This window comes from Physcomitrium patens, chromosome 7 (assembly GCF_059467195.1).
Source record: "Physcomitrium patens ecotype Gransden chromosome 7, ASM5946719v1, whole genome shotgun sequence".
Lineage (NCBI taxonomy): Eukaryota > Viridiplantae > Streptophyta > Bryopsida > Funariales > Funariaceae > Physcomitrium > Physcomitrium patens.
This window is the reverse complement of record NC_143416.1, coordinates 1,218,025-1,288,523: the sequence shown is the minus strand read 5'-3', so window position 1 is coordinate 1,288,523 and position 70,499 is coordinate 1,218,025. Positions and strand designations below refer to the sequence as shown.

Genomic DNA, 70,499 nt, shown 5'->3' with positions numbered 1-70,499 from the left:
TTTTGTACCTCAGGGTTTGATTTCGACCTAGGTTGATAACCGGCCCTCCTCAAGTATCAAATTTTGTCTTTATGACTTAATTTTTGTTAAAATCAACTCCTAACTTCCTCCTATAAATGCTCATATTCTTTGTTTTCCTAATCTACTTTATTTTGCTTTATTTATGGTCCAACAAAGTAAGTAGAAGGCCATTTTGTAAAAGGCAATATTGGTACTTTTTAATTTATTATCCTTTTGACTATTAACTATATCTCTAAGATAATTTTCTCTAATACTTTGAACTAAGATCTCCTATATTATAATAATTTTCACATTCTTTCACCTATTAGTTGTATTATATTATGACACCAATTTCTAGAAATGGAAATAATGGTATATATATTAACATTGGCATTAGTAATTAGGAGTATAAAAGATATAAGATGAAATAAAAGTAAGTAAATTAAATAATCTTGAAGATTATATCTCATAGAAAAGCTTCTAAAAAGCTTTGTAGATGCAGATTTTATTTTACAATTATTTATAGGTAATTGATATGTGATTGGTATATTAGAAACTTAGCCAATAAGTTAGTTATGTGATGAATATGTGAAAAACTTGCTTTGAAAGTTAAACATGTATCTTGCATATTGGATTGAACACATATTAGACAACCTATACAATATTTTTACATAATTCTTTAATTAAATAGTATATATAGAAGTAATAGTAAAGCTTTTTTTATTCTTGTCAGTGCATTTCTTATGTTCTTTTTTTTTTAATTTATTCAACCAATAAGTTTTAATGTTTTATTTAATTGCACTTATTTTTATACTATAAAAATATTTAAAGATTTTATAGATAAAATAGAATTTTTTTATTCTTTTCAAAAATATTAATAGTTTTAAATGTAATTCAAATTGAATAAAAATTTTATTATTAATCTAATAAGAATTAAAATATTTTTTATATATAAAATTCATTGAGATTTTTTGATTGGATTTATCATAAAATTTTAATATAATATATTAGATTTTGAAAAATAAATTTAAATAAAAAAAATGATTCATATTTATTAGATTTCACATTACAATGTTTGATAATATTTTTAATGGTAAAATATGTTCTAATAATGTTATGAAAAAAAAAATAGCTTATAAAAAGCCTTTGGGTATTTAAGACATAAAAAATATGTATAAAGAAAGAAATTCCACAATGATTTTAATAATTTGAATCATTTTCTTTTCCAAATAAATTTTGAATAAATTCTAGTTATTCCTAAAAAAATATCATTTATTTTTAATTATTCTATAAGCATCATTTTTCTCTCTTGCAAGAATAAATCTTCTTAATTTTATAAACTTTTGCTACTAATGACTCTCTTTAAAATCAATTTGAATAACATAGACCTTGAATATAACTATGATTTGAATTTCTTGTACAATAGTCTTGGCATCATAACATCAAACACTAAAGAAACCATTCACACCTTATGCAACCAAGTAGATCATCCAAAACTAATCAACCCAACTCATTTACTTAATTTTCACCTCTAAAAACCACCAACCTTTGCAAAGAAAAGCATTTGGTGCAAGTGGGATAAGAACAAAAAAAATAAGATCTAGTAACAACAAAATCTAGTATCAACAAAATTTTAAAAAAAGAGGGAGCAAAAAGAGGGAGCAAAGACAAGGTCAAGATGGGAACATGGGCACTAGGCAAATGGGGGTTATGGGGGGGATAAAGAAAAGTGGCAAAAGGGGGAGTCGCCAAAGAATTGCTTACAGAGCACTGAGGAGGACTTCCAGAAGTGCAACTGAACTCGCGACGCCGGCGACGACAAACCTTGTCAGCGCGAACTGGATCAGCATCCCCGATCGACGATCGTCGCGCCGCGCGGAGCCCCCACCAGCATCTGGATCCATCCCCAAATCCACGAGGAGATCAACACTCGCTGCTTGCTCCCCTCTTGCGGCGAATCCCACCACTCCGCTCCTACTTGTAGCTTGTAGTGGCCATGGGGATGCAGCCCCGCTAGCTAGTTGAGCACATCAGTGCTCGCTCGCCACGCCCCTCTCCCCCGTCGCAATGGGGTGGTCGCTATGTGCCTGCAGGTACCCGTCGTCACCGCATTGACACCGGCGGCGAGTGAAAGCGCGGGTGGTTAATCGTCTAGGATGGCCGTTGCCACGATTCGCAGATCCACCTGAGTCTTGTTGGTCGCGTTTTCTCACTCCCTGTTACCTGCTGCTGTGGATAGTTCCTTGTCGAAGCTCCGGAGTTTTGTTGGTCGATTGAAATTGTGGGATTGGGGGCGGCGGTTGATAGTATCGCGCAGGCAAACTTACATGCAGCAGGAGCTGTGGTGATAATTTCGGTGGACACGGTGGTGAGTGTTTCTTTTTTGGTGCTGGTCGGTGTTTGTGCGAGGGTGTTCACATTGTTTGTCGAGATAGGTTCGGTTGGCGTACGTGAACGAGGTTTTCGAGGTGCGCCGGCAGTCATGTGGGATTTTGTAGCGTGGGTGTAGAAGAGTTTTGATGGGTGGTGTTTTGGTTTGTTTTGTTAGGATGGCGGTGAGGAGGTGACGATCTGCTCAAACGAAGCTCGTTTATCATGGGCAGGGAAGGTTGCGAGAGTGAGGAGACTTAATACAAGTTGCAATTCGCTTCGGTAGCATCAATTCGAGGTTTCAGCGTCCGATTGCTACTTGGAAGTGAAATTGGGAAGTTGTGAGCCAGGCGTCGTACTTGGGCTCTGTTTCTCATTCATCGTCTTGCTGCTGCGCCGCTGTTGGTCCATCATCGACAATTAATAAGATTCTCTAGCAGGGAGAGGACTTCGGCCGAAGACAAGAGAGCTGAAGTCCTCTATAAGGAATCTTGAAATATTGCCTCAGAAGTTGGATAGGTGATTTCGTAACTGCGCAAGCATTGGATTATGCGGTGGAGCCCTAAGCGGAGTTTTACATGCGTCTTCGCATGTTGGCCAATGGCTGTGTGGATGTCGAACCCCGGCAACCCTTGAGGACATCACCGTCCACAATCTCTCTCGATTCCCTTATTTTTGGTGAGTGCCTGCTTGCTCTCGCGCTCCCTTTGTCCTTTGTAGATTTTCGACAAAGACGCTGTTGACTTATCAAAGCCATTCGATTTTTATATATATAGTTCGGCGGAGCCCTGTTCCTATTTTATTCGGTGCATGTTGTATTGGCACCCCTATATTACATCCGCAGCACTTTGCATTGGCACCTCGAATTAATTCCTCTGGAGCGCGTCTCATTTTGACCAGAGATGTCTTATTCTTGCAGGAATGGTGCCTCTTGGTTAAGCATCACCGTAACCAGCCGAATTTTCTTTCTGAGGGTTTGCGTGTCAATGGTGTCTTGTTTGCATGGCGAATGTCGCATGCCTGATCGGATCTCGAGAGCATCTACCCCTCCCTGTGCTGTTACAAAACACCAGAGATAATTTCGAGCAGATCTACTCTGTTGGGCAGAAACTCGGCGCGGGCCAGTTCGGCACCCCGTATCTCTACACCAAGCGCGCTACAGGGTTAGAATATGCTAGCAAGTGCATTCCCAAGCGGAAGCTCATTTCCTTGGAAGAAATCGAGGATGTCGGCCGCGAGGTTGAGGTCATGTACCACCTCTCCGGCCACCCCAACATCGTCAGTGTTATGGAAGCATGTCACAATTCCGGCGTCGTGGACCAGGATTTGAAGCCTGAGAACTTTCTCTTCAAGACCATGAATGACTACTTTGTTTTGAAGGCTGCGGACTTTGGGTCGGCTCGATTGTTCGAGCCAGGAGATGTGTTTAGTGAGAGAGCGCAGGGCATATTGGAGAGAAAGATGGAAGGGGTGCCCCCGGTCTTCACCGCCAATCCGTGGCCGAACATTTTCGAGGGAGCTAAGGACCTGACCCGAATGATGCTGAACCCTGATCTGAAGCAACGGCTGAACGCTCACGAGATTTTAGAACATTCTTGTATTCGCGAGGATGGTGGGACGCTCAAGAAGCAGGTTACGTCCCTTGTCCAGTTCCGGATGAATCAATTCGCTCTGCTGAACAAGCTGAAGAAATTGGCGATCTGGATCATTACCGAGACGCTGTCGTTGGAGGAGATCACCACTTTGAAGGAGGTTTTCACCGATATGGACAGTTACAATGACGGCGCGATTAGTTTCGAGGAGCTCAAAGCGGGCCTGCTCAGGATGGGGACCTCTCTCAAGGACACGGAGATTTTCGACCTCATGGACACTTGGCATGTAGACCACGATGGTATTGTCGATTTCAAAAAATTTGTAGCTGCCACTCTGAGCTTGAATCAAATTGAGTTGGAGGAGAGATGTAGACCACGATGGTATTATATCATGGCAGCTCTTCAGCATCTCGACAAGAGCGGCAGTAGATACATCACCACCGACGAGCTCCTCGCCGTCTACTTCGAGTTTCACATGGGGGACCTTCGCTTTGAGTATCTCCTCCACGACGTGAGCATTGACGCTGATGGCTGCATCGACTACAAAACATTTTTGTCCAAGCTGGGCGGGGGCAATGGCGGTATGGGCCATCAGAATGTGAGGTGCATCCCGGGCATCACAAATGTGCTATCACTCGAGGTGCAGTACTGGTCTCCTCTCTTCTTTTTCGTTCATCTCGGATAGCCTGTACTTTGAAGAGGAAATCGCCAGAAAGATCCGAGTGGGGGAACACAATGATAATGATTTTTTTTGAAAACAGTCCTTGAATTCCTCGAGTTTTGATGAGCACTAGAACTACACAGCATTTAAGCCGGTCGGTGGTCGAACGAGGGTAAGGATGAATTTGGCGTCGAACATGAAGCTAAATGCCCAAGTGTGTTGCCGAATAGAAACGGGTGTCGAAACCCTAATTACTTTGTTGCAGCTGTAATGCGACTGGAATGATTCAAAGTTGGAAGCCGTTCAGGAGGGCATACTACAGCAGAACCTTTCGTCATCTCCATTAACTGTGTGCAGTGTTGAACCGTGGAGGAGAGCCTTTTCCTGCTGTAGAAAGGAACACCTAAGAGAGTAAATAGTTTTAAAAATAAAAAAAAAAAAAAAAATGTCGTTCTCTTCTTGATGACAAAGTGATGAGTTTGCACTTGGTAGAGTTGCAATCTAGACTGTGGAGTTGCCTTGTATTTCTATGAATTTCGCCAGTCTGCAAACTTGCCTTCCGCAGCAACCCGCCTAGCTTGGCAGTGCAGTAGCAGACAAATCTAGGAGGTATTTGGCTTGTTTAAATTTTTAGAGTGTAATGTACCGGATGATGTGTTGCTCTTTACATCAGTCCCATCGTAAGAAAAGCTGTGTAATGGTGGCGTGCTTGCACCTTTTCGAATGTCGTGTGTTGAACTTCGCCATCTGCCTTTCCTTTGATACGTGAAATGGGTTTCAGTTGCCACTTGCAAAGGACCTCTGCACGCCATTTCACAGGGGTCCCCAACATGCAGAAAGCCACCTGCTCACTCATCCCAGAGAGTGCGAACCCCAAACGCTTAGTTTGCTCGTGCTAGTGTCAAGGTTTGATCGTTGGAAGGACCTCCAAAGTCCTTTCAAATCTGCTTGAATGTGAGATGATTTGCTCTGGTCACTTTGGCTATGGCGGATTCGTAACGAAATCCTAGATTGCGGGATGCTCATACTGGTGAGCCTCTCTTGTCAGAATATTGTCTACAGGGTGTAGGGGCGGGCACTGATCAGTACGTTAGATGCAATTGCCTCCTATGGGTGGTGGCGTTTCCTTTCCTGGTGATATGGCTGGTGATGAGCTCGTTCGGAGTTTCTGGGAACAAAGAGGAATTCAATGGATCGTGGGGTGCGGGCCGCCCGATGACGAAATTGGACAAGGCGATGGTGATCTTGATATCCTCGGATGGGTTCAGATGGGGCTACCACCAGAAGGCACCGATGCCCAATATTGACAGGTTGCGTTTGAACGGCACAGAAGTGGATGCGGGGATGATCCCCGTGTACCCATCGGTGACTTTTCCAAACCATTACTCGAGTGTTACGGGACTGTACCCAGCATGGTATGGAATCATCGGCAACCATTTCAGTGATCCAGACCTCAACAGCACGGAGAAGTTTGACATGCAGAATAATGATCCGAAGTAGTGGCTTGGCGAGCCCATTTGGGAGACGGTGGTGAAGAGCGGCTTGCACGCGGCGACGTATTTCTGGCCCGAATCTGAGGTTGTGAAAGGGCCGTGGAACTACCCTCAATCCTTTTGCCACCGCTACAACGGCTCGGTGCCCTTCGAGGACCGAGTGGATGGCGTGTTAGGGTACTTGGATCTGCCTTCGGAGCTGAGACCCAGCCTGATCACACTTTACTTTGAGGAGCCGGACGAAGAGGACCACGTTTATGGACCCGACGCACCGCAGATCACTGAGCAAATTGTGCGCATCGATCGCATGGTTGGAAAGCTCATGGACGGGCTCCAGGAGAGAGGCATCTTGGACGATGTCACAATTATCATAATTGGAGATCGCGGCATGCTGGGAACTTGCCCTGACCGGGTGATATGTCTCGAAGATCTCAAACCGTGGATTGAAATCCCCGACGACTGGGTCGATTCCTATTTCCCCATTCTGTCAATTCGGCCACCGTCTGCAGTGGATGTGCGATCAGTCCTCAAGAATATTACAAATGGGTTTGCCTCCGGGCAAGTGAAAAATGCTGAATTTGTGAACATATACCTGAAGGAAGATTTGCCAGCTCGGTTGCATTTCCCCGCGGGCAACAGAATCCAGCCGATCATTGGAATGGTGGCGGAGGGTTACAGATTGGAAGCTCAGAGGACTAACAAGTCCATGTGCGAGCTCACGGCTACGACAACGCGCACCTTTCCATGAGGACGATTTTCTTCGCGCACGGGCCTCGATTTGCGAGAGGCAGGAAAGTGCCATCGTTCGAGAATGTGCAGCTGTATAATCTCATGACGTCTGTTCTCGGAATCTCGGGCGCTGCTAACAATGGCACGTCTCTCTTCGTGGAATCTGTTCTGTTGCCGAAATCCTAATGTTGGAAAAATACGCCGAGGGTTTCCAGCCCAATACCATACTCGGGGCCACATTGATATCCGCCAGCTTCGAACATCAGTTATGTAATAGTGTCACCAAAACTAGAAGATCAGGTCTGTATTCTATAAGTACAGTGAGAGTGAAGTTCTTTTCTTGTGAAAGATCAACTTGACTCCCTTAGGTCATCTGAGATCATGTATAAATTCAACACACATGAAATATATCATCACTTTTGTTTGTGTAAATTCTACATGGTATCAGAGGGCTGCTTATAGTTATTTACAAGAGTTTGTTTTATTTTGCTTAGAGAGTGTAATAGAATTAGTCACAATGTTGAGTTCCAACTATCCTCTACAAGTTGGAGATGCCAATAGGTTGATTATAGAAGACAACTTTCATGTTTAGAGCTTGAAGATAAAAAAGTTTTTGCAAGCAGAAAACATGTGGGAGTATACCTTTGCAAAGTTAACACCTACAACATATCCATATATATATATATATATATATATATAACTAATGCACATTGATAGAGGTTCAGTTTTCTAATATGAAAACAAAAGAAATGAAGATTATAAACTTTTGTTATAAAGGACTACCTTGTAGACTTTGTCGTTGAATATAACGAACTATTGGATGCATGGAGAACATTAAAGGATAAGTATAAGAGTGGAGATCCTCTTGTGGTATTGAACTCTCAACATTAAAGTTTTGGAATTTCATCTTAATGAAAGAGTTCTTGAGGATGGCTTTTGAAATCAAAAATCAATTGGATGCACTTAGTATAACAATTCTTGCCAAAATCCTTATACAAATAGTTCTCAATGGATTATCTCATTTTTTTGATAGTTTAATATATAATCGCAAAGTTATTGATTAGTTTTTCAACTTTGAGAAAATATCATCTAGATTGATTGTTGAGATATACAAACTACAACTAAGAGCAAATTCTAATTGTAATTTCAAGAGTGAAGTCTTACTAGTACATGCATTTAGAAAAAATTACAATCCTAGAAATATGAAGAATAGAAGAAGTTACTCATCTTATAGAAGTAGGCATCCTTTTTTGAGAGGCCAAGGCATCATTGAAGTCCTTTATGCTCATGGAGACACACATCTAATCTATCGCTATATTTATGGTAAGGTAAACTACATGGCAAAGAATTACAAATTTAAGAAGTTTTTACTTAATGTCAATAAGCCAACAACAAGCATCATAGAAGAAGATGATGTTTTTTCCTGCTCCAATTATGATGATTTTAATTCTTGATATGAAAAAATTAATTTTACTAAGATTATCAAAGTAAGAAAGAATAATTGTAATTACTATCTTGATAGTGGAACCTCCATATATATGACAAGCAACTAATAAATATTAAGCTTATTCAAACTTGTAAGTCACTTTGAGAGAATTAAAGCAGTAGGTAGTGAGTCAATTTCACTTTTGAGCAAGGAGATATCAACAACAAAATTGACAATGAAGGCTCCAAAAAGATATGTAATGTTCTATTTGTATCTTCTTTGAAGAAAAGCTTATTGTTAGTGGACTTTTTCATAGATGAAAGAAACTTGATGATCTTTTTTATAAATAAGTATTGAATAAATGATCAAAAAGAAGAATACTATGTGATCACCTTCGGGTCATGCAAATATAGGAGTAGACTTCATTCTATAAATTAGTCATTTGTTGAAGTCAATACTTCCATGGCAAAGTAGATTAGACTAGGGAATAGTTGACTTAGACATCTCAACTATTATAGCCTAAGACAACTCTACATGAAATAAAGAATAAAAGTTTCACTTTTAATTAGAACAACACCAAAAAAAGTTTATAAAGCTTGTAATGTGGGTCATTAATATAAAATGAATTTTTCACAACAAATCTTTAATATGTCAAAGAAGGTGCTACAACTTACATATGCAAAATTGAAAAGATTAATCACAAATCTATTCCAAAGTAGAACTTTGTAGTGTTCATTGCCAATTACTCTTCTCAAAGCTAAGTTTACTTCTTAAAGTCTAAAAACAAAATCTCCAATTTCTGTACATTCAAAGTTCTAGAAGAAAACGCAACATGTAAGAAAATACTCATGCTAAGGATTGATATTTGTGGTGAATTTTTATCTCATTAGTTTAAAGAATATTGCTAAAAATAAGGAATTGTAAGACGATTGATACAAGCTCTAACCTCCAAACAAAATAGAATATTAAAAATTTGAGGTTATAATAGGTTGATCATAGAGAAGGCAAGAAGTATATTTTATATAAAAATAAATAAATAAATAAATAAATAAATAAATAAATAAATAACTACCTATAAGTCTATGATTGGAAGCAATCAATAGTAAAAATCATTTAATAAATCTATATCCAATTAATGCTAATGATAGAAAAATACCAATAGAAATTTTTACCAAGAAGAAGCCAAAAGTAAAGTATCTAAGGTTATTTGGATATAATACTTATTTGCATATGTCAAAAGAATAGAAAAATAAGCATCATACTAAGATAATAAAATGTATCTTTGTTAGATAGAACTCTAATTGCAAAGCATATCAGGTCTACTAGCCTACAAAGAGAAAGATAACTATTAGTAGAGATGTCATCTTTGACAAGTCCAAAATTGGCTATCATCATCTTAAAGACAATCATAATCATGAGAATTTTGAAGATGTGTTCTTTACTTTAATAAGAACTTTAAGAGAACATGCAACATTAACTCACAATGATGTTGGGTATAAACAAATTGAGGGCCAACATACTAAACTTGAAGATATATCATTTCTATCACAATCTCTAATTAAAGCAATGAAGTAGCAGTCTTTTAATGTATACTTATTAAATATATATACCATGCAATCTCCAAAACTATCATTACTTGTAGTTCCTAATTTATCAATTCAACTAGGTCAGCTTTTCATACATAAGAGAATAGATAGATGTAAACAATCATTAACAAAGCTTTGTAATAATTAGCTACTTAGTTTTTATGTAAAAATGGATCCTATTGACTATTTTGAAGCTACAAAGAATAAACAATGGAGAGATACTATTAGCTAAGAAATTCAAAGCATTAAGAAAAATCACACATCAAAGGTTTGTGATTTATTAAGTAAAAAAATGCCCATCTTTTTTAGCTGGGTCTTTAAAAAGAAGATTGGAGCATTATACAATATCAAAAAATATAAGACTTAAGTAGTGACATGTAGATTGAAGCAACAAGAAGGTAAAGTTTTCTTTAAATATTTTATTATTGTCATCTATTAGAATACAATAAAGACATTAAAGGCATTAGCAACTGCTCAAGATTAGGAGATGAAATAATATGATGTGAAATACATATTTTTAAATAATATTTTTTTTTAAAAAAATCATAATTATTCTACATGAGTTTGAAGGATATAAAAGCAACAACAAGGTGTTTAAGCTGAAATAGGTACTATTTGGTCTTCAACAATCTTTGTGAGCTTAGTACAAAAGAATTGATAAATAAATATAAAAAATAGAAATATATAAGTCATTAGCAGATTTCAACCTCAACATTTGATACAAAAATAGACACTATATACTCATCTTGTTCAATATTGATGATTTAATTATAACAAGAAATCAACAACAAAAAAAATTCTAAAGTTGAAAACAAATTTGAATTTGAATTTGAGATGACAAACATAGGACTATTAGAAGTGTATATTAGAGTAGAGTTTATATGCATCAAAAGTGGTATAATTATCTATTAGAAAAGATACATTAATTTTATATTTGATAGATTTGGTATATTAAATTATAATTTGAGTCCAATGCCTATGAATAAAAGTATCAAATTATAGACTAATATGGATTAAGAATCAATGCACAACCAAGAGTATTACAAGCTTGTTGGAAGCTTCTTAGACCTATCAAACATGAGAAGACTGAATATAAATTTTATTATAAATTATATAAGTAGATATTGTATAGCTCTACAAATCTTTGACTAAAAAATAGGCATCAATATCTTATGCTATTTAAAGGATACAAGAAAATTTGAAATTAATTATCTTATAAGTAGATATAGAAGATTAATTACTTATACCAATGTTGATTGGAGTAAACCTACATCTAAGCTTTTGTACATGATTGGAAAAATTTTACTTTACTAGAGCTCAAATATGCAAAGTATAATCATATTATGTACCACTATGGCTGAATATCTTGTAATGTTAGAAGCTAAAGGAGATGTTAAATGGTTGCAAAGATTATTTCATAATCTTCATATATATATATCAATGATGTTAACTCCATAATGAGTGCCAATTAAGAATACATCAAATTGGTGGTAAATTCCATATAATATGCATGTACAAATGATATTAAAATACATTTTTATTTGATTTATAAAAAAACATAACTTATTGAAGTTCCAGTCTTATATATCCCTATAAGTGAATTATTAGAAAATATATTAATTAAGTTTGTCAACAAAATACGACACTATAAGCTGAGAGAAAATATGAGATTGAGGCTATGTCACGGACATATTCATGTAAGCCAGTAATTACATATATAAATAGGTAGAAGTAAGTAAAAGTAGATAAAAGTAAGTTAATTCTATAATATTTGATATAAAAGCTTCCTAGAAGCTTCATAGATACTACTTTGATTTTATATGTGTCTTTAATTGACTTTTTGGATTAGAAACGTGGTCAACAAGTTGGCCATGTGCCATACATATTGTTAGTTTGAAGATCAAGCTGACAATGTGGCCCACACATAGAAAAACTTGTCTTGTTAGTTAAGGCATGTGTCCTACAAAGTCAACACATATTGGAGATCCTATAGAACGTCACCACATAGCCCCTAGTTAGATAGTATATATAGAGACAAGAGTGAAGCCTTCTTCAATCTTGTCAACTCTTTTCTTGCTTCCACTCTAGTTTCAAGGGTCTCTAGTTTTCTTGTCTTTTGGCAATAGCCATTCCAATTTCTTTTTTAATATACATATCAAGTTATTTCTATTTTGTCATCTTTCTTTGAAAGAAGCCTCACTTATTTATTTTTCTTTATTATATTTTTGTCCTTCACAGATTAACAAGAGTATACTTATAATATCAAAGCTTTGTCTTTTCTTAATTAAGAGTGGATTACCTCTTTTTCTTGATAAGGTATAAGCGTATTAAGAGTTGCAAATTATCCTCTTTTAAACTGATATTGTTTTTAGTATTTTCTTTGTTCTCAAGTCCGTTCTCTTACTTGTCTTGAGTAATATTAGATTTTTTTTTTCTAGGTGTTACCATGGCAGTGCTTGTCGAATTGAAGAATGCAATGATATAAATGCAAGAACAACTGAGATATTAATGCTTGTGATGCATCAACTTAATTCACCAACAGAAGGAGGAACAAGAGTAACAGAAAGTGGAGATGTAGAGATAGTTAGAATTGCCTCAACATGTACATCAAATCATGTTCCTTCTCTCATGGTGGAACACCATTCAAATGCTAGAGAACCAAGAATTACCTTATCCGAGAAATTTGATGGTACGAGATCAAAGTTTCGAGGATTCATCAATCAAGTACAATTGACAATCGGACTTCAATCCCAAAGCTATCCAATTCCAGAATCACAAGTCAGGTTTATTGGAACACTACTTTTTGGTTTTACATTATCATAGTTTTCATCTTTTTCTTGAACAATAAGATCCAATATTAGATAATTTAGAAGCTTTTTAGGTAGAATTTCGATCTATGTATGGAGAATATGATACAATTTATATTGCAACAAATAAGATCCATATCTTGCGACAAAAAAATCAATCTATAACAAAATATGCTTCACAATTTTGACAACTTGCGATTGATACTAAGTAAGATGATTGCACTCATTAGCCAATTCTTTTATGGACTACAATATGAGGTAAAAAAATTGATGCTCAATTTATCCGATCCTCAAACATTGAGTCAAGCAATTCATTTTGCTGTAAAATATAACAATCGAATTTTTGAATTTCGAACTGAGAGTCACATAAGTAGGCCTCAATATTATTATAATTCAATGGCAACACCTACGTCTTCTCAATACATATCTTCAGAAGTAAAAGATATGCAAATCGATGCAATACGTTTCAAACCTCTTACTGAACAAGAAAAGATTCATTGTCCTCAAGATGGATTATGTTTATATTATGGAGAACCAAAACACACTGCTCAACATTGTCCAAAGAAATGACGCAACTACAAAATGAGGAGTATGGCTGTCAAAGAAGACAATATGTCAGAAAACGAGTTTGTCCAACTACAACAAGGACTGTGCGGCTCAAACCTTACACAACATCTAGTAAAAGTCCTATTCTTTCCTCAGAACCCTCTCCTTGTTTTACATTAAATGTTATTTTAGAACCTACACATTACAAAGCCTCTGCCTTGTTAGATTCAGGAGCCTCAGCGTGTTTCTTAGATGAAGAATTTGCTAAAAGACATAGCATATCATTAGTAAAGAAAACTAAACCTGTTCATGTAGAAGCCATAGATGGTCGTCCATTGTCTTCTAGAGATATTAGTCACGAAATCCTTCCTATAGAAGTAATAATCAATAGTCATAATAGCTTTGTAGTATTTAATATCATTAGATCTCCCTCTAATCTAGTCATTTTAGGTTTATCCTCAAAATAGATTGGATTTCTCGAACTCTTACTTTTTCTAAAAGTATAACTACCAGTGTAGTTAATCAAGTAGAGAGTCATAAGTCCAGTTCAATTAAACTCGTGTTTATAGGTACAAAAGCTTTCTTACATGCTGCTATGAAAGAATCACCATATATTATTTATGCCACACCCGTTTCTAACGATGCAAAGACTTCACGTGGCATTCCAAGCCAATATCAAGAATTTCAAGATGTATTTAAAAAAAAAATGTGGATACACTCCCGAAACATCGTCCCTATGATTACTCAATTAACCTTCAAAAAAGAGCATAATCGCCATTCGGACAAATCTACAGTTTATCACAAAATGAGTTGACTGAACTCAAGGAGAATATTGAAGAAAATCTAGCAAAGAATTTCATACACCATTCTAAATCTCCAACAAGAGCTCCAATTCTATCTGTGAAGAAAAAAGATGGATCATTGTAGATGTGTGTTGATTATCGAGGACTCAACAAGATTACCATCAAGAACAAGTATCCACTACCTTTAATATCTAGACTTCTTGATCAATTGAATCAAGCTAAGATCTATAGAAAAATAGATCTTTGGAAAACATACAATCTAGTATGCATCAAAGAAGGAGATAAATGGAGGATTGCATTTCGAACTAGGTATGGATATTTTGAATACAACATTATGCCTTTTGGACTTACAAATGTACCAATAGCTTTTCAACATTTAATGAATGATATTTTTTGAGAGTTTTTGGATAATTTTGTGGTTTTTTATCTAGACGACATCTTCATCTATTCTAAGAATCTAGAAGAACATGAACTTCATGTTCGTCATGTGTTACAAAAATTAAGAGATACGGGACTCTATGCCAAGATAAAAAAGTGTATATTCCACACTACTCAACTCGATTTCTTATGTTACATCATTTCAAATGATGGATTTATGATGGATCCTAAGAAAGTTCAAACTATTATAGATTGGAAGATCCCAAAAACAGTAAGAGATGTCCAATGCTTTTTGGGATTTGCCAACTACTATCGGATCTTCATCAAAGACTTCTCTTGAGTTGCAGCTCCACTTACATGTTTGACTTGTAAAGACAAACTCCAATGGAATCAAGAAGCAGAAGTTCCTTTTGAATCTTTAAAGACAGCCTTTATTTTTTAATCAATCTTGTATCGTGTTGATTTTTCCAAAGCATTTTTTATGGAAATAGATGCATCAGACTTTGCTCTGGGTGCGGTTTTGTCACAAATAGAAACAGATGACAAACTTCATCCAATAGCCTTTCATTCAAGAAAATTCTCAGCAACAGAAATCAATTATGAGATCCATAACAAAGAACTTTTTGTAATTGTGGATTCTTTTCAAGAATGGCGTCATTGTCTAAAAAGTGCTTCCAGTCCAATCACTGTATATACGGATCACAAGAACCTCGAGTATTTCATGTCAGCATGCATATTAAATCATCGTCAAGCTCTTTGGAGCATGTCTTTATCAAAATTCGAGTTCATCATCACTTATCGGCTAGAAAAACAACAAGGTTTGTTCATTGCCTTGTCTAGATGTTCTTATCTTGCACCAAAAGAAGGAGATGTAGCTTTTGAGCAACAAAGAACGATCCTCTTGAAGTTGGAGTAATTTCATCTTTGAGCAATAAAATCAACATTGATTGTTGATTTAACTTTTCTCAAGCAAGTCCAGTTAAGTATGTCTTTAGACCCTCTTATTCATGATATCAAGAATAATTCTTCTAAATCTCATGATCCCTCTTAATTCGAGTTCAAGAACAACCTACTCTATTTTGAAGGACGCCTATATGTTCCAGAAGGAGAAGCACGTTTACGTGTTCTTCAAGCTCTTCACGACTTCTTAGCAGCAGGACATTTTGGATACAATAAGATTTTGGAGTTGATATCTAGGGATTTTTGGTGGCCTCAAATGTGGAAGGCAGTCAAAGATTTTGTACAATCATGTGATGTTTGTTCAAGATCAAAAAGTCCTCGTCATCGACCTTTTGAACTTCTTCAGCCATTACCCATTCCAAAACAACCATGGTCTTCTATTTTTATGGATTTCATGACAGATCTTCCAATCTTAGGTTCTTATGACTCTATATTCATGAAAGTAGATCATTTTACGAAAATAGCACATTTTATACCATGTACAAAATCTATCACAGGTGAAGAAATAGCTAAGCTCTTTTTTTACAATAGCTATCGCTATCATGGATTACCCAAGGATATTATATCGGATAAGAAAACTCAATTTGTATCAAGATTTTGACAGACTCTTTTCAAGATTCTAAAAATGGATATAAAACTATCTTTGGTATTCCATCCTCAAACTGATGGACAAACAGAGCATGTTAATCAAGTTTTGGAGCAATATTTAAGATGTATCATTAACTACCAACAAGATGATTGGACAACTCTTTTGTCATTGGCAGAGTTTGCTTACAATAACATAGTATATTCTTCTACAAAACAAACACCTTTCTTTACTAATTATGATTATCATCCATGACTTGATACTTTTGACTTTTCAAAAGTTGAAAATCCTGCTGCGAAAGATTTGGCGATTCATTTGTCAAAGCTACATGCAACAATGAAGGCACAATTAAAAGAAGCTCAAGAACAACAAAAAGTCAATGTGGATGTCTATCGAAAGGAATAACCACCATTCCACTTGGGTGATAAGGTATGACTACTTTGTCGCAACATCAAGACCACTCGTCCTTGTGACAAGTTGGACTATCGAAGGCTTGAACTATTTTTTATTTCTGCACAAATCAATCTAATTGCATATTGTTTACATCTACCAGAGTCAATGAAAATCCATCCAGTATTCCACATGTCTCTTCTTCAACCATACAAGACAGTGGACATACCAAGAAGACAACAAGCTCCACCTCTTCCTATAGAAGTGGACAATAATGAAGAATTTGAAATAGAAGAAGTCTTAGATTCAAAGCGATGTCGAAATAAATTAGAATATCTTGTCCATTGGCGCAGATATGATATTAGTAAACACACATGGAAGCTAGTAAAGAATCTTGCAAATGAAGCAAAGGTGGTGGAGGCTTTTCATCGATGACATCCATCAAAATCAAGATGAAAACCTTCTTTATAAAAAAAACAACATCTAGGCAAGATAACATTCTACTTTCAATCCTTGTTTGTAGCTTCTTTGTAGTTGTGACGCTCAAGAGATGGAGAACCAACAACCAACGGATTTGACTCAAGAGCCTTCATTTGTTGACCTATCGGACGAGACATTATGATTGTCACAACCTTCAAGATGACGCAATCGAGATGAAGATCTTCAAGAATGACATGTTCTTCCTCGAATAGATGGCAAGATACAACGCGTTTGGTATCACGACTTGGGAAGGGACTCCCGATGTTTGGTGATTTTACTAGAGGTAGGAATAACTCATGATGGTCTTCCAAATGTTCTATTCGAATAATGATCAAATAACTGGGTGGTCTTCCCGCCTTGGTATGGAACACTATCGATGGTAGAGGGGCCTTATCAATCATCTTCGAAGAAAACAAAGATCAGAGTATGTGGCAAATATAATTCACCGCATCATAGATTTCTTCAACATATGATGACCACTCCTCGTGGAATTCATCCCTAGAAGGGAGGATAATGTCACGGACATATTCATGTAAGTCAATAATTACATAAATAAATAGGTAGAAGTAAGTAAAAATAAATAAAAGTAAGTTAATTCTATAATATTTGATATAAAAGCTTCCTAGAAGCTTCATAGATACTACTTTGACTTTATAGGTATCTTTAATTGACTTTTTGGATTAAAAACGTGGTCAACAAGTTTGCCATGTGCCATACATGTTATTAGTTTGAAGACCAAGCTAACAATGTGGCCCACACGTAGAAAAACTTGCCTTGTAAGTCAAGGCATGTGTCCTACAAAGTCAACACATATTGGGGGTCCTATAGAATATCGCCACGTAGCTCCAAGTTAGATAGTATATATAGAGACAAGAATGAAGCCTTCTTCACTTTTGTCAAGTCCTTTCTTGCTTCCAATCTAGTTTCAAGGGTCTCTAGTTTTCTTGTCTTTTGGCAATAGCCATTCCAATTTCTTTTTTAATATACATATCAAGTTATTTCTATTTTGTCATCTTTCTTTGAAAGAAGTCTCATTTGTTTATTTGTCTTTATTATGTTCTTGTCCTTCACAGGCTATTATCTTCTAAAAATAATATTTGTTGCATGTTAGATTTTTTTTTTATCTCCACTAATACAATTCATTCAACATGAATTTTCTTCCTATCTCTTTGTTTGAAATGTATATAACAAGTTTTCTTTTAATCTTTTTAAATTATTACAACAGATACAACTATAAAATAAAAATATTTATTTTTTAAAATCCAAGTAATATATATTTAGATTCAATTTGCTTAGCTATATCTGGTATTTGATAGATAGAAGTGTTATTCTTTACAAATTTTAAGTATTCCATTGATTAGTAGCCTCTATCGTACATTTCTAATTTCTTTCAATCTTTCAAGCCTCATATTCAAGAAAAGATTGTTCAAGGCTAATAATCTATATACAATCTTTTTTTTTCACAAATCTAACATCTAATCACAACAAAAAAAACAAAAATTTAGAAAACAATGGTTGATTAAAGTTTTGATTACTTGCATTGTTGAAAGATAGAATTTCAAAGGTTACTTTTCTTGTTACACTATTTGCATCAAACATTGTAACAAAAAATTCTTCTTACTTATCTTCATGTAAATTTGTTGAAGAAGTCTTGAAGCAACTCATATGAATATTGAAGAATGAAACTGTAGCTTTTCTATAAAGCAACAAACAATAGCTGTAATCCTAGAAATATCTCTTTTTACTACAATAAAGTGAGTACTTACAATAAACATTAAAAAATAGATATTAACTAAAGCAAAGAAGCAAATTAATGACAGAGTTGAAAGATGATCCATTTAATCCTTTAAGGTACCAATGGCAATTATAAGGAGTTTAAGCCTTAACATTTAAAGAAGTAGCAAATACAAGTAAAATTTGAAAGCATGTTTAACACAAATAAGAATGAAAAGCCTTCTTAGATAAGAAGGAGCATTGGAAAAATATGCCTAGAATTTTCAATTTAATATTATATTTGAAGCCAGATTAATATCTTTTAACTTTGAAGATCAATTATGTAATAATATTACCAAAAATAGAAGTTTAATTATATGTTTTATAAGTATAGTCAGAGAGAAGTTCTTTTCTTTGTGAAAGATTGACTTAAGTTTCTTATGTCATGTAAGATTATCTATAAATTCAATGCAATAAAATATATCTTCACTCTTATTTGTATAAATTCTACATCTAAATATAAAAAATATAAATCAAAATTATAAGTCTTGTAAGTATCATCCTATTTCTAAGATCTATGATTTAAATATAAATGTATTAATATTGCAAGCCATGTAAATGCCACCTTAAGATTCTTAGGATTTTTTAGGATTTAGAATCTATGTAAATGTATTAATATTGCAAGCCTTGTAAATAACTTATCAAGGTATTTAGGATTTTGAACTTATCACGAACACATCTTTTAACGCAGTTGTAATCATTTTAGATTAAAGCACTACAACGTGATTATTCAAGTGTAATTATGTGAGTACAAATTCTAATAAATCTCATGCATGTTATAGCAAATAATATTGATAAGATTACATTTTTTTTTTAGATATTCAGCTAATTTCTAATATAAATTTTATTTACAAAAAGATTTCTACTTAAATTCTTTATATTTTATACAATAACTTATGTTATATGAGTTCATTTTATGTGTTATAAAATGGTCATGTAATTTCTACTTTATTATTTAAAAGATATTGGAACTTGCATATTTTTTATAGAATTAGATTAAAAATTTATAACTAATATATTATTATAATAATTTTATTTTATATATATTATTGAGATGATAAGAACTTGATTAACTGCTTAAACATCCAATCCATTTCAAAATCAATATAAATAAAATACATATTAAAATTTTTAAGGTCTATTATAAAAATTAGAAAGTTGTTTTTTTAATAATTTTGATTTATATTAATGATAATAAAATATTATTAATTTTAAAGTTTAGATGTATAAAATTTACTTAATTTTATAATTAATAATGTGCAATATAAGATATGAAGGATTTGAGATTGTAATAATAAAAAAGATATATAAAAAATGGTTTGGAATTAGATTCAATAACCTCTATTATACAAGATATGTATAAAAAGTTAATTATAGTTGTTTACTTTATCAAAATATTAGCCAAAAAACTAAAATAGACTAGTAGAATAAGAAAAATAAAGATATCTTGAAACAAAGAAGGTTTTTATAGCAAAAAAATAAAGAATTTTAATTATTAATAATAATTTTTTTAAAAAATATAAAAATTAATATAAAAAATTAATATAAAAATATATTTTTATATAAAAATATATTTAATATAAAAATATATTTAATATAAAAATATATTTAATATAAAAATATATTTAATATAAATATTATTAATATAAAAAAATTATATAAAAATAATAATTAGAAACTAATTTTTATACTTATTTAGTAAATAAAATTATAGTTGTCTATATATTTTTTTTTAAATAGATTTAAATATAAATATATATATACCTTAAAAATTATTTCTTTTAAGAGTATATTAAGAATCTTAAAAAATTAAATAGATAAATTCAAATAAATTTTAGCTATTAAACTATCTCATATTTTCTAAAATGTTATGTTTTAAAGTAGTTTAATTAAGCAAGTTTAAAATTTTTTATATTAAATTAAGTAGTTTAAAAAATATATAATATAATCAAATACCTCAATTAAAGCTACTAATTTTAACTTTCAATTTTTGGTGCAACAAAAATATTTATTTTCATGACTATCTAAGTTTATTTTATTATTTGTAGATTTTAATATCTAAACATGATTATTAAATAAAGAAATATTATTTTCAAAAAAAATAATAATTAATTTTATAATTAAAATTATATATTTTATTTTACTAATTAATCTTCTAATAACTAATTGTATCTAATAAATAATTAAAATTTTAAGAATTGATTTTAATGTTTTAGTACATAATTAATAATCTCTAATATCTAGTAATTAATTTTTATTATTAACTCAAAAAAGATAATTAATAGAAGTGACATGGCTATCAAGGCTATGTAACTATATTTAATTGGACAAGACCAAGCTACATAGTCGGCAAGGCAATGTAGTTGTATATGATTAGATAAAAAAGAACTACATGGCCATTAGAGTAGAACCAAGCAAAGAATGATCTAAGGCCTTGGCAAGGATAATCTCCATCTTGTCTTCAACACACCATCTTTAATGATCATTAACCTTTGATAATTAATATTTTTTTCTTACTACAAATAATATTTATAATAAAAAAATATTATATTCAAATTTAATTTAATATCAATGACATAATGCATCTAACATATAATACTTAAGAAAAATATTTTATATTATCAACATCATAGGAGCATTAAAGAATGATACAATTTACTATTACTATCAAATTTATAATTTCTTTCTCTATCATGCTTAACATTTCATATTTATCCATGCATGCTAAAAGTACCTTTGATGCACAATCTCCCTTTTAAAAGTTGCTAGTATAGGCAAAAAAATATGTGATTTGGTCTTTGGGATTGAAATTAAAAATAACATAATTAAGATTCTTAAAAAAAATCAAAATTAAAAAGATTATATGAAAAAAAATTAATCTAATTTAAAACCACTATAAATAAAATTAGTATCTTAATAAAATAAACTAAAAAAATATATATACCTTAATATAGTAATATGTCAAAATATATACCTTAATACAGTAATATGTCAAAATTTAAAATAATAAAGAAGAGACATGTCATTTCTATTTTAAATTATATATAATTTATTTTTTTATTTTATAAACATGAAATCAAATTATTTTGATCAATAATTTAAGTATTTTATATATATATATATATATATATATATATATATAGATATAGATATATATATAATATTTATTTTTTGATTATATATATATATATATATAATCAAAAAATAAAAGAAATGTTTATCTTAAATTTAATATAGACTAATATTTTAATAATATAATATTTTAATTATATTATTTTTTTAGATTTTATATTAGATATAATGAAGTTAATAAAAATAATTTTAGAATTTTTTTTTTAATTACATATTGATATTGATATAAATAAATAAACAAAATAGTGACATGACATCTATTTTTTCATACGAATAAATTATAAATCAATAAATTGTCAATTTTTAATTATAATTGATATCTATTCTAAATTAAATTGATTAATTTTAGTTTAAAATTAATATTTTTTTACATAGATTAACCTAGTACATATGCTAATATAAATCATTATATATATATATATATATATATATATATATATAGATACAGAGAGAGAGAGAGAGAGAGAGAGAGAGAGAGTATTCTTAATGCTACCATAATTTTTGCTACTATTACTAAACCTTGTTACCTATTTGACGAATTTTTTAGTTTTTTATTCTAATAAAAAAATTAATTAATTAATTATATCTTTGTATATATATATATATATATATATATATATAAAGAAGCTAATCAAAGACAAATGCACTACATAAATAAGAAGAGATAAAAATCTTCTGCTATTGGCCACATGCGTCATTGTTTTTTATCAAAAAACTAAACCAAAACTGAACCAAAACTCAGATTGACAAAGATATTGCTTGCTGCATTTTGGGATGTTAACTTGTTGTTTCTAGATGTTAAAATGTTGTTTCAAGATGTTGTATATTTTCATTTTCAATTTTTGTAATAAAGGTCTAAATTGCTCATCAAATTGTGCCAATCACATTGTGCTCATTTGCATTGTGCTAATCGCATTATATTCTTAGTATTTTAGAATATGACTTGCCACTTCCTTGACACTAGCAAGCTATTCCTAGAAGAACGATATCGACAAAAAGTAGGAAAAAGCTCACACTCATAGCAAAGCATAAGATTTGTTCGTTGACATGTTTGAGCATATTTCTTTGCAATACATATTTCTTTGAAGAGACTAAAGTTCTAATTCTATCGAACAAACCAACAAATGTTTTATGATATTTTATAATACTAACGCTTGGATTTATAATGGATTGAAAGTGTTGTATTAAGCACAATATTTTATGATATCTGTGGAATATATCCCAAAAATATTTTATGATGTGGTGAAATGCTAAAATGCTGAAGTGTTGTAGTGAGTAGCAAAAAACGTAGACCTGGTTTTTGTAAGCACATTGTATACAATAACAGGTGAAATTGATATGTAGTTTAGTGATTGTAGCCTATTTTTGAGCTTTACTAAAGCAAACAATCAAACCCAATTAAAAAAAAGTGTTGAATTGAGTCAGTTATTTTTATCATATAATACTTTGTTTTTGTGTTTTTTTCTTTTTCTTTTGAGTTTGTCAGTTTATTTGTTTTTTTGTTTGTTCATTTGTTTGTTTTTCTTTTTTCTTTTTCTTTTTTTTTTGGTTTGATGTTTGGATTTGTTGTTAAATTGGTGAAATATTAGTTGGATTGAATTTGTGTGTCTTAAAGGGAATTTTTGAATTTTTTATTTTTAGATATTATTTTTTATTTAAAATTTATTTAATTTTAAGATTATTTTTTATTTTTTATTTTATTATTATAATATTTCATATTTTTATTTTTATTTTATTATTCAATAGAAATATATAGATCTTTATTTTTATATTATTATAACATATTATCAAAGATTTGTGGCATTATTATTTGATTGATTAAGTTATATGCTTTAATTTTTATTTTATATCTACTATGAAATCTTGCTCAAGTACTTAAACAACATGGCTTTATTGAAATTTTATCAGCATATAATTTTGAAGTATGTAAGTTTGTTTTTATAATTTTTAGAACAAGCTCAATTTGATTATTTAGTTGAATCCATAATGTTATTAGTGAGCTAGCTTTGATAATAAAAGAAAGTAATTGGAAAGAAAATGCTCAAAAATAGCATAGAGAATATGAAAGAAGACAAAGAAAAATTAAAATAGTTTATCTAAGAGTAGTTTTTTAAAAATGTCAAAGAAATTAAGAAAGAGATCAGAGAGAAGGTATAAGCATTATAGATGATAATATTAATCATAATTGAAGAGAAATTAATCAACAACATAAAAGAAAACTTAAAAGAAATGAAGAAGAGAGAAATGATATTAATCATCAAAATTGCTATAGGATACAAACTAAGCAAAGGACATGGCAGGAAGAAATCTCATGTGCACAACAAAAAGAAGAAGTAAGAAAATATAATAGAACAAAAGAAATTATTGAATAAGTAGATCAATTTTTTTATGAACATCATAATGAAAGAAAAAGATTGGAAGGTCGTCATGATATTTGAAATATGGACATTCAATGCCTATAATGCAAGGCACTTCATTAGATGGATGACTAAACTATTCTATCAACAACATTAAATCTACAATTTAGTATATATTATCTATATGGAAAGATTCAACTTTTCTTTCTTTAAAATCTTATATTGTTAATTAAATAACAACTTGATGGACAAGATGAACAAGTTAGATTTTTTGAAAGACTATTTAATAATACAATACTACACATATATTTTTATGTCTTAGTGCAAAAGTTGATAATATTATCTTACAAGGATCTACTCTGTATAGCTTTTGCATACATGAAAAGCTTTGATATCAAATAGGTACTCTTTTAGGACAAGAAGATATAGATGTAAGTTATATGCAACTTTATATTTATGGCCTTAATATTACATATGAAGCAAGGATGGCACGTAATGGTAATTTGTTAATTTAAACAATACCGGAGCTTCAAGAATATTTGAAAGAACATCACGTATTTTTTCCACTTTGTTCACAAGCTTATGAAATATTGTCTAAAGCACCAGAAAGAAGAGAGAGCAATGATAATATATGCATACATCTTCATTTTAGTAATAATACTAACAGAAGAGGTTATAATCTTCCGACTTCTAATGAAGTTGCAATTGTTATATTGCGCAATGGAACAAAGGCAAAAAGAATGAGAAATATAGTTGTTCAATAGAGAAGAGGTGTATTGCAATGAATTTATAAAGAACATCTTGCATACTTACCACTCTACTATGTTTCTTTTTTTTTCTATGTAAAGAACTTAGATGGTATGATCAAATGAAACATAGAGATATAAATGCCAATAAAGATGGAGATAAAAATTTAAACAATGCACGTATTACTCAAATGGAATTTCATTCATATCAATTATTTCCTCAATATAATTAGTATTCAACTATCTTACAAGGTGGAAAGTTGCTAGAAGAATTTATTATGGATACTTGAATAACAACAAAGTATAATCAATTGAAATATATTAGAATGAATCAAAACAAATTACGTACAAATGTATATCAAGAAATGACAAATATTTTTGGAGATGTGCAAAACCAAGAAGTTGATATGCAAAATTTAAGGCAAAGGATAATTCTTTTGTTCTTTCTATGGCTATTACTTGATACTTTTAACATCCACACATGTTTGGTACAATGATTGCAAATTTGCAATCGCCAAAGATCTCAACTGTACTTCTTTTAGGACAAAGATCGAAAGATTGTCTTGACTTGATAGCAAAAATATTTAAATTCAAATATCATGTATTAATTAAAGATATTTGTAAACATTACATTTTAAAACATGCACTTCCAAAAGTGCATACTATTGAGTTTTAGAAGCAATGTCTTCTACAAAATATATTTTTTATTATTTTTTGAACAAAACTACAAAGTAAGAAATCAGTTGATGTTGGTAGAATTATTTGTACAAAGTTTCCTATTAAAAAAGAAGATCCATTGTTATTTGAAACAATTAACACTTGCATGGTTCATAGTCTGTGTGGACCTTAATATATGCAAATTCCATGCATGAAGGATGGAATATGTCAAAAGAAATATCCAAAAGAATATCAAGAAGTAACATCAATGGATATTAATGGCTATCTCCAATATCATAGAAAAAATAATATAAGAACTTTCAACATTAGCAATGATATTGTAGATAATAGAGATGTTACATACAATCCTACTCTTAGCAAAAAAGTATAATTGCCATATTAACATTGAAGTTTATGCTTTAGTTTGTATTGTGAAATATATTTTGAAATATATCTATAAGGGACATGATTGTACAACAATGCAAATTGGAAATAAAGAAGATGAAGTCAAGAAATATATTGATCCACAATATATTAGAGCTCCAGAGACAATATGCTGTTTGTTTGGAATGAAAATGCGTGAAGAAGTTCCAAATGTGGTTTGATTGGCATGGCATATTTTTAAAATGCATCAAGTAATTTTTGATCCAAATGATGATGTAGAAGAAGTCTTAGCCTGTGGAGAGCGGCAAAAAAAAACTTTTATGTGGTTGACAGATTGTACACTCTATATTTTAAAAAAATCTCGATTTTGATGAAGTTTTGTTTTGCAATATTATAAAGAATGCAACATATGCAAATGTGCTAAGAAAGATAGTTCTTATTATTTGAGATGAGATACCAATGCAACATCACCACTATGCTGAGGCAATCAATAGAACTCTCCAAGACATAGATGATACTAAGAAGTTATTTAGAAGAATTACTATAATCTTTGGTGGAGATTTTTGCCAAATTCTTTTTGTTGTTAAATGCTCAAGAATATTTCTACAAATACTTGAACATCTAAAATTGATTACATGGATTATAAAAGTTCAAGTAGTTTTTGCACAAAGATGTTATTAAAGTTAGCAACCAATTCATTTGACAGATTCAAATCTTGTCATAGTCAGCACAGTCAACTCACATATACATATATAGATATAGAGCATTTAAGAATGTCATACTATTCAAAAGTTTGTTATAAGTCTTGCATAAATATTGCAAAAAGTTCATCCAAACTTCACATATACAAACAACAGAAACATAATTATACACATGTTGTGTGTACATATATGTATACTTGTGTGTGTGCGTGATTTAGAATAGTCAAAGGGCTGTCTCCTTGTTGACAGATGCTTGACATGCCACCTAGCATTGCCCTCACACCTGGCACTTCCAGAGCTTGCCAGGTTTGCTGATTTCCAAAACAAAACATGAAAGAGAAAAGAATATTAACAATAATAATAATATTGTTATTATTTATGGAAAAAAGAATTCACTTCCGTGGGAGAACCATCCAGAACTTCAGGAAGAATCCCTCAAACCAATACCTGGTTTGTTCCACTACCCCATCAATGTGTGGAGTACACATGGCAGCTGCTCCACAGCACAAGAATTGTCACCTCACCAATTAGCCAAATGGTGGGTCACAAATGGAAACTTGACGTGTCACAGCTTGGTGGTGTGTGTCGCCAAAACATGCATGTAATTGGCTTCATCCCACTTTGTTCTAGATGTCCTTATGGATGGTCTTCAAGGTTGCTTGCCAAAGTCTTCCACTCTTTGTGCCCATCAAGAGGTCAATCCAACAACAGGCCACACAATCCACTGTACTCAGGAAGTAGGAAAAAGAATGGAAGTTTATTACATGGTACACCTTTAAATTTTCTTTTCTTTTTTCTATGGTACTTTTGGGGTGCCTTGGGGTTATTTCGGAGCAGCTCATGACCCTCCAAGTTGACCAAAGCGACGAATGTCGTGAGCGAAATGGACGAAATCAGACCGATGGTTGCAGCTTCATTCGTTGAAGCATCCTTCACCGACGTAACATCGCGATGGAGAGTGGGAGCGGCGTAGCGAGACACACTGTTGCCAGCAAAGCTCCGAGGGCAACAACTACGCTCTTGTTCGATCACTGATGCGCTCTTGTTCGATCCTGAAACCTGAATTTCGTGCGGTAGGCCAGTTTCCAGAGCACCGGTAGTGGATCCCCGGGAGTGGTTTCTAGAGAAGATTCCATAACTGTCTATTTATTTAGATTCATGTTTGTATTTACAGTTGCTATTGGAGTCAACTGATTGGGCAATCAGAGTTAATTTTAGTCGCGGTCGATTGCTAGTGTGCCTAGATGAGTTCAACATCAGGACCGTACCGATTATGCTTGCTCCCTTGCGGTGGAGACTAGTATGCTAGTGCGATCCGTATACCGAACAGTGTCGCTGAAGCATTGGCTGACATGGAGGAATAACTATGGAGGGAACGTGCTCCACAAACGTGGCTAAAAACAGGCTGGAATTGCTCACAGCGAGGGAGATGTGATCGAAGCGAAGTACGGTTTGAATGATGGAGATATTGCAAATCTGGAAAGTCGTTCAAAAGGAAAAACAGGGAAGGGATATTCGCGTGTCGGCCGCTGAGCAATACGGTCCTTAAAGCGCTCCCAGTTTCTTCTTCACCAACTCCTTGGGGAGTTTCCGTGAGATTTTCCTTGCTGTTGCTGTGGTGATCATATATGTGGCGCTGATCACCACAGCATTCGTGGGCATTTGCGACTTTCCGGTTTGTTATGGTACTAGAGATCCTCAGCAGCTTTTTCTCCTGCGTGGCCTTGGCGGGTTCTGGTAGATGGTAGCATCGTTGGGTTTCTCGTGCGGAATCCAATACAAAGCGTGTCATGTGGGACTGTTCCTCAAGGCTAGGACGCTCCTAAATCCGTGCTCCGGAATGACAGTTATAGTATTCCATGTTATTTTATGCGAACTTTCGCATTAACGAGTAAAACTTTCATGTTGCTCTTGGAGGTAGAGAAGGGGTTGCTTGGTGGGAAAAGGACTGTTTGTCTGCCACCCTGCTACACCACGTGTATGTGGTCAGTATGCTAGAGAAGGGTTTACGGTCATTTCAAGAGTATCGTTCCTTGCCTGCACATTATCTTAGGACTACCAGCGGCGGGCTCTGAATACCAAGCTCCTTCAAACAGAGACTGAACTTTAAAGTAGGAAACTGCAAATCGCTCGGTGCTCCAGTTCATTGACGAATATAACCCACATCCACCTCTTCATCCGCACAGTACCTGAGCCGCCTACCTCTCAGGCCAAGCTCCAGCTGGTTGTATCAAGATCTTCGAACGTCTTTGTAGGGGACATTTTGGACCCTCGGTACTTGCATGACCGCCTTGGGATAGAATTGCCTGGGCATTTTAGCACCCAAGTTCTTATCAAATGACCGCATATTGTTGAGATCTTGAATGAGTGCAGTGTTAAAATTCATGATATATCCCTGGGAGTCATTTTTCACGAGAAAGAGGGGCAGGTTATGTAAGTATACCATATTTGTTTTTTTGACAGAGGACGCTTTTTTCTATCACAGTATGTCATGAGCATGGTTCCCGTTGCTCTGCAAACTCGATGCTGCACGGGCTTCCTAGATTGAGGTGTGCAAACAGTTTACCTGGGGAAGCTTGCGATTGATTGGAACGGATCAGCTTCTCTAATCCGTTCGAGATGGCTGCAAGGCCTCAAACGCGCAGACTCAGCGAAGCAGGGGTCTCTCGAGGACGGAAGGCATGCTGTTTCTCAATTGGAGCCTCGACAGTCTTCATGGTCACCTTCGCGTTCATGTTCGTTGTTTGTTTCTTCTTCTTAGACATGGAGTTAGTGTACCGTAAAGCTGGCATGACATCAGCCGCGAAACCTGTCCTCCTTCAACAGGACTTTAATATGGCCTCATCCGCGACTCAAGAATCTTCAGACGACTCTGCTGCTCAGGTATCAACGCCGTTTGTCCATGTCACGGCCTTCAAGCAGCCAATCGCGCACAACGATATGTCCTCTATCAAAACAGAAGCGTCTGGAATAACAATTGAACCATCCTCAGACTCAGAAGACGGTGGACCCAACCATGTGGAGGTAGAAGCTACAGAACAAGCGTTTATTGCCGTTCCGGAGGTCGATGGAGATGAGATCGGAGGGGACAATTTCACTATCTCCACCACCCAGGACACCTCCACGTCTAAAGATGATGAGGACCCAATCATAAAGTCCAAGCTCAATGTGAGGGAAAGACCGCAAGAAGCACGGTCGTTGGCAGGATGCGATATCACACAAGGTCGCTGGGTTTTCGACAACGTCACGCACCCCTTGTACCGCACTAAAAATTGCCCTTTCGCGGATCCGGGTTTTCGATGCGAGGAGAATGGGAGACCTGACAAGGAGTTCATGTCTTACCGCTGGCACCCGAATGACTGTGATCTTCCCAGGTAGGCATGACTTTGATCTCGTATTTGTGCAGTTATCTTAGAAGTGCAGGACTTTTTAATGACAGACTTTGAGAATCTTGAGACTTGGTGATAGGTTCTGCGCGACGGATATCTTAGAGCGGCTTCGAGGCCAACGGATGGTCTTCGTTGGAGATTCCTTGGGACGAAATAACTGGGAATCGATGTTGTGCATGCTCGCAGAGGGGGTAACCAACAAGAGCCGTATTTATGAAGTGAACGGGGAGCCGATCACGAAGCATTCCGGTAAGTTGGTGTACAAGTTCGAGGATTACAACTGTACCGTTGAATACTACCGGGATCCGTTCCTAGTCCCCCAAGGTCGTCCCCCGCGTAACTCACCAGCAAACGTGTCGTGCTCACTGAAAGTGGACCGCGTGAGTTACAGCACGGAGCAGTGGAGACATGCAGAGATCATTATCTTTAACGCGGGCCATTGGTGGAGCGAACACAAAATATTTCACCAGTAAGTCATGATTCTTGAAAAACACGCTCTTCGAATGACAAGGGCTGCGTATTACAATGCAGAGATTCTGAATGAAACCCGTTGCATCTGTGGCCCACAGAGGTTGTAAATTTCAGGTAGGCGACAAGCTGATGGATTACGACTTGAGAACCGGATTGAAGAAAGCATTGCACACATGGGCGGCTTGGCTGGAGGAGAACCTGGACACCAAGAAGAGCCAAGTCTTTTGGCTGAGCTACCCGACCGTCCATTTCAGGTGATTGAGAATTCTACCCTACGTCATGCTCACCGTCGTCATTCGCCGTTTCTGCTCGAATTGATGCGATCGAATCTTTGAGTTTGTTATAAAGAAGGTTTTCATGAGAACTTTGCAGGGGTGGAACATGGAACCGAGGAGGGCATTGTCACCAGGAGAAGCGCCCTCTCACTGAGGAGGAAGCTCGCAACGAGTGGCAAACCCCGTGGATGAACGAGATTGTGAAGGAATCCTTCATGGCCAACATAAAGAAGAAGCTGGATGCGGTCACTTATTTGGACATTACGACTGCGACGAACTACAGGCCCGATGGGCACGGTGCATTGTACACATGGGACACGAAAAAATTCGGGCTAAAGCCCAGAAACCGGCAGGATTGCAGCCACTTCTGCCTACCGGGAGTTCCAGACACGTGGAGCCAGTTCGTTCTAGCTAGTTTATTGGCCAGAGGGAGGAACACTTGGGCGCAACCTGTCCGATTATGCGACAGAGCCAAATATTAGATTTTCAGAGCAAATACCTTCTTCGAAATCAACTATGAGCTTTTACGAATCTCTTCGAGCTCATCCAATCTACTGGGATCACGAGGGCCGGGAGATGCTGCAGCAGCGGAGGGAGAAAAGTGCAAGATTACAGCTCGCAATCTAGATGCGGTTTGTAAACTAACCTCAACTTTGTGAAATAATCTGTTAAAGAACTAGTAGAGGTCTTGTGCATGGAAGATCAGTGGGGAAGATTTTAGGCTGGTCAATGTTGACTGTATCACCATTCCAAAGTTCATTTTCTCGGAGCTCAAGTTTTCATTTGTGAAATCTAGGTCTGAGCCTAGGAAGATCCGTTGTTAACTTTACGCATGAACTCGTGGTTCATCAACCAGAACTTCCTAGATGTTTAGATGTTATATATTTTCTTCCATCAATTATCGAAGTGATGAACATCGGAATCTGTTCTTTTCTCACCAAATTTTGTGCGTGTACAATTAAGTTTTGCAAAAAATTATGTTCTTCAAATTCAAACGAGTTTGCGAGTCAATGAAATAGCATCGTCTACATTCCCCATAACCCGATTGTTGTGCCGACAGCTAATAGAACAATGATTGCTCGTCTTTTGTTAGAAACCCACACTGAGATCTCTCGTTGATATAGTTGATATGAAAGTTATTTGAGCAATGATTGAACCCAGTGATAGTATGTAGGTAATATCTGAGCAAATGAAAACCAACTGTTTAAATGTTTGTTGATGAGGATCAAGCTGGAAAATAAGCCGAGTATCGTCAGGGAGTCCCCCGGCCACGTAATATGTACAAGAACAGGATTAGAAAATAGATCACACCTGGAAATGTCGTGCCAAAGGACTGCGAAGTGCGTGTCCCGTCTTTCCGCCGCACACTCGTAATGTGAGGGTCACGCATCTTTGCTAAGTGCGATGTAACGCTTATGAACAGCTTACCTGGTGTTAATTGCAGCCATCAACCTTGTAAGTCTTCACACAGGCAATACTTGAAAGAGGACAAAAACTTCGTTCATCGCATAAAAGCAAGCAGTTCAGATCCTAAGGGGAAGTTCCGAGTTTGAAAAATTACTAAAACATAAATATTCCATTAAGTATTAAGGACCAATTCCTTGTCACACCAACATAATCAGATAAATAGTGGCAGTTAATAAAGCAAGTAATAAAAAAAAAAATGGACTGTAGCATATTCAAGGCATTGCCACAAACCTGCATATTAACCACAGTATGTAGTACACTAAGAGTAAGCCTACTCATTATTAACTGTAATTGTCAAATGTTGTCACAATTATCTGAGTCAATTTCACTTGTACACAAACAGTAAAAACTAGATAAGATGCACACCACGTCGCGAAAAAAACTCCAAAGGAATCTATAAGAGAAGGGTATCAATACTCGACATTGCACACTTAACCTGACCATCAAAATCTTCCAGCGCTCACTGCACCAATTTGCAATAACGAACCGAAAGGGATATTCCCGAGAAAATGATTGATCATAAAAAAGAGAAACCAAGAAAAAACACAATGGAAAAGGTAGCTAAACTGTACAACCATCCCCATTCCTGTAACGTTAACCAATTAAAATTACACGATTTCCGCAAAAAAAGAAGTCCATGGATCAGGAACGACAGGGGAATCGAACGAAACCAAACACATGAGGCAAGAGCACAACTAAAAGCACAAACTAAAAGCACAAACAAAGAGCACAACTAAAAGCACAAACTGCAGACAAAAACCTCGAATTTAATGAGGCTGTACTGTGCGAAGTAGCACTCATATCAGAAACATAGCTAGCAGTGCTCAGGCATATAAATCCACCATAAATGAGATAAGAACACATCCAGCTTCCATTCCATTCACGAGAATAACAAATGAATGGGACCGGTAAATCAACCATAACTATCGAATGCCGGATAAATTGCGAGGCACATTGGCTACTTACAAACTATCCAAGAAGATTCACCTGCCACGGCCTCGCGTCCTTGCCTCTCAATATTGACCCCTGGAATAGGAACCCAACACCTATCTAAACGCTTGTCCAACAAAACGAACGCCAGCCAGCATAATATCCCAAAACACAATGCTCCACCTGCGCCTCCTTCCTTACAACTTGTCCTCGTACTCCGACAACGGCGTGATCTGCTCCTTCAATCCCTTCCGCTTCCTCACGTCCGCCACGATCTGGGCCGACTGCGTCCCGGCTTCCAACGGGTCGCTCGTCATCATCTCCCAGTGGTCGAACACGCACTGCGGGAACGCTTGCCCGGACGTCGCCGCCCTCAACGTCCCCGAAAACCCGAACGACTCGATGACCGGCAAGTATGCCTTGATGTTGTACAGCGGCGTACCCGGCCTCTGCACCTCCTCGAACACGTGACCACGCTTCTGGTTCAGCACTCCGTAGATTCCTCCCAGAGCGCCCTCCGGTGCCTGGATCTCCACCAAGTACACCGGCTCCAACAGCCTCGGCTTCGCCGTCAGCTGCGCCGCGTACATCACACGACGCGCCGTCGGGATCACCTGCCCTCCTCCTCGATGGATCGCGTCTGTGTGCAGCACCACGTCGCACACCTCGAACGCGATTCCGCGCATGTTCTCCTCCGCCAACGCACCCTCCTTCGTCGCCCACTGGAACGCCGCCACCACCGAGTCCTTGATCTCGTTCAGGTACTGCACTCCCTTACACATGTCCACCACCATGTTCGGTCCCGTCGTCTCCGGTCCGAAACACCAGATCTTCTTCGCCAAGTCCTTGTCCCACCCGAACTCCTGCGCCAATATCTGCGACCGCACCTTCGGGTCGTCGCGCGGCCCGATCCGCCCGTCGTCGATCGCCTCCGGCAGCCCCTCCTCCAGTGGCCGAGCCTCGAAGTACAGCCTGTTGTGCTTGTTCGGCGACTTGCTCATCACCGTCCGCACCGACTTGTCCAGCACCGTCTCCCTGAACGACACCACCGGGTCCGACACCACGATCTCCGCGCCTCCCATGAAGTCCTCCTGCAGATCCTTCAGACAGATCTCCAAATGCAGCTCTCCCGCTCCCGCGATGATGTGCTCCCCGCTCTCCTCGATCATACACAACACCATGGGGTCCGACTTCGCCAGCCGCTTCAGCCCCTCCACCAGCTTCGGCAGGTCCGACGCGTGCTTGCACTGCACCGCCACACGCACCACAGGCGACACCGAAAACTTCATCGCCCGGATCGGGTGCGCGTCCGTCTCCTTCTCGCCCGTCAGCGTTGCGTTCTTCGTGATGAACTGGTCCAGCCCAACCATCGCCACTGTGTTCCCGCACGGCACGTCCTCCACTGACTCCTGCCTCCTTCCCATCCAGATAACCGTCCTCTGCACCGACTTCGTGTACAGGTCCTTCTTCCCGCCGGGCACGTAGTTCGGCCCCATGATCCGAACCTTCATTCCCGTCGCCACCTTCCCCGCGAACACACGCCCGAACGCGAAGAACCGACCCTTGTCCGACGCCGGAATCATCTTCGACACGTACAACATCAGCGGCCCGTTCGGGTCGCAGTTCCTGATCGCGTTCGCGTACTGGTCGTCCAGCGGACCCTCGTACAGGTTCTCCACCCTGTACTTCTGCGCCGTCGCCGGGGACGGCAGGTGGAAGATCATCATCTCCAGCAGCGCGCTCGCCGCCGGCAGCCACGCCTGCATCGTCCTCTTCATCAGCGCCTTCCCCACCAGCTCCTTCTCCTCCGACTTCAGCCCGCAGTTCAGCTTCGCCAACATCGGCCACAGCTTGTCCTTCTGGTCGTTCATGCAGATGTTGATCACCTGCTTGATCGGGTTGTACACGAACTGCACGAACCCACGCTGGCACGTCGCCGACCCCGTGTTCTTCGACGTCCACTTCTTCGTCGCCGGGTCGAAAAAGTTCTCGCCCCACAGCCTCTCCATCATCTTCTTCTCGTCCACTCCGAACTTCCCCGCGTACATCTTCGCGAAGTTCGTCAGCGTGAAAGCCCACCCGTGCAGACCCGCCGAAAACGCCACCGTCCCCTTCTCCGGATACACCTGCACGTCTCCCAGCAGCGCATCCTCGTACGTCGCCATGATCACGTTCGCGCTCTCGATCACCCGCTGGAACGTCTGGTACGCCTCCTCGCCGTCCACCTGCAGCTCCAAAAAGCATCGGTCCATCTTGTTCACCGTCAACACCGGCCTGATCCTCTCTCCCAGAGCCTGTCGCAGCACCGTCTCCGTCTGCACGCACACTCCCTCCACGCAGTCCACCACCACCAGCGCTCCGTCAGTGATACGCAGCGCCGCAGTCACCTCCGACGAAAAATCCACGTGCCCAGGCGAATCGATCAGGTTGATCAGGTAGTCGCATCCGTCCTTCTCGCCGTGGTAGTCCTTCAGCGACTCCGAAGTCATCTCGTAGTACAACGAGATACCGGTCGACTTGATCGTAATACCACGATCCGCCTCATCCTGCCGGGTGTCCGTCAGACGCACATCTCCGGCCGTCTCCTGCGCGATAATCCCCGCAGCAGCCACCAGCGAATCCGTCAGTGTCGACTTCCCTGCCACATTCCCACCACTCACCCCCATTAAACTCATGCGTCATATGTTTGTTTGAATTTTGTTGTCGTCATAAAATAAAGTCTTCCCGCTCACGTGTCTTATGCTTGCGGACGTGTATCTAGAATGTTAATTTGAAATACGTAAGCATAGCATGGAATCGACATTGCGCAAGGCATTTTCGACTTTGAACTGACAAAATCCGACTACTTCCATGCAGCATGAATTGGGATTCGCTGCTTCTAAGATATGAAAATTCATAAAAACTTGAATTCCACAACCGTGAACATGAAATAAATCTAATTGTAGATGGATTATCATTTCACAAATTCTATTCCCCAATGCATTATGTGATTAGCTGCTTTCAGTATCGAGTTACATCATGTGCAGAAAGACCTGTTCCCAAGTTGTTATGACCACACTTGGTGCGCATTAGTGCTGTCGGATAATGTGATCATACCTCAGACATGTCACAGAATTTCATTTAATTTAAGTAACTCGATTAAAATTGCATACTGCATCAATTGAAGCTCATACTGGTACAATTCACCTTATAGGAGAGATATATTATACCTCACGAGCGCAAGACCTAGAACGAAATAATTCGATGGCATTGAGCTAAGGAGGTGGAATCCACTTACCATGATCCACATGGGCGATAACGGACATGTTCCTGATGTTGTGCTTCTTGTCCATAATGGCACGAAGCTCTTCAGCTGAAAACTTCACCTGTAAGAATACATCCATACCACAATCTTAGCACATAAACCACATTGCCAAACCCTAAAGGCATCCATTTCACAAATCCCCAGTAGGAGAAGTTAAGTGTCCTCCGTAACTCCAAAACCCCCCGGAATTGCTATCTCGCCATTCCAGATATGGACAATCGACAAGATGGAAATTTTACAGAAGTCCAGCGAAGGAAATCACTAAGACATGCGAATCCGACTGCTATGGCAATTCCGCATGACAAGAAACCACGCAAACGGCGCAGGGGTTGGCGACGTACCATCTTGACGCGCTTGAGGAGTCCGTGCCCACTGGGCAGCAAAGGATTGAGGCGAGAGGAGCAGATAAGTGACGGTGAGAGAGAGCAGGCTACTCTCCTCTGGTTGTGAAAGAGAGACACGAGTTCGACTGTGCTGTATATATGGGAGGCCTCGGTTGCTCATCGTGTCCTCGGACGGCTCAGATGGGCGGTGCCTGATCCAACGACGAAAATTGCGGTGGGACTTAGGGCTCGGTTCATGTAATTTTGCCCAGTTGGCATTACCACGGAATGGTTTTACTTAACGTTCATTTTTCGTTTGTCCTAATGTGTCATTTCGTCTGTCAATCGCTACAGTCGTGGGCCTTGCTGTCGTCGTTCCTCAAACGAAGTCACCGGAAGCACTACTGATTCTAAACTCTCTCTCCCACTCCTAATTACTGTTTCCATCAGTGGGTTTTCCTTCGATCGTGCGACTGGTGATCGAGCACAGACAGAAGCTCTACCAAGATGGTGTTTCCCTCTCTCTGCTAGATTTTATCTTGATTTGTTCCGTTGAGAGTTGAGGGAGTTTGATCTCTTTTTTATTTGTTTTTTTTCTTTTTGAGTTGGTAGCTTATTAGGGTTTTCTAAGATTTGATGGAGATTGTTGGTGTACGTGTTGGTGTGGAGATGTGAGGTTTGTTAGTTGGTATCGTGTGGTTTTGCGTAAATTTTGTTGTCTTAGGGCTTGAACCATACTGAGTGCGTGTTGGTGTATGTGTGGTGGGGTTGGGCAGTCAGCGCTTTTCAATTTTCAGTCATTCTTGACTGTGGTGCTGTTGGTTATTTGCACATGCACTTACGTCAAGATTCAGGCTCCTAAGATTATGGATCAGAAAACTGGGTGAGTGATCGAGTTAAGCTTTTTTATTTTAATTTTTTGTTTTACTGTCAAGAACAACTATTTCTCTAACTTGTCCCTCTTTGAAGAGTAGATCAGGGTTTGACCGCGAGGTGTTGGTTGGATTCATCTCCAAGTTTCTTATCGTAATCATATGCGGTGATTTGCAGGTTTCGAGGCTTCTTCTGGAAAGCAGCCCGCATAGGTGCGTTCATAGCTTCCTGTCCTCAATGATGATTAAAAGAAAAGCTCAAATTACATATTTCTGCATCTAATTGTAATCAGATCGAACAAACATTGCATCGAGAATGCCCATCTTGCCTTGTCTCTTGTACAGCTTCACTGATGTCAACATTGTTCCTGCAGGGGAGCGATTGAGTCCGTGGGTTGGAGGTTGCTGCTTCCTGATGGGATTCACTGTCCTTTTCTTCTAAGTTGTGCACTGAACCACAACGTCATTTGTTTCACCCATATACAAGACGTGCAATCTAGCCGTCCTTGCTGAGTTCATTACAGGGACAGTCTTTCTCAGCAGTCCAGCTCCATGTGGCATTTTTTGTAAGCTCTTGGAACTCCCTTTCCTGTAAGTTGTCTCTACTCTGGTTGGCACACTACAATCGAAGCATCTCCTTATGGCAGCGCTTTCTCAGTTGTGTATACTTGGGGTGACCAGCAGTCTCATTGTTTATTCCTCTATGACAGTGAAAGTTGGAATCTGGCTCTCACGCAGAGTCATGTTCTATTACTTCAAGATTGCTCACTGTTCAGTAATGGCTGTACCAGTTATCTCCTTGAGGAATATGTATTTATATATATATGACCGGAAGATGTGGGTTTTGTATGTTTGCATCTACTTTGGTTTGTAGGAGGCTTGCATTGAGTTGGAATTCCGACAGTGTTTGTTTCTTAGTATTTTCATATTTCATGGTTGTTTGATATCCTCTATTTTGTGTCGAAAGTGCATTTGAATGAACCTGGCTATGTTAGGGATTATAATTAATTGAAGAATTTCATCTTTACCGTAGACAGAGTGAAACTGAAAGACACAGTACATTGGAAAGTCCCTTTACGGCTTTTTGGAGTGGGTTTTATAAGCTAGCTTGTAGATTACGCAATCTTAATGCATTGCACATTTTATGTGTTTGTTGCAACTTTTACATTGGTTACTGCCTTGGTGATAAGTAACGACCACACATTAAAATATAAAAATATAAAATATTTATAGATGACTATGAGTCATGCATATTTAAGAGGTAGAATTTTTGAAGTGACTTGACTTAATATTATTGACATTATATTTGTCGCAAATATATGATTTTCATTTGATACTCACATGAACGATTGAACTACACTCAATAACTACATGGGTTGAAATCGACTTGATAAGCTAATGAACAACAATGTTAATGACCATTTAGACGAGTATATTTGCATCTAGTGATAGAAACATATATCCAATATTCCAAAACAAAATAGATTGCATATGACATATGTGGATGACCGAGTGGGATATTTATATTTTTGTATAAGTAATTTTGTATTCTGTTATCAAAGACTGAAGTACACAACATAATAGACTTTTGATTGTGGTGAAATATATTAGTTGTCATCAATATATCTTGTACTTTGTAATTTTTTAAAATGTTTTCACTGTTTATCTTATTACAACCAAAAGAATAATAACTTGTTTGAAAAGTTTAATATTAAATGAAGAATTATTAACAAAAAAAAACATCAAATATTAAAATGTGTTTGAATGATATAAATTTGTGCAAATTATAGATTAATTGTTCATTGTTTGTTGTACTAAATCATGTATATTTATACAAAATTATTATATATATATATATATATATATATATGTGAATTTAATTATATTATATAATAAAGACTATGTTTGTGATATCTCTAACATATTAACATTTTTTGAAGTAAGAATAGTACAATACTTTTATTTTTCTATGTATCAATTACATTGCATTTTATAAAGCCACATTTATATATTTAATGTTCTTTCAATAATTAATAATTAAAAAAAAATCAGTCAATTTTAGTAAATATTTTAGTCAATTTAACAATTCTCTCTCTCTCTCCATATATATATATATATATATATATATATATATTCTTGTATAATTTATACATTTAAAAAAATGAATACAAATCTATTTTGAAAAAAAATGATATTATATAAAATAATAAAAAAAATCAAGCAAAGTATTCTAAGAGTTTATAACTTCATTCTATTGATATGTGAAATGCAATGATCATCATTTATATCCATATTTTATATGATCATATAGACAAGTATTAATATAGTCTCAAGCTACAAGCACACCCCAAATTGCCATATATACACTCATTATGTCTATAGATACATTCAAGACCTTTAATTGGCTGATCCAAATTCTTTCCTCCTTGTCTTGGCATGGGTCTTAGCCATGGTGTCATGACAAGGAAGAAGAGGATGAGGAGACTGGGATTGAGTTCCACACCAAGGTAAGGAAGAGGAGGAGGAGGGAATTGAGACCCACATGGAGATAAAGGAGAGAGTGAAGAGGTTTGAGACTTGCATTCGGACAAGTAATAAGGGATCTTAATCAATCAATTGAAGGCCTTTGGATGTCAATATAGACATAATGGGTGTCTGTATAGCAATTTGGGGTGTGCTTGTAGCTTGAGACTATACTAATACTTGTCTATATGTTCATATAAAATATGGATATAAATGACGATCATTGCTTTTCACATATCAATATAACCATGAATATTTTAATAGATGATTTTAATTATTTTAGAATATTGTTGCAAAATAAATAAACAAATAATATTTATGAAATTGTAATGTATCATGTTTTTTAAATACCACATTTCCATTGAAGTGTTCTACAAATTGGCATCATATATATATATATATATATATATATATTTCCAATGTATAACATTTTCCAATATAGAGTAACATAGTTTATAAAATCACTAGATTTAATCTTCATTCTACTATTATTCTTATTTCTATTCATTATACTATTTTAATTTAAATAGCTCATTAGATACTTAAATAAAATTTAATTAGTTTTTTTCATCACATATATAAATGAGTGTAAAGGTTTATAAAAAATGTATGATAATTTTTAACTGGTTTCTTCTTGCAAACCATGTTTTTATTTTTCAACAATCATGCTATTTATTTTTCTTGTTAATATTCATTTCTTGACCAATGCAAAGAAAATTTTCCTGCAAATTCAGAACTACTAATCTTCAATTTTAACTAACAATCTTGTACTCTACAACCACCACAAACACAAATCTCACAATCAGCTACGACGAAACAGAAAAAAGTAAAAGGAGAGCAAAAGGAATTAAGATATAAAGTAACGCTTCCGAAAAAGCATATGGTAAGATGAGGTAAAAGGCACGTCGAGTGATGGCACCTGGGCCTTGGTTCCATTGCCCAGTGTGAACAGAGCTACAATTGGACAGATTAGGGTTTAAGCCCCTAAAGCAGAATCTGCTAGGGTTTAACGACATAGCCATGTCCTTCGAGCTTCAGGACCCTTGTTCAACGATTGTTACTCCTGGCGTCAGGCGTCTGCTCATTTTGCGACATCGTGATCATCTGCCGCAAACGCCCCTTGCATCATGCCGAAGTCGAAGAGAAATAAGCTCGGTGAGAACAAGCAGCTCGGATGCTCTCGTGTTGGTTTCACAAGGAACTCAGCACGTCGTTTTCTGTTCGACCGAATGGTATTCGAATGCGCGTGTTATTGTCGCAGTCGTATCAGGATTGAATGAGGCGGTTGTGGTGTTTCTAAGCTCGACTTTGTTTGGTTATGTTGCAGTGACTCTGTCGAAGACGAAGAAGAAGGGCAAGGAGCAGAAGGAGTCGCTCGTGAAGTCTGTTCGCGACTGTCTCGATGAGTATGCTTCGCTTTACATTTTCTCTTTCGTGAACATGCGGAATACTAAGTTCAAAGAATTCAAGGAAAAGCTCAAGGCTAGTTCCAGGTGTTGTACTCTTGCTCCATCTTTTGTAGCGCTTCTCGCGCATGTCCTATCAGTGAAATGTGGTCTTAGTGGTTTGAACTTTTTTCTATTAATTTCACGTTGTAGTTTTGATGAGAGTATGTAAACAAGATGGATCTGGACTCCCTAATGTGTCTCGTTCAGTTTGGCTTGTAAGCGTTCATTTTGCAGTCTGCTTCAATCATAATCCATTAATAATGATCAATGCTGGTGGTTTGAGCGTGTGTGCTTGTTCTAAGCATGGCATCGTGGCTGATCAGGTTCTTTTTGGGAGGAAACAAAGTACTTCAGATAGCTCTAGGGAAAACAGCTGCTGAAGAGCATAAGGAAGGATTGCATCAAGCTAGCGAGGTATTGTTAAAGTGGTTCTGAATTAACATAACCTGAGTTACATGTAATTTTCTGTATGGAACGTACAAATTAAGTTGGGGAGCTTACGCCTCTATTTCGTCACCAAAATTTTGTGTTGCGACTTGAACGTTGTTCCTGATGTTGTTGGATAATTATGAAACCCTGTTTTCTCTCTTGCAGCAAATACATGGATTTTGTGGTCTGTTCTTCACCAACCTTCCAAAGTTTGAAGTTCTTAGGGAATTCCGGGAGTTTGAGGAGTTGGATTTCGCACGGACTGGCAGCATTGCTACTGAGACGGTAAGGGTCTAGTTCTACGTGGGAGTGAGGAGTTATTGTTTCTCCTCTTTTTTATTACCGCATCTTGTTTGCTAGGTTGATGCTATGAATACAATTCGTACTGTACTAAATGACATCGGGTTTGATGACAGGTGGACCTTAAAGAAGGACCATTAGATCAATTCACTCATGACATGGAACCTTTTCTTCGCAAGCAAGGCATGCCTGTTCGGCTAAATAGAGGCATGTTCTTCTTCCTGTTCTTGTCCGTAATCATTTTCCTCAAAGAGCTGGATACTTGCTGTATCTTGATGCTGGAAACCGGTCCTCTAGGATGAAACTGGGTCGCAAACTTGAATATCAACTTGAATTATTGAAAGGAATTGAAGTGGATCACCATGGATGTGTGTTAAAAATAGTGTAGTGGGATTTTGTCATGCCATTACTCCCGTTTTTCACTTTTGAATACGATCATTTGCAATCTCTTGCGTTCTCGACGGTAGTTCTTATCTTGTCATTTTATTTATTTTTTAAAATATTAATCTTTTTTTGTTATGCAGGTGTTATAGAGCTTGTTGCAGACTACAATGTCTGTACAGAGGGTCAGAACATTTCACCTGAAGCCTCAAGAATACTGGTATTTTCTCTTCTCATGACTTCGCGTGATTTTTGTCTTTATTTTTATTTCTTCTATTAATTAGACACGATCCTGCAACATAAGCTCTTAGGATCAAGTAACACTATGTCTTCGTCTATCTTACAGCTTTTTGAACGTAGTCGCTTCATAGTCCATGGAATATTGTGGTTATTGGAATTCACGAACATCTCCCTTTTCGGATGCAGAGACTGCTGGGTGTTCAAATGGCCGCTTTTAAGATGCACCTGCGATGTCGCTGGACACCTGATGAATTCGAGGTTTTCGAAACAGAGGAAAACCCTCAGTCAGGCAATTCCTCTGATAGCTCTTAGGCTTGCATCATTACATTATTTTCATTTGCTGTGCACTTCTTGTCAACTTTGTAAGATGAGGTTGAGAATTTGTGAACAGTTGGTCTGTTCATTATCCTCTAGACAACCGCCTTACAATGCAGACTATACTTTAGACTCGCCTCCACTGTATTATGAGATCTTAAACACTGTACGCGTCGATGCTACGAAGGAATTTCGGCATGAAGGAAAAGTACAGGCTGAGTCAGGGATTTTTTTCAAACTGATTTTTAGCTCTTCTTAGATTCTGATTAGTTTGGGCTCCCAATTCTCCATCTGAATGAACGGGGAGGTGCTCTGAAGCAGATTTAGTGTGTGCTGCCACATATGCGACGTCACTAAATTAGCGAAATGTAACTGAAACCTATTTGATGGATCCACCTTCATCTGATTGATATCTGTCCCAACTTCAGTAAACTCGTACAGAAGAGTTGTCCACAGCAGAGTTCAAATTCGTGTTCAAAGTTGGATTGGTTATACCTGCCCTGTTGCAACAAAACAGAATTTTCTCAATCTATGGTGATGTCAATGTGGTCAGAAGTATGAAGTGAATTCAATTGCACTGAGGGCCGGAACTGTGCGGAACATTGTCTTAATGTTCTCATGAAGGACTGTTGATCTTGAACAGCATCAATGGGGAAGAAGCTCCCAGCAGTATCTTACGGCACGAACCAGATGAGATAATTGAGAAGGATTTAGGACTAGGAATTATATTTTCCTATGGAATCTTTTCTGCTTTGTTTTACAGTAATACCTAATTATGAGTGACTAAGCTATGAGGATTCTTCTTTCAACTTCTTTGCAGCAATTATGTGCCATGAATCAAATCTTCACAACACAAGTCGATTTTAGGAGTTCACAAGTGATTTCAATGGCTGTTTTCACATATTGTCCACACCTCTTAGATTACCACGATAAATTTCACAGAAACCGATCATTACAATCATCTTGCAAGCTTTGAGAAACACTTATAATCCTTTTTGACAACGTGACCATGTTCTCCATACGAAATTGATCTATAATCGACAACTTTTGGAGTCTCTTTCTCATTACAATTTGACAGTTTGAAGATTGTACTTGAGATTGTATTTTCAGTTTTAAGTTAAGCTCGATAATTTCCAAATTGTCTGTCTTTTGACCACACTCAGCTCAGAATGAAAATTCGCAGACAAGGATGTCGACCATACAGAACTCGAATGGATGGATATACATCCAAAAGAGGGGCACCGAGACGGATGATATTGGTGGATAAGATGGATGAAGCTCAGCAGCCATATCTACCAGCACCACGAGATAGAGCGGCGGGAGCCGGTTGCGTCTTCCCTTCGTTGCCTCTCGGGCGGAAGAATTGTCGATTGATTTGTGTGGATTATGCAGTGATGGCGTCGCTGGCGTGCTCCCTCTCAGCCCCCTGCAGCTCATCCCTGCGAAGCAGCTTCCAAGGAGAGTCTCTTATTGTCGACAATGCCGGTTCGTTGTGCCAGGTGCAGCTGCAAGGCAAGGGAGCGCTCGTAATCGAGGCCAAGGAGTCGAGGATTGGAAAAGCCCCGATTCCCGTGCCGAAGGGTGTTACTGTCAACCTCGATGGCCAGAACTTGTCCGTCAAGGGTGCCCTCGGAGAGCTCGTGAGAACTTACCCCCGAGAGGTGAAGCTCACGAACTCGGGCGAGGTTCTGCTGGTGGAGAGGGCTGTGGAGTCCAGGAGAGCTCGCCAAATGCACGGTCTCTTCAGGTATGCGGAATTCACTTGAATAGGTTTTGTTTCTTTACTTTGTTGCTGTTTGTGGCGATTCTTGAATGAAGGGAGTGTAGTGACTATATTTGAAAGAACTTAGATCTAAGGATGCCAAGAATTTGGGAACCGAGGTTAAGGTTGTTGTGGTTTTGGAATGATTTAGGACATTGACGGATAACATGGTTATCGGAGTGAGCAAGGGATTCGAGAAGAGACTCCAGCTCATCGGTGTGGGATACAGAGCAGCCGTAGAGAAGGACGAGCTAGCACTGAATTTGGGATTCTCCCACCAAGTGCGCATGAAAATTCCTGAGGCTATCACTGTGAAGGTGGAGGAGAACACGAGGGTGATAGTGTCGGGCAAAGACAAATGCGCTGTGGGAGACTTTTCTGCCGCGGTCAGGAAGTGGAGGCCCCCGGAACCCTACAAGGGCAAAGGTATCAAATACTCTGACGAGGTTATCCGTCGTAAGGAGGGCAAGGTCGGCAAGAAGAAGTAGACAGTTTCTCTCTACCAAGGTTCCTCTTAGTCTTAGTTTCCACTTCATCTTTTGGCTTTTTTGGGGGTGATTTTTTTGGGTTGGGTCAAATTTGATGCCACAATGGATGTTTGTCGGATTCCCAGCTTTCAATATATGGCTGTTTTAGAGTCTCAATTTTGTTTCGATATTTGTCTTTGCACTGTTTCTGCTCCCATCATTGTAGTGATTTAGCTCTATCTCTGGTTCTCGTAAGTTGCTTGAAATGAACAGTGTCTGTCAGCCATACGGAGCAACAGCCGTTACAGTTAGCAGAGTGGAATCATTTTCTTTTTCAGGATTATCATGTGTGAAAGTGCAGAAGTGCGCAATCATTCGTAGTTATTTCAGACTTGAATTTTAGATAGGGTTTCTAGTGCTTTTGATGTTGCTTGAGAGGTTGCATGAGGGATGATGTGGATCTAATTTATTAACCAATATAAATTCTCTTACGTGTATTTTGTCTTTGATTCCTCACGCTCACTCTTTTAGACACGTCTGGTTCCACTTACAAATTGCTAGTGTCATTAGCATTCAGACAATGTATGGGCATAGTGCATATAATTTGGATTCAGTAGTAGGTTCCGCAAAAAAGGACCGCTACTGTAATTCTATAGTCTTATTTCCACTATCCGCTGTTACTTGACGTTCATTTGACGCAAACTCGTTTCTCGGTACAGCGAAAAAATCCGCTGTATGTAAAAACATAGGTATAAATGGAGGTTTAAATAGCAACCACAGTGAAGTTTTACATCTTGTCACCATCGGCATGTCTCACATCCTCCAGTCACCCCATCTGCTTGTCCATGTGTGTAAGCACTGTTCCAACACAGATCTGATGTTTTTTTTCAATGAGGAGTGCCGTAGAGTACATCCTTCTAATCGCATCCACTGCGGTATACAGTTTGATCTTAGGGACAAAGATCTCGGCAGGCTTACAACATCTAGTGGAAGTTTCGATTTTACGTAACCCATATAGGAGCCAGGCCTGCGTGCATGTAGAGTATTTCACTGTTACCATCCACGTAAACGGCGCTGCAATTTTATCATCTACATCTAAATAACCTCAAGTGCTGCTGCGCTCCAGGTTTCACTTACAATTGGGTGTGTGGCGTATCAACCTGTGACTGAAAAATGGAACTAGCAACGATAGCTGGAATCGGTGGAGGGATCAAGGCATTGTCCTCGTGGGGTACTGCAGTGGTTTGAGTGTTGCATCATCCACTTTTTAGAACCCCAAGCGCCGCTGTATTTTTGGTTTGACTCAACACCAGATTTTCTGCGTTGTTGCCCTTTCCTTGGCCCTGATTCAATTAAGGCTGGTGTTTGTGATTAGTTGCAGTTTAATTATCATTTAACAGCCCTCTTGAAGATTCTGACTACTTCAAGAACTACAGATCCATCATGCTCAATCAATTTAGTGCTAACCATGTGGCTAATTGGGACCCCGGACACGCATTTAAGTGTTGAATATTATCAGGGATACATGTAGTTCGGTGTGGACACGGTTATCTAAAGGAATGTGTAATTTCGAAGAGAGTGTTGTGGGCATTTGTGTTAGAGACGCTGATATAATTGTGTGGGTTCTTGACAAAGAATTTATGCCAGCTTGTCTTTGTAGCCGGTACTTGTATGTTAAGTTATAGTTGCTACTTGTCAGTAGCTCTTGCATCTACACACTCAAGAATGAGCATTTTTCTCAGTTGCTCTATGTTCTCTTCCTGTGGAGAGTTTCAAGATCGATCGTTCGGATGACGCCTGCTCTCCTATGGTATGCGTTGTTCGCCTTTCCCTTTTTTTCCTCTTTCAATTACGATCTAACCAGTTGCTATTTGACATCCAATGTCCTTCGAGTGATGAAATACAATGCATGCATAAATATACTGCTTTCAATCTTCTGAAAAATTGCTCTACGAAACCTTCCTCAAATGAAGGAGAAAGGAATCGTGGACTTGCAGGATGTAGTGGGCTGGAAGTGGCTCATTTCTTGCTTCGTGTGTTTGCGAAGAGGTGGGTTCGTCGTTCCCTGAGAATCAGTCTAACGAAGAAGAGGAGTGTGGGTTCTGGACATTGGCCATGGGCGACGGCGGAAGCAGGGTGGTTTCAGCACCTATCAGGTGGATCGAAGAACCAGTGATGAATAGGATTACAGCAGGAGAACTATACGAGGACTCGCAACCTCCCCAGATGAGATTCTTTTCTTGCATGAAATTTTTAGGCTGATCCGATGAGGATTCTTTCTTCCTGAGCCAAACCGCGTTCACTACTGCGTGGAGATACTGTTTGCAATTCTCACCCAGAAAGCATCGACAAATTGCACAAGGGCAAGATATGCAAAATTTCTTCGGTTTTCTATGAAATTGAAAAATATTATTTGTGGGTACTATGTGAAGGTTTGATAGAATCATTGCATCAACAAGTTTGCACTTCATACTAATCTTCCAGGTCACACAGACTTAATCGTTACTTCAAATTTCAGCTTCATTATTCATGTTTCCTCACATGAACAAGATCATGATCTCGCAGCAAATTACTTCCAGGAGCAAACACACAGGATATGTTAAGTTGGTAATGCTGTGCTGGGTTTACTTGATTCATGATTTAGTTGCCGTTGTAATACAAGGTTGATGCGCTTTATTGTATTCTGTCATGCTTTGCTTGACTGTACTGATTTCCGGCCTGTGGAATACCGTTTCTGCAATGTGGTTAGCAGCAGGTGATGGTGGAAAGCAACTTGACAAAGCTGCTGCTGAACATGGAAACCAAGCACGTTCCATTGCTGACGTCCAATGTAGCTAGGTGCAGGTAGAATCGGTCTTATTTCAACTTTGCCTCTAGTGATGAGCTGTGACTGCATGTCATTCACAGAGGGAAAACGCCTGCCAATTTTAAGCTCAGCAATTGCTTACTTATGCTAAAAGTGTGTAATTACAAACCAATAGTCTGTGATGCTGTGCAGATGATACGAGGCTAGAGAGATGATGGTAGCTGTGCTGCAGTTCCTAGGCAAGACTCTTTCAACAGTTTGGCTATTCCGATGTTTGAGTAATGATTATTGCAACTTCAACAAAGATTTGGAGGAATGTGTTAATGATGTTTTTTTGAATCATTTACCAGCAATCTTATTGCTGTTTATTGTATAATTGAATGTCATGCTTATAGTCCACCTTTCCAATTGTACCTCATATATATATATGTATGTATGTATGTATGTATTTCAAAATGTGTTTTTATTTTGCAAGCAATTAGGTGGAGTTGTTATTTTAATCTTTTAACAGCTTGGATGAAGCAACTGGAGCAAAATCTGAATAAAAATAAAGAGGTGGTTGGATGAAGATGTAGTATCAGTAAGGGAGTTATGTTTCAATTTGTAGCTATCATTATACGAATTCTCTGAACATTTTCTTCACTTCTTTGTTGAATTACTATTAGATTCTCATTGATGATGGACATGGTAAAACAACTTTTCTTTTGCAAAAGAAATTATTTTATACAATTTTAGTTATGTCAACTGAATTTGGTTACCTTTTTTCAACATTTTCCCTTCTCCCTCTACATACGAAGGAGAAAAGTAATACTGAAAAAACAAAACATTGCTACCGTGAACAATAATGATGAAATTTATATTTAAGAAATAGAATGTATATATTTTAAAAATATTCAAGAAACTTTACCAAATACTTCTTGACAATAAAACCTTTGTTTACTTTTCAAATATAGTATCATCAACAAAAACAAATTTCTAGCTAATCTTCTTGGTTTTAAACAACTAAGCATTGTGCTGATCGTGTGGGGACATCGAAAGCGAATTTAAAGTGCCGAGGATAAAGTGGATGAAAAGTACAAGAATATTCAAGGTTAATAACATTGAGCAACAATTCATATACAAATATAATTTGGTTATTTGATATCCCTCAAGTAATATTTCTTGCTTACTTGATAATATTTGTTGGAATGGAGGTGGTTCCAAAAATTTTGAACTCATAACCTGGGATCTTACATAATTAATAAAACAATGTGAAACTATATACTTAAAATGGGATGGAGATATGGATTGAGAATATAATGTTGTTTGTGGATGAAAGTAGATATGAGGGAGGGTGGGAAGGGGAGAATGATGATCGTGGTCGCTTGGTGCTACTTGTTCATGCACATCCACTCATGACCCTCTAATTTCATATTGTTACCTGGGAATCATATAATTTCACGATCCTACATAAATTACAAAACGTCACATAATTTTAATTTTTTTCATCCACAGAAGTTGTGAATTAAAAGGAGTACATGTATATATTATTATTCCTAAAAAAGGCATCCATCTATGTCCAATTATTCATCCCAAGCCCACCCATCCGTCCATATCCACTCACTTATCCTAATAATCACACACCAATTGACATTCATCCATCCGTCCACCCATCATCCAGCCCGTCCAATGACGTGGCCGTCACTCCTGAAGAGAACGCCGCCCGCGGACGCGAAAGCCCAAAAGTGGAAAAGGGCAACGAAACCTCGAAAGACAAGTCAAGACACCCGGAGCGACGACAAAGACCACCGCGACCCCGAAAACCCTAACCCCTACTCCTCCCTGTGGACGTTAGATCGACTGCCATTCAGCTCATCTTGGCCGTCAATATAGGGCATTAGAAACCCAAGTCTCGCAGACTATTCACGAGCTCGCTGCGCAGTCCGGCCTCTTTTGCATCAGGAGAAGAGCTCCCCGCTCTGTCTCTTTCTCTGTCTCACTCTTCTTCTACCTCGGAATTCCTTGGTTGCCCGGTGGGCGAGAATTCCTCCAGCTCGCCAAGATGGTTCTTTGCTTCACCCCCTATTTCTTAAGCGTTTTCATTCTGTAAATTATTGGGGGAGCTCATAGGTTTACAAAATTTCTTGTTTTTTGGTCTCATAGTCCTAGGGCGCCTTAGTGAGTGTCTTGAAGTCTGAGAAGTTGTTCTAGTTTTGTATGTATGAGGTGTGTGAATTTCAGAGGGATGTTGTGTGGAACTGGCGTAGTTTCTGTGGCGGCTGATTCTTACCCAGAGATTGTATTGGGTTTCGGAGCCGTTTCCGCGAACACTACGTCATTCGGACCTTGGTTCCGGAATCATATTTTCGAATTCGGTTGAAATTGAGTGTCCGCTTATGCTGTCGAGAGTGTGTGCTCTGCAGGTGAAGTTTTCAGCTGAGGAGCTCCGTGCTATTATGGACAAGAAGCACAATATTCGTAACATGTCTGTCATTGCCCACGTTGACCACGGTACGTATCAGAAACTATTACTTAGTGGATTTCCTATGATTACTATTCTGACACAATTGACTTCATCGAATTGAATTTCGAAAGTTACTCTGTGTTCAAGAAGAGTAGTTCTACAACTAACATCATTGAATAAATAGCTCAAATAGAATTGAAGTCACATATGACTATTTAATTGTTCTTCAAATCCGTTACACTGTGTGCGATTCACTTAGACTGCAGCGGTATAATTTATAACTGCGTCCTCTAGTTCGCAATTTAGGCACATTATGAACATAAATCTGACCTTACCCAGATCTAAGTCCTCCGATACACTGATTGAAGTTGTTGACAGGATGTCTGCCCATGTACGGAATGCTCAAAGTTACATAAAAAGCATAATGCAGAAAAAACATTAAAATAGCCATCTTCAAACTATCTTATATAGAGCTTACTCTAAGCATTTGATGTAGTCCAGCATATCTAAAAGTATAGATCAATATGACTCAAACCATAATTATACTCTTCCAAATCAAATTACATTACGAGGTGCTCCTCCAACACCTTTTGTCTGACGATACAGTGTCCGATGATTCAGTCATACTTCAGGTAGTGCTACAAACCCACGATGTGTCCATTGTGACCATGACCTTCCTCAGAATTCTCTAACACATCTCAGGAAGATAAAAATCTGAACAAACTGAATTAGCAAAACATTTGAGGAAATCTGATGATAACAGAGTCAAAACATGCCTAGATTAATGGGGGTGAGTGGTGGAAATGTGGCAGGGAAGTCGACACTGACGGATTCGCTGGTGGCTGCTGCGGGGATTATCGCGCAGGAGACGGCCGGAGATGTGCGTCTGACGGACACCCGGCAGGATGAGGCGGATCGTGGTATTACGATCAAGTCGACCGGTATCTCGTTGTACTACGAGATGACTTCGGAGTCGCTGAAGGACTACCACGGCGAGAAGGACGGATGCGACTACCTGATCAACCTGATCGATTCGCCTGGGCACGTGGATTTTTCGTCGGAGGTGACTGCGGCGCTGCGTATCACTGACGGAGCGCTGGTGGTGGTGGACTGCGTGGAGGGAGTGTGCGTGCAGACGGAGACGGTGCTGCGACAGGCTCTGGGAGAGAGGATCAGGCCGGTGTTGACGGTGAACAAGATGGACCGATGCTTTTTGGAGCTGCAGGTGGACGGCGAGGAGGCGTACCAGACGTTCCAGCGGGTGATCGAGAGCGCGAACGTGATCATGGCGACGTACGAGGATGCGCTGCTGGGAGACGTGCAGGTGTATCCGGAGAAGGGGACGGTGGCGTTTTCGGCGGGTCTGCACGGGTGGGCTTTCACGCTGACGAACTTCGCGAAGATGTACGCGGGGAAGTTCGGAGTGGACGAGAAGAAGATGATGGAGAGGCTGTGGGGCGAGAACTTTTTCGACCCGGCGACGAAGAAGTGGACGTCGAAGAACACGGGGTCGGCGACGTGCCAGCGTGGGTTCGTGCAGTTCGTGTACAACCCGATCAAGCAGGTGATCAACATCTGCATGAACGACCAGAAGGACAAGCTGTGGCCGATGTTGGCGAAGCTGAACTGCGGGCTGAAGTCGGAGGAGAAGGAGCTGGTGGGGAAGGCGCTGATGAAGAGGACGATGCAGGCGTGGCTGCCGGCGGCGAGCGCGCTGCTGGAGATGATGATCTTCCACCTGCCGTCCCCGGCGACGGCGCAGAAGTACAGGGTGGAGAACCTGTACGAGGGTCCGCTGGACGACCAGTACGCGAACGCGATCAGGAACTGCGACCCGAACGGGCCGCTGATGTTGTACGTGTCGAAGATGATTCCGGCGTCGGACAAGGGTCGGTTCTTCGCGTTCGGGCGTGTGTTCGCGGGGAAGGTGGCGACGGGAATGAAGGTTCGGATCATGGGGCCGAACTACGTGCCCGGCGGGAAGAAGGACCTGTACACGAAGTCGGTGCAGAGGACGGTTATCTGGATGGGAAGGAGGCAGGAGTCAGTGGAGGACGTGCCGTGCGGGAACACAGTGGCGATGGTTGGGCTGGACCAGTTCATCACGAAGAACGCAACGCTGACGGGCGAGAAGGAGACGGACGCGCACCCGATCCGGGCGATGAAGTTTTCGGTGTCGCCTGTGGTGCGTGTGGCGGTGCAGTGCAAGCACGCGTCGGACCTGCCGAAGCTGGTGGAGGGGCTGAAGCGGCTGGCGAAGTCGGACCCCATGGTGTTGTGTATGATCGAGGAGAGCGGGGAGCACATCATCGCGGGAGCGGGAGAGCTGCATTTGGAGATCTGTCTGAAGGATCTGCAGGAGGACTTCATGGGAGGCGCGGAGATCGTGGTGTCGGACCCGGTGGTGTCGTTCAGGGAGACGGTGCTGGACAAGTCGGTGCGGACGGTGATGAGCAAGTCGCCGAACAAGCACAACAGGCTGTACTTCGAGGCTCGGCCACTGGAGGAGGGGCTGCCGGAGGCGATCGACGACGGGCGGATCGGGCCGCGCGACGACCCGAAGGTGCGGTCGCAGATATTGGCGCAGGAGTTCGGGTGGGACAAGGACTTGGCGAAGAAGATCTGGTGTTTCGGACCGGAGACGACGGGACCGAACATGGTGGTGGACATGTGTAAGGGAGTGCAGTACCTGAACGAGATCAAGGACTCGGTGGTGGCGGCGTTCCAGTGGGCGACGAAGGAGGGTGCGTTGGCGGAGGAGAACATGCGCGGAATCGCGTTCGAGGTGTGCGACGTGGTGCTGCACACAGACGCGATCCATCGAGGAGGAGGGCAGGTGATCCCGACGGCGCGTCGTGTGATGTACGCGGCGCAGCTGACGGCGAAGCCGAGGCTGTTGGAGCCGGTGTACTTGGTGGAGATCCAGGCACCGGAGGGCGCTCTGGGAGGAATCTACGGAGTGCTGAACCAGAAGCGTGGTCACGTGTTCGAGGAGGTGCAGAGGCCGGGTACGCCGCTGTACAACATCAAGGCATACTTGCCGGTCATCGAGTCGTTCGGGTTTTCGGGGACGTTGAGGGCGGCGACGTCCGGGCAAGCGTTCCCGCAGTGCGTGTTCGACCACTGGGAGATGATGACGAGCGACCCGTTGGAAGCCGGGACGCAGTCGGCCCAGATCGTGGCGGACGTGAGGAAGCGGAAGGGATTGAAGGAGCAGATCACGCCGTTGTCGGAGTACGAGGACAAGTTGTAAGGAAGGAGGCGCAGGTGGAGCATTGTGTTTTGGGATATTATGCTGGCTGGCGTTCGTTTTGTTGGACAAGCGTTTAGATAGGTGTTGGGTTCCTATTCCAGGGGTCAATATTGAGAGGCAAGGACGCGAGGCCGTGGCAGGTAATTCGGGTCGGGAGGATTCAGTTGTGGAGTCCTCTGGTTTTGTGATTTAGAAGAGTGGGCTCTCCGAGTTAGCGGCCTGGAAATTCGGACCTTAGTGGTAATTGGGAACATTTGAACGAGACGGGATGTTTTTTGCCTATTGGAGTGAATCTGAACGTTTTCAACCCTTCGTTACTTGTTGTGGTGGTGCGTCGCATTGGTGTCGGTGTTTTTTGTTATGTTTTGTGTGTGGCGAGAGGTTCTCAGCGTGTTTTGGCATGTGACTTTGGTTGTGCGTTAGCCTGGTCTTTGGTAAGTGGAGTGGACTGCGAATTTGTTTATTTTTAATTTTTTTGCCGCGGATTGTTACATCTCAGCGTATTCGTTCTCAGGAACCACCCTCTGGAGCTCTTGCACTTGGACTTTGGCTACCACTATACCACTATATTTTGGCTATACAAGTAGCTAATGAGTTTTCTTCTTTTCTCAACCTCATAATTTGTCTAAAAAGATATGGTTTTTATATGAACTGAGAAAAACAGTAGATAAATATGTTGCATTATTATCAACTAATACAATAGAAGAAGCTCTACAACGAGAAAAAGATAGAAATGAAGTTGACATAGAAAAATGAATCCTATGACTCACATTCTAAAGACATATGTAGTGACTTAGATGATGAAGAGAATAAGAAATAAAAGAAAAGAATCAAGAAGGTATTAAAAAAATATCTTAAAAAAATAAAAGGAGGAGATAACTCAACTAACAATTGGATCCAAAATAATTAAGATTGATGTAGTTTGCCACAAGTGCAACAATGAAGGACATTTCTCTTTAGAATGTTACTTGAAATTCTACACGAATTGCAACACCTATATTCATTAAATCAATAAGTGTACATTCAACCAATTATACCAAGATAGAAGTTTAGTAGTAAATCAAGTACATCCACAATTAAATAACATAAGAAGAAAAACATTCTTTATAAAAAAAATCCACCTATGAATAAATATAGGAATCAAGGACTTTTAAATCATCAACATTATTAAAGGTGGAATCTCCAAAAAAACAATAATTATTAAAGAGAAGACATATACCTTTATAGAAAAGGGTATGGACTGAATTACAATTAAGATAGGCTGAGGCTGAAGTATAAGGAAAAGTATAAAAATAACAGATAAACAAACTTACCATTAGTTGTATCCAAAGATTTCCAACAAGTATTGAAGTTACAACAACATCCAACATTGTTTTTTACAATAGAATACAAAACATGACTAATTATATGCAAGGAATTTCAATAAGAATTAAATTTGCAACGACATGCACAAGTTTTATTACATCTTGTGCTTAGAGTATCAACTTGACCTTGTTGTCAACAAGTTCTTACAAACATCACTAAGTTGATTTCAATGTCATGGCAACTTGGACAAAAATAATTGGTTGGTTGGTAGTTGAGAAGTTCTCATTTGTTGCACAAAATCTACATGTTCACATTACATCAATATATGTTGCATGTCAATAAGTTTGATTTGAATTGGATGTTAGAGAACCATGCTACTAATACAAGGCAATACTTTTAATTATTTCAAAACAAATAGCATATTTTTAGGGAATTGTTAATGCTACATCCCCTACTGATATTGCTATACCTAATGTGATCTCCTCATAGACAACTAGCTAATAATATGTCTCTTTCACAAATTTTTCCTTTTATTTGCTTAAAAAAAAGGATGGTGGTTGAGAGGAAGATAGTGAATATTTTATAAACAAACAAGTCATGAGATGTTTTCTTATAAAACAATATATTCGCCTCAAAAACTATTTAATTCAAAAATTTATTTTCTTTAAAATTTGCATGACAACAATACAAAATACTTATTTTTTTTTAATTTATCCTACTTTTGGATCAATAGTGAGATTAAATATTGGACCTCCAAATGCACACTGCGGGTAGAAGCATTAGAAGCATGTTTTTTAATCAATTTAAATTGTATAGAGGTCATATGTAATGTAGCAATATCAATTGAGATCCCATTAACTATACTCTATTTATAAGAACTACATTAATGCATTAACTATTCTCTATTTTTAAGAACTATGTTAAAGGGGCCTGCACATACTACTCTACTGACTGATGTATACAAATCACACGTCAACCCGCTACAAAGACATTAATTCTAACAAACATGCCAGATGAATAAACTCTATAAAAACAACTCTGCCAGTGCAGTGTCCAAGTTCAGATGTGTTGTGACGAAAAAGATTCGGAGATACAACATACTGTAAAACAATTTCCGATACAAACAAAACAGATTAAGCAACTGCGTTGAACTTGTGCACAGGTGATGACATAAATATAACAGTTCGGTTTTCGAGGATCAGTTTGAAGTAACACGCAAGGTTGCACAATAAATAACAGACTTATTCCAAAACACAATGCTCCACCTGCGCCTCCTTCCTTACAACTTGTCCTCGTACTCCGACAACGGCGTGATCTGCTCCTTCAATCCCTTCCGCTTCCTCACGTCCGCCACGATCTGGGCCGACTGCGTCCCGGCTTCCAACGGGTCGCTCGTCATCATCTCCCAGTGGTCGAACACGCACTGCGGGAACGCTTGCCCGGACGTCGCCGCCCTCAACGTCCCCGAAAACCCGAACGACTCGATGACCGGCAAGTATGCCTTGATGTTGTACAGCGGCGTACCCGGCCTCTGCACCTCCTCGAACACGTGACCACGCTTCTGGTTCAGCACTCCGTAGATTCCTCCCAGAGCGCCCTCCGGTGCCTGGATCTCCACCAAGTACACCGGCTCCAACAGCCTCGGCTTCGCCGTCAGCTGCGCCGCGTACATCACACGACGCGCCGTCGGGATCACCTGCCCTCCTCCTCGATGGATCGCGTCTGTGTGCAGCACCACGTCGCACACCTCGAACGCGATTCCGCGCATGTTCTCCTCCGCCAACGCACCCTCCTTCGTCGCCCACTGGAACGCCGCCACCACCGAGTCCTTGATCTCGTTCAGGTACTGCACTCCCTTACACATGTCCACCACCATGTTCGGTCCCGTCGTCTCCGGTCCGAAACACCAGATCTTCTTCGCCAAGTCCTTGTCCCACCCGAACTCCTGCGCCAATATCTGCGACCGCACCTTCGGGTCGTCGCGCGGCCCGATCCGCCCGTCGTCGATCGCCTCCGGCAGCCCCTCCTCCAGTGGCCGAGCCTCGAAGTACAGCCTGTTGTGCTTGTTCGGCGACTTGCTCATCACCGTCCGCACCGACTTGTCCAGCACCGTCTCCCTGAACGACACCACCGGGTCCGACACCACGATCTCCGCGCCTCCCATGAAGTCCTCCTGCAGATCCTTCAGACAGATCTCCAAATGCAGCTCTCCCGCTCCCGCGATGATGTGCTCCCCGCTCTCCTCGATCATACACAACACCATGGGGTCCGACTTCGCCAGCCGCTTCAGCCCCTCCACCAGCTTCGGCAGGTCCGACGCGTGCTTGCACTGCACCGCCACACGCACCACAGGCGACACCGAAAACTTCATCGCCCGGATCGGGTGCGCGTCCGTCTCCTTCTCGCCCGTCAGCGTTGCGTTCTTCGTGATGAACTGGTCCAGCCCAACCATCGCCACTGTGTTCCCGCACGGCACGTCCTCCACTGACTCCTGCCTCCTTCCCATCCAGATAACCGTCCTCTGCACCGACTTCGTGTACAGGTCCTTCTTCCCGCCGGGCACGTAGTTCGGCCCCATGATCCGAACCTTCATTCCCGTCGCCACCTTCCCCGCGAACACACGCCCGAACGCGAAGAACCGACCCTTGTCCGACGCCGGAATCATCTTCGACACGTACAACATCAGCGGCCCGTTCGGGTCGCAGTTCCTGATCGCGTTCGCGTACTGGTCGTCCAGCGGACCCTCGTACAGGTTCTCCACCCTGTACTTCTGCGCCGTCGCCGGGGACGGCAGGTGGAAGATCATCATCTCCAGCAGCGCGCTCGCCGCCGGCAGCCACGCCTGCATCGTCCTCTTCATCAGCGCCTTCCCCACCAGCTCCTTCTCCTCCGACTTCAGCCCGCAGTTCAGCTTCGCCAACATCGGCCACAGCTTGTCCTTCTGGTCGTTCATGCAGATGTTGATCACCTGCTTGATCGGGTTGTACACGAACTGCACGAACCCACGCTGGCACGTCGCCGACCCCGTGTTCTTCGACGTCCACTTCTTCGTCGCCGGGTCGAAAAAGTTCTCGCCCCACAGCCTCTCCATCATCTTCTTCTCGTCCACTCCGAACTTCCCCGCGTACATCTTCGCGAAGTTCGTCAGCGTGAAAGCCCACCCGTGCAGACCCGCCGAAAACGCCACCGTCCCCTTCTCCGGATACACCTGCACGTCTCCCAGCAGCGCATCCTCGTACGTCGCCATGATCACGTTCGCGCTCTCGATCACCCGCTGGAACGTCTGGTACGCCTCCTCGCCGTCCACCTGCAGCTCCAAAAAGCATCGGTCCATCTTGTTCACCGTCAACACCGGCCTGATCCTCTCTCCCAGAGCCTGTCGCAGCACCGTCTCCGTCTGCACGCACACTCCCTCCACGCAGTCCACCACCACCAGCGCTCCGTCAGTGATACGCAGCGCCGCAGTCACCTCCGACGAAAAATCCACGTGCCCAGGCGAATCGATCAGGTTGATCAGGTAGTCGCATCCGTCCTTCTCGCCGTGGTAGTCCTTCAGCGACTCCGAAGTCATCTCGTAGTACAACGAGATACCGGTCGACTTGATCGTAATACCACGATCCGCCTCATCCTGCCGGGTGTCCGTCAGACGCACATCTCCGGCCGTCTCCTGCGCGATAATCCCCGCAGCAGCCACCAGCGAATCCGTCAGTGTCGACTTCCCTGCCACATTTCCACCACTCACCCCCATTAATCCCGGCTCGGAAGAAATGTGTCCAGTTCATAGTAATCGTCGGGATGGTCGAGGAAAGAGCTGAGTTAATAAGAAAATAGTGGGACAATTCTGGTCAAATCGTTAGGCTATGGAACATTCAAGTTGTATCCTCATCGTATTGTTTGATTTCGTTAGTTGCCGCTATTTTGGTTTCCTCTTCAAATTCCTCGTCTACTATGGGTTTTGTGTTCGAAATCTGGACTCCGGTACAGTGAACAGGGGTGCGCGAGCGAACACAGATCAGCCGCGGGTATTGATCACTTACTACCACACGGACTTAAGTTTCACTGAAGTTGAAAGACCTATCTTCGAGGCAATATGTCAGGATGAGGATGCTAGATGTGTCCATTGTTTGGCCCGAGAGAGAGAGATTTTAAATCAAGTCAGTTTACTTGAAGCACAGTGTCAAGATTTACAAGGGAATGATGAAATTTAGGTCAATTCTATCTTGAAACGCAACAAATCTATAAACCAGAATGATTTCGAACGAAAACGGTGCACAAACCTCACAAGGAAGCACGAAGCACGTACCGTGATCGACGTGGGCAATAACGGACATATTTCTGATGTTGTGCTTCTTGTCCATAATGGCACGCAACTCTTCTGCCGAAAACTTCACCTGCGATCACAATTCCGGGGAACTCCATTGGCACGTCGTTTCCATACAGAATTAAACACACAGGAACCACACGCAAACAACACCGCTACGAAACCAACTCGAGAGGCACTAATAGCGCGGGGTAAAGCGCCGCCGGCGTATCCCTCGCAACACCATCTCAGTGGCGCAACTGCACGAGCCGCTCAGTCTCGAGACTCGAGACCAGGCCGCACAGTTCAAACCTCACGCAGGACCACGTAATCCAAGCCGATAACTAGGCAGCTGCAAACCTAGAATTGGGAACTGCAACAATTCCCAGAAACCATCACGGAATGCAACCACACAAAGAGTATGAGGGAGTGGAACGTACCATGGTGGCGAACGGTGGGTTGAGCCGCCCACAGGGCACAAAGGGGATTAGGGGGGGGGGAGAGAGGATGAGGAAGAGAGAGCACAAGGCTCTTCTCCGCTAGCAACGAAACGCTTGAGGAGGTGCGGTGCGGAGTATATGCGAGGGGTTGGTTCCTGATGCCGCCTTCGGTGGCTCGGATGGGGCGGGACGCCGGATCCGACGATGGCAGGCCTCGCGGTGGAAAATTAGGGTTTGACCTGCGTGGCTTCGCGCTGCCTGCAGTTTCACGGTTTCCTTCTTCCCCACTTTCACCCCTTTTCGTTTTGGCTCCAGAATATTGGTTTTAGGGCATCCGACAACTTTAGGGTGCGTTACGGATGAATGGCGTTGGACCGATGCAGGGTCCTTCAAATCCTCCAAACATGAATGATCTGAGGTGAAGGTGTCCTGGGAAAAGATGGGTTGTTCGAAAAAAGAAGAGGTGGTTTGTAAATTCAAAATTTTTGTGTTATAAATATGAGAAGATCGAGAGTACTTTCAGTGGTATTTGCAATTGTTAGACCATTCTAAAAACCGAAATATTGGGTTATATTTTGCAACTATTCATACTTAAACATCTTTTATTTATAGTTGTATTTATATAGCTTTTGTGTTAATTATTTTAGAAAAAATGATTATATACATATGATGAAATGTTTTGGAGTATTTATAATTACATGTGTGTGTGTATAAGTTATAATATATAATGCTTTATGGTATTTTATTTATATGCATGCTTTTTGAAAGCTAGCTGTCATTTGCAACCTTACTGACTTATTACTGAATTTTGTTTTAAAAATTATATGTACAATAAGTAGATCATTTATATTTACAAGTAAATACCTCAGGATCTTTACTTTATAATATGAAAAAAATAAAAATAAAAGCAATACGATTGAAATAGACAATTAAAACTTAGTGAAAGTGTGCAACAAAGAAGTAGAGCACTATTATTGTTTTCTGCATGATTGGTTGGAACTGATGCAACAAAAGGAAATTTGATGATGTTATAGAAATTGAAAAACAATAACTTGGTTCTTTATTAAAACAGGATTGATTTTTTTTACATAATTTTTTTATCCATGTAAAAAGTAAATTCCAAAAGTAGTAACCAATAAGTACATTTTGATGTAAACAACTCTTTTATAACATGTTTGTGCAATTATCTTTACTACTCAATCAAGTTGAACATGTGCAAGAATAGATAGGATATTTATTAATGGGTAACATACAGAAAATAACCATTTCTATAAGTTATTAGATTTTTTACTTTAATTTTTTTTAAGACACTATATATATATATATATATATATATATCAATCAAAATGTATGAATTTATAACATTAACTATTATATATATATATATATATATATATATATATATTTTACATTTAACATATTCAAAATTTTGTCATGATGCAATAATTAATGAATTAAATAATAATATAAATTACAATTCCCATAGATGTACTTTTTAGTGAACTATAAAATAGAAAAAAAAAATCGTTAATTTTATTGAAATAACAAAATTTCACCATACACTAATCAACATTGGTTAGAAACATTTTATGTCCTTATTAATAGAATATCATAGAAAAAAAATATTTCAATCATTTTATCAAACCAACTAGTAGATAATCATTTCTAAGATGAATATTTTTATTCCTACAGAATAAAGCATTACTTATGTCACATAATAGTTTTTTGACAGTATAAACTTGCTAATTTATTTTAAAAATTAATCCTGAAATAACAATAACAATCTTTAGTGTGTGTATATAGATATATATATATATATATATATATATATTTCAACCTCACGGTATAATAATTTTATGTCAGAAACCATACATTTTCTAAGTTTTCTTATATTAAAAGAAGTTATTTATTCTAAATGAATATTTTTACACAAATTACACATGTACATGTAAAATCTTTCTTATAACTTATGAAGTTTTTTGTGACATACAATTGACACATTCTTTTAGTTTACATTTAAATTGTGATTTTCATGTAAAATTAATTGTAGATGCATATGTATTTTTATATGCGTGGATATAAGCAAATGAGTTTTTATTTGTACAGATTGAAAAAATGAAAAATACTTTTAAAATCAATAAATTAAATCATAACTCATCAATATAAACATCCATTTGATTTATTTGAGATTCAAATTATCTAGTAAAAATAAAAACAAGATTGGATCAGATATTATGTGGAACTAAAAAAAACTTATGAATTTTGATTCAAGAAGGGTTATTGATGATTCATTTTCATGACTACTTTTACAACCATATTTCTTCGGTTTTTGAAGGCATATTTTTAATTTACACAAAAACTTTAAATCTGGAATCCTATTGTTTTAAATACTTGGTTTAAAACATATTTTGACATTTAATTATTTTTTACAAAAATATATTCTTTAGTTTCTTCTTTATTTTTTATATTGAAATTTTTTTGTTTAAAAATTCATCAAGTTTTTGTTCATATTATTTTCTGGTTTTTTTATGATTTTATTAAAATATTCATAATAAGACATGCTCAAATAGTGAATCAATGTAAAGATCTAATACAATTGTTGTGATAAAAAATTGAAGTTCTTGTGGTTGTAAAAAAATGAATATAAGTTATTTTTTAATAATTTTTATATACAAATTACACACTTATATTTTTTGAAAGACTTTTATATCTTATAAAGACAAAACATGCATCTTTACACTTTTAATATTTTTGGAGAATTTTAAAGCAACTGAGGCTTTTACTAAATCAACCCATCTATTTCAACCATCATTGTACCTTCATCTTTGTTCCCCTTGTTCCCGCCATTGGCAACTTCCATCCTCGTTCTCCCATTCCCAACCTCCATCTCTAATCTCAACCCATGTCCTCCATCCTCGTTCCCCCATTCCCAACCTCCATCTCCAATCTCAACCCATGTCCTCCATCCTCGTTCTCCCATTCCCAACCTCCATCTCCAATTTCAACCCATGTGCTCCATCCTCATTCCCCCATTCCCAACTTCCATTTCCAATCTCAACCCATGTCCTCCATCCTCGTTCTCCCATTCCCAACTTCCATCTCCAATCTCAACCCATGTCCTCCATCCTCGTTCCCCCATTCCCAACCTCCATCTCTAATCTCAACCTATGTCCTCCATCCTTGTTCTCCCATTCCCAACCTCCATCTCCAATCTCAACCTATGTCCTCCATCCTCGTTCCTCCATTTCCAACCTCCATCTCCAATCTCAACCCATGTCCTCCATCCTTGTTCTCCCATTCCCAACATCCATCTCTAATCTCAACCCATGTCTTTGTCACGGTCATAATCATGTAAGCTAATAATTACATATAGAAATAGGTAGAAGAAAGTAAAAATAGGTAAAAGTAAGTTAATTCTATAATATTTAATATAAAAGCTTCCTAGAAACTTCCTAGATGTTGCTTTGACTTCATAGGTGTCTTTAATTGACTTTTTGGATTAGAAACGTGGTCAACAAGTTGGCCATGTGCCACACATGTTGTTAGCTTGAAGATCAAGCTAACTATGTGGCCCACACGTAAAAAAACTTACCTTGTAAGTCAAGGCATGTGCCCTACAAAGTCAACACATATTGGAGGTCCTATAGAACGTTGCCACATAGCTCTTAGTTAGATAGTATATATAGAGACAAGAGTGAAGGCTTCTTCACTCTTATCAACTCCTTTCTTGCTTTTAGTCTAGTTTCAAGGGTCTTTAGTTTTCTTGTCTTTTGGCAATAGCCATTCCAGTTCCTCTTTCAATATATATACTTGTTTATATATATTTTGTTACCTCTCTTTGAGTGAAGGCTCACTTGTCTGAATTGTTTTTTCATCGAGTTCTTGTCCTTGACAGATTGAGAAGAGTATACTTACAATATCAGAGCTTTGTCTAATCTTGATTAAGAGTGAATTACCCCTTTTTCTTGATAAGATATAAGCGTATTAGAAGTTGCGGATTACCCTCTTCTAAACTGATATTGTCCTTAGTATTTTCTTTGTCCGCAAGTCCTCTCTTCTATTTGTCTTAAGCGATATTAGACATCTTCTCTCTTCTAAGTGTTATCATGGCAGAACTTCTTGAAATGAAGAGTGCAATGGCACAAATGCAAGAGCAATTGAGAGAGTTAATGCTTGCAATGCATCAACTCAATTTACCACCACAAGGAGCAACAAGATTAGCAGGAAGTGAAGATATAGAAATGGTTCGAGTTGCTTCAACATCTGCACTAAACCATGTCTTTTCTCTTATGGTAGAACGCCCTTCAAATGTTAGAGAACCAAGAATTGCCCTACCCGAGAAGTTTGATGGCACCAGATCCAAGTTTCGAGGATTTATCAATCAAGTGCAACTTGTGATTGAACTTCAACCCGAAAGCTATCCAACTCCAAGATCACAAGTTAGATTCATTGGTACGCTTCTTTCAGGTTCGACACTATCGTGGTTTTCATCTTTTCTTGAATGACGAGATCCAATATTGGATAATCTAAAGGCTTTTTTGGCAGAGTTTCGATCCATGTATGGAGAACATGATGCAATTCGTGTTGCAACCAATAAGATCCGTATTTTACGACAAGGCAATCGATCAGTAACGTTATATGCTTCACAATTTTGACAACTTGCAACTGATATCAAGTAGGATGATGCTGCACTTATTAGCCAATTTCTCTACGGATTACAATATGAGGTAAAAAAATTAATGCTCAACTTACCTGATCCTCAAACATTGAGTCAAGCAATTGACTTTGCTGTGAAGTATGACAATCGCCTTTTTGAATTCCGATCTGAGAACCGTACAAGTGGACCTCAACGTTACTATAATTCAATGGCAACACCAACACCTCTTCAACACATACATTCGGAAGTAGAGGATATGCAAATTGATGCAGTACGTTTCAAACCTCTTACTGAGCAAGAAAAGACTCGTCGTCATCAAGAAGGATTATGTTAATATTGTGGAGAACCAAAGCACACTGCTCAACATTGTCCAAAAAAACGACGCAATCGCAAAATGAGGAGTATGGCTGTGAAAGAAGATAATATGTTGGAAAACGAGTTTGTCCAACTACAATAGGGACCGTGCGGCTGGAACCTTGCACAACTTCTAGTAAAGATCCTATTCTCTCCTCAGAGCCCTCTCCTTGTTTTATATTAAATGTTATTTTAGGACATAAACATTACAAAGTCTTTGCCTTGTTAGATTCAGGAGCCTCAACGTGTTTTTTAGATGAAGAATTTACTAAAAGACATAGCATATCTTTAGTAAAGAAAACTAAACCTGTTCATGTAGAAGTCATAGATGGTCGTCCATTGTCTTCTAGAGATATTACTCATGAAACCCTTTCTATAGAAGTAATAATCAATGGTCATAATAGTTTTGTAGTATTTAATATCATTAGATCTCCCTCTAATCCAGTCATTTTAGGTTTATTGTGGTTAGAAAAATACAACCCTCAAATAGACTGGATTTCCTGAACTCTTACTTTCTCTAAAAGTATAACTAATAGTGTAGTTAAGCAAGTAGAGAGTTATAAATCCAGTTCAATAAAACCCGTATTTATAGGTGCAAAAGCTTTCTTGCATGTTGCTATGAAAGAATTACCATACATTATTTATGCTACACCCGTTTCTACTGGTGAAAAGACTTCAAGTGGCATTCCAAGCCAATATCAAGAATTTCAAGATGTATTTGAAAAAAAAAATGCGGATACACTCTCGGAACATCGTCCCTATGATTGCTCAATTGACCTTCAAGAAGGAGCACAACCGCCATTCGAACCAATCTATAGTTTATCACAAAATGAGTTGGCTGAACTCAAGGAGTATATTGAAGAAAATGTAGCAAAGAATTTCATACGCCATTCTAAATCTCCGGCACGAGCTCCAATTCTATTTGTGAAGAAAAAAGATGGATCATTACGGATGTGTGTTGATTATCGAGGACTCAATAAGATTACTATCAAAAACAGGTATCCACTACCTTTAATATCCGAACTTCTTGATAAGCTGAATCAAGCTAAGATCTATACAAAAATAGATCTTCGGAGAGCATACAATCTAGTACGCATCGAAGAAGGAGATGAATGGAAGATTGCATTTCGAACTAGGTATGGACATTTTGAATACAACGTCATGCCTTTTGGACTTACAAATGCACCAGTAGCTTTTCAACATCTAATGAATGATGTTTTTCGAGAGTTTTTGGACGATTTTTTGGTTTGTTATCTAGACGACATCTTGATCTATTCTAAGAATCCAAAAGAACATGAACTTCATGTTCGTTGTGTGTTACAAAAATTAAGAGATGCAAGACTCTATGCCAAGATAGAAAAGTGTGTATTCCACACTACTCAAGTCAATTTCTTAGGTTACATCATTTCAAATGATGGACTTATGAAGGATCCTAAGAAAGTTCAAACTATTATAGATTGGAAGATCCCAAAAATGGTAAGAGATGTCCATTGTTTTTTGGGATTTGCCAACTACTATCGGATCTTCATCAAAGATTTCTCTCGAGTTGCAACTCCACTTACACATTTGACTTGTAAAGACAAACTCCAATGGAATCAAGAAGCGGAAGTTGCTTTTGAATCTTTGAAGTGAGCGTTTGTTTCTTCATCAATCTTATATCGTGTTGATTTTTCCAAAGCATTCTTTATGGAAACAGATGCATCAGACTTTGCTCTGGGTGTGATTTTATAACAAATGAGAACCGATGACAAACTTCATTCAGTAGCCTTTCATTCAAGAAAATTCTCAGCAGCAGAAATCAATTATGAGATCCATGACAAAGAACTTCTTGCAATTGTGGATTCTTTTCAAGAATGGCGTCATTATCTAGAAGGTGCTTCTACTCCAATCACCGTGTATACGGATCACAAGAACCTTGAATATTTTATGTCGGCACGTGTATTAAATCGTCGCCAAGCTCGTTGGAGCATGTCTTTATCAAGATTCGAGTTCATCATCACTTATCGGCTAGAAAAATAACAAGGTTTATCCGATACCTTGTCTAGACGTTCTTATCTTGCACCAAAAGAAAGAGATGCAGCTTTTGAGCAACAAAGAACGGTTCTCTTGAAGCCGGAACAATTTCATCTTCGAGCAATAAAATCAACATTGACTGTTGATTTAACTTTCTTTAAGCAAGTCCAGTTAAGTATGTCTACAGACCCTCTTATTCATGATATCAAAAACAATTCTTATAAATCTCATGATCCATCTAAATTTGAATTCAAGAATAACCTACTCTATTTTGAAGGACGCCTATATGTTCTAGAAGGTGAAGTACATTTAAGTGTTCTTTAAGCTCGTCGCGACTTCCCAACAGTAGGACATTTCGGATATAATAAGACTTTGGAGCTGATGTCTAGGGATTTTTGGTGGCCTCAAATGTGGAAGGTAGTTAAAGATTTTGTACAATCATGTGATGTTTGTTCAAGATCGAAAATTCCTCGTCATCGACTTTTTGGACTTCTTCAGCCATTATCCATTCGAGAACAACCATGGTCTTCTGTTTCTATGGACTTCATCACGGATCTTTCAATCTCAGGTTCTTATGACTCTATATTCGTGATAGTAGATCGTTTTACCAAGATGGCACATTTTGTACCATGTACAAAATCTATCACAGGTGAAGAAATAGTTAAGCTCTTTCTTGACAATATCTATCGCTATCATGGATTACCCAAGGATATTATATCAGATAGGGGAACTCAATTTGTATCAAGATTTTGGCGGACTCTTTTCTAGATTCTTAAAGTGGATATAAAACTATCTTCGGCATTCCATCCTCAAACTCATGGACAAACAGAGCGTGTCAATCAAGTTTTGGAGCAATATTTAAGATGTACCATTAATTACCAATAAGATGATTCGACAACTCTTTTGCCATTGGCAGAGTTTGCTTACAATAACACGGTACACTCTTCTACAAAACAAACACCTTTCTTTGCTAATTATGGTTATCATCCACGACTTGATACTTTTGACTTTTCAAAAGTTGATAATCCTACTGTGAAAGATTTGGTAATTCATTTATCAGAGCTACATGCAACGATGAAGGCGCAGTTAAAAGAGGTTCAAGAACAATAAAAGGCCAATGCGGATGTCTATCGAAAGGAACAACCATCATTCGTCTTGGGTGATAAGGTATGGCTACTTCATCATAATATCAAGACCACTCGTCCTTGTGACAAGTTGGACTATCGAAGGCTGGCACCATTTTCTATTTCTGCACAAATCAATCCAGTTGCATATCGTTTAGATCTACCAGAGTCAATGAAAATCCATCCAGTATTCCACGTATCTCTTCTTGAACCATACAAGACAGTGGACATACCAAGAAGACAACAAGCTCCACATCATCCTGTAGAAGTGCACAATAATGAAGTGTTTGAAGTAGAAGAAGTTTTAGATTCAAGGCGGCGCCGAAATAAATTAGAATATCTTATCCATTGGTACGGATATAGTATTAGTGAATGCACATGGGAGCCAATAAAGAATCTTGCAAATGCAGCAAAGGCGGTGGAGGCTTTTCATCGACGATATCTATCAAAATCAAGATGAAAACCTCCTTTATAAAAGAAACAATATCTAGGCAAGATAACATTCTACTTTCAATTCTTGTTCGTAGCTTCGTTGTAGTAGTGGCGCTCAGGAGATGGAGAACCAAAAATCAATAGATTCAACTCAAGAGCCTTCATTTGTTGACCTGCCGGACGAGACATTACGATTGTCACAACCTTCAAGACGACGCAATCGAGATGAAGATCTTCAAGAATGACATGTTCTTCCTCGAATAGATGGTGAGATACAACGCGTTTGGTATCACGATTTGGGAAGGGACTCTCGATGTTTGGTGATTTTGCTAGAGGTAGGAACAACTCCTGATGGTGTTTTAAATATTCTATTCGAAGGGAGTTACGAAGGCCTCAACAATGATCAAATAACTGGGTGGTCTTCCCGCCCTGGTATGGGACACTACCGATGGTTGAGAGGCCCTATCAATCATCTTCGAAGAGAACAGAGATCAGAGTATGTGGCGAATACAATTCGTCGCATCATAGATTTCCTCAACATATGATGACCGCTCCTCGTGGAACTCATCTCTAGAAGGGGGGGTAATGTCACGGCCATAATCATGTAAGCTAATAATTACATATAGAAATAGGTAGAAGTAAGTAAAAGTAGATAAAAGTAAGTTAATTCTATAATATTTAATATAGAAGCTTCCTAGAAACTTCTTAGACGCTGCTTTGACTTCATAGATGTCTTTAATTGACTTTTTGGATTAGAAACGTGGTCAACAAGTTGGCCATGTGCCACACATGTTGTTAGCTTGAAGATCAAGCTAACTATGTGGCCCACACGTAGAAAAACTTGCCTTGTAAGTCAAGGCATGTGCCCTACAAAGTCAACACATATTGGAGGTCCTATAGAACGTTGCCACATAGCTCTTAGTTAGATAGTATATATAGAGACAAGAGTGAAGGCTTCTTTACTCTTGTCAACTCCTTTCTTGCTTCTAATCTAGTTTCAAGGGTCTCTAGTTTTCTTGTCTTTTGGCAATAGCCATTCCAGTTCCTCTTTCAATATATATACTTGTTTATATATATTTTGTTACCTCTCTTTGAGTGAAGGCTCACTTGTCTGAATTATTTTTTCATCGAGTTCTTGTCCTTGACATCCTCGTTCTCCCATATCCAACCTCCATCTCCAATTTCAACCCATGTCCTCCATTCTCGTTCCTCCATTCCCAATCTCCATCTCCAATCTCAACCCATGTCCTCCATCCGTGTTCCTCCATTCCCAACCTCTATCTCTAATCTCAACCCATGTCCTCCATCCTCATTCCCCTATTTCCAACCTCCATCTCTAATCTCAATCCATGTCCTCCATCCTTGTTCCCACATTCCCAACCTCCATCTCCAATCTCAACCCATGTCTTCCATCCTCGTTCTCCCATTCCCAACCTCCATCTCCAATTTCAACCCATATCCTCCATCCTCGTTCCCTGATTCCCAACCTCCATCTCCAATCTTAAGCCATGTCCTCCATCCCAACCTCCCTTCAGATGTCTAAGGTCTGAATAGTGAGAAGAAGGTGGCTGAGGGTTGTGGATGCAAAGTGTGTGCAATTCAATCTTTGCTATTAGCTTATTGGGAGAATTATATTGTATAGTACACTAGTCTCCTATATAAAATACTATCTACTCTGTATTAACCTTACACTAAGAGTTATGATTCTTGGTGTCACCCTTGTATAAACAATATATTGTATATCAATTGATCATATTAATAATAATGTTGTTTCCAACATGATATCAAAGCAATAGAAAATTCAATCCTTAGAAAAAGCTTTGGTGAATGCTTTATTAAAAAAAATCACTGAAATTATAAAATAGTTTATAATAATAATAATATCAATACAATTTATTATAAGAGAAAATGTTGATTTA

General features: G+C 38.7%; 8 protein-coding genes, 1 long non-coding RNA gene and 1 pseudogene across 24 annotated transcripts; 7 read left to right on the top strand and 3 right to left on the bottom strand.

Moving 5' to 3' along the window:
* The first annotated feature begins 1,949 nt into the window (after positions 1-1,949).
* LOC112284843 (calcium-dependent protein kinase 13) lies at positions 1,950-7,277 on the top strand. Of its 4 annotated transcripts, none has more exons than XM_024525153.3 (4): positions 1,981-2,368; positions 2,549-3,048; positions 3,290-4,602; positions 5,672-7,277. In XM_024525153.3, exons 3-4 carry the CDS (start codon positions 3,373-3,375, stop codon positions 5,690-5,692), a joined length of 1,251 nt encoding a protein of 416 aa, XP_024380921.1. In that variant the 5' UTR covers positions 1,981-2,368; positions 2,549-3,048; positions 3,290-3,372; the 3' UTR covers positions 5,693-7,277. The 4 variants fall into 4 exon arrangements, with proteins under 4 accessions (XP_024380919.1, XP_024380921.1, XP_024380920.1 ...); XM_090251641.1 differs by having other exon boundaries at positions 2,031-2,368; positions 2,604-3,048; XM_024525151.3 differs by lacking the exon at positions 5,672-7,277 and having other exon boundaries at positions 1,950-2,368; positions 3,290-5,347.
* On the top strand, positions 5,690-7,277 carry LOC112284844 (nucleotide pyrophosphatase/phosphodiesterase 1-like; annotated as a pseudogene).
* A 21,135-nt stretch (positions 7,278-28,412) lies between these two features.
* LOC112284809 (protein trichome birefringence-like 8) lies at positions 28,413-31,634 on the top strand. Its single transcript, XM_024525065.3, has 4 exons — positions 28,413-29,931; positions 30,026-30,415; positions 30,516-30,671; positions 30,790-31,634. The coding sequence occupies exons 1-4, from the start codon at positions 29,177-29,179 to the stop codon at positions 31,172-31,174; spliced, it is 1,686 nt and encodes a 561-aa protein (XP_024380833.1). The 5' UTR covers positions 28,413-29,176; the 3' UTR covers positions 31,175-31,634.
* Positions 31,635-31,703: 69 nt separating this feature from the next.
* On the bottom strand, positions 31,704-32,120 carry LOC149988512 (uncharacterized). The gene is made up of 2 exons (XR_016504043.1): positions 32,004-32,120; positions 31,704-31,873 (listed from the first exon to the last, which is right to left on the bottom strand). It is a non-coding gene; the product is annotated as an uncharacterized LOC149988512 (long non-coding RNA).
* An 887-nt stretch (positions 32,121-33,007) lies between these two features.
* LOC112278585 (elongation factor 2) lies at positions 33,008-36,836 on the bottom strand. Its single transcript, XM_090251640.1, has 3 exons — positions 36,735-36,836; positions 36,367-36,454; positions 33,008-35,727 (listed from the first exon to the last, which is right to left on the bottom strand). The coding sequence occupies exons 1-3, from the start codon at positions 36,735-36,737 to the stop codon at positions 33,287-33,289; spliced, it is 2,532 nt and encodes an 843-aa protein (XP_090107766.1). The 5' UTR covers positions 36,738-36,836; the 3' UTR covers positions 33,008-33,286.
* A 303-nt stretch (positions 36,837-37,139) lies between these two features.
* Positions 37,140-38,422, top strand: LOC112278587 (uncharacterized). Its single transcript, XM_024512195.3, has 4 exons — positions 37,140-37,226; positions 37,493-37,599; positions 37,767-37,801; positions 37,963-38,422. Exons 1-4 carry the CDS (start codon positions 37,224-37,226, stop codon positions 38,028-38,030), a joined length of 213 nt encoding a protein of 70 aa, XP_024367963.1. The 5' UTR covers positions 37,140-37,223; the 3' UTR covers positions 38,031-38,422.
* A 2,743-nt stretch (positions 38,423-41,165) lies between these two features.
* Positions 41,166-43,679, top strand: LOC112278584 (uncharacterized). The gene is made up of 7 exons (XM_024512190.3): positions 41,166-41,266; positions 41,439-41,604; positions 41,883-41,973; positions 42,154-42,273; positions 42,405-42,495; positions 42,813-42,889; positions 43,096-43,679. Exons 1-7 carry the CDS (start codon positions 41,239-41,241, stop codon positions 43,219-43,221), a joined length of 699 nt encoding a protein of 232 aa, XP_024367958.1. The 5' UTR covers positions 41,166-41,238; the 3' UTR covers positions 43,222-43,679.
* Positions 43,680-44,552: 873 nt separating this feature from the next.
* LOC112278583 (50S ribosomal protein L6, chloroplastic-like) lies at positions 44,553-48,656 on the top strand. 13 transcript variants are annotated; one of them, XM_090251591.1, is made up of 7 exons: positions 44,553-44,971; positions 45,138-45,412; positions 46,173-46,304; positions 46,580-47,263; positions 47,501-48,060; positions 48,206-48,297; positions 48,452-48,656. In XM_090251591.1, the coding sequence occupies exons 1-4, from the start codon at positions 44,619-44,621 to the stop codon at positions 46,621-46,623; spliced, it is 804 nt and encodes a 267-aa protein (XP_090107717.1). In that variant the 5' UTR covers positions 44,553-44,618; the 3' UTR covers positions 46,624-47,263; positions 47,501-48,060; positions 48,206-48,297; positions 48,452-48,656. The 13 variants fall into 13 exon arrangements, with proteins under 13 accessions (XP_090107717.1, XP_090107718.1, XP_090107724.1 ...); XM_090251592.1 differs by having other exon boundaries at positions 47,451-48,060; XM_090251598.1 differs by lacking the exon at positions 46,173-46,304.
* Positions 48,657-50,200: 1,544 nt separating this feature from the next.
* Positions 50,201-54,272, top strand: LOC112278586 (elongation factor 2). The gene is made up of 3 exons (XM_024512193.3): positions 50,201-50,303; positions 50,662-50,749; positions 51,515-54,272. The coding sequence occupies exons 1-3, from the start codon at positions 50,301-50,303 to the stop codon at positions 53,953-53,955; spliced, it is 2,532 nt and encodes an 843-aa protein (XP_024367961.1). The 5' UTR covers positions 50,201-50,300; the 3' UTR covers positions 53,956-54,272.
* Positions 54,273-56,426: 2,154 nt separating this feature from the next.
* On the bottom strand, positions 56,427-60,094 carry LOC112284808 (elongation factor 2). Its single transcript, XM_090251639.1, has 3 exons — positions 60,001-60,094; positions 59,564-59,651; positions 56,427-58,980 (listed from the first exon to the last, which is right to left on the bottom strand). Exons 1-3 carry the CDS (start codon positions 60,001-60,003, stop codon positions 56,540-56,542), a joined length of 2,532 nt encoding a protein of 843 aa, XP_090107765.1. The 5' UTR covers positions 60,004-60,094; the 3' UTR covers positions 56,427-56,539.
* Positions 60,095-70,499: the final 10,405 nt, after the last annotated feature.

Excerpts from the sequence above, each read along its gene's own strand:
- LOC112284843 (XM_024525151.3), top strand. The coding sequence starts at position 3,373 with ATGGCGAATGTCGCATGCCTGATCGGATCTCGAGAGCATCTACCCCTC.
- LOC112284809 (XM_024525065.3), top strand. The coding sequence starts at position 29,177 with ATGGCTGCAAGGCCTCAAACGCGCAGACTCAGCGAAGCAGGGGTCTCT. Across the intron at positions 29,932-30,025 it reads AATGACTGTGATCTTCCCAG|GTTCTGCGCGACGGATATCT; the intron begins GTAGGCATGACT and ends ACTTGGTGATAG. Across the intron at positions 30,672-30,789 it reads TACCCGACCGTCCATTTCAG|GGGTGGAACATGGAACCGAG; the intron begins GTGATTGAGAAT and ends AGAACTTTGCAG.
- LOC112278585 (XM_090251640.1), bottom strand. Across the intron at positions 35,728-36,366 it reads TATCGCCCATGTGGATCATG|GGAAGTCGACACTGACGGAT; the intron begins GTAAGTGGATTC and ends GGAATGTGGCAG.
- LOC112278587 (XM_024512195.3), top strand. Across the intron at positions 37,600-37,766 it reads ATTATGGATCAGAAAACTGG|GTTTCGAGGCTTCTTCTGGA; the intron begins GTGAGTGATCGA and ends GGTGATTTGCAG. Across the intron at positions 37,802-37,962 it reads CTGGAAAGCAGCCCGCATAG|GGGAGCGATTGAGTCCGTGG; the intron begins GTGCGTTCATAG and ends TTGTTCCTGCAG.
- LOC112278584 (XM_024512190.3), top strand. The coding sequence starts at position 41,239 with ATGCCGAAGTCGAAGAGAAATAAGCTCG. Across the intron at positions 41,267-41,438 it reads GTCGAAGAGAAATAAGCTCG|TGACTCTGTCGAAGACGAAG; the intron begins GTGAGAACAAGC and ends GTTATGTTGCAG. Across the intron at positions 41,974-42,153 it reads GATTGCATCAAGCTAGCGAG|CAAATACATGGATTTTGTGG; the intron begins GTATTGTTAAAG and ends TCTCTCTTGCAG.
- LOC112278583 (XM_090251588.1), top strand. The coding sequence starts at position 44,619 with ATGGCGTCGCTGGCGTGCTCCCTCTCAGCCCCCTGCAGCTCATCCCTG. Across the intron at positions 44,972-45,137 it reads CAAATGCACGGTCTCTTCAG|GACATTGACGGATAACATGG; the intron begins GTATGCGGAATT and ends GGAATGATTTAG. Across the intron at positions 45,413-46,172 it reads GGAACCCTACAAGGGCAAAG|CGAAAAAATCCGCTGTATGT; the intron begins GTATCAAATACT and ends TTCTCGGTACAG.
- LOC112278586 (XM_024512193.3), top strand. Across the intron at positions 50,750-51,514 it reads CATTGCCCACGTTGACCACG|GGAAGTCGACACTGACGGAT; the intron begins GTACGTATCAGA and ends GAAATGTGGCAG.
- LOC112284808 (XM_090251639.1), bottom strand. Across the intron at positions 58,981-59,563 it reads TATTGCCCACGTCGATCACG|GGAAGTCGACACTGACGGAT; the intron begins GTACGTGCTTCG and ends GAAATGTGGCAG.